At 32.8% G+C, this 71,012-nt stretch overlaps 9 protein-coding genes and 1 long non-coding RNA gene across 16 annotated transcripts in view; 1 reads left to right on the forward strand and 9 right to left on the reverse strand.

The window, feature by feature from the left end:
* Positions 1 to 4,428, forward strand: part of LOC144562237 (E3 ubiquitin-protein ligase RGLG1-like) — a 7,683-nt gene extending 3,255 nt beyond the window's left edge. For 4 of the 6 annotated variants that reach the window (XM_078311431.1, XM_078311448.1, XM_078311441.1 and 1 more), the window contains 3 exons: positions 55 to 282; positions 3,443 to 3,579; positions 4,156 to 4,428. In XM_078311431.1, coding sequence (XP_078167557.1) covers positions 55 to 282; positions 3,443 to 3,579; positions 4,156 to 4,210 — 420 coding nt within the window. In that variant the 3' untranslated portion in view covers positions 4,211 to 4,428. The remainder of the gene's footprint in view (positions 1 to 54; positions 283 to 3,442; positions 3,580 to 4,155) is intronic. The other 2 variants (XM_078311439.1, XM_078311464.1) reach the window with 2 other exon arrangements.
* Positions 1,043 to 2,796, reverse strand: LOC144544411 (uncharacterized). Its single transcript, XR_013508224.1, has 3 exons — positions 2,100 to 2,796; positions 1,755 to 2,010; positions 1,043 to 1,453 (listed from the first exon to the last, which is right to left on the reverse strand). It is a non-coding gene; the product is annotated as an uncharacterized LOC144544411 (long non-coding RNA).
* Positions 4,429 to 5,190: 762 nt separating the features above from the next.
* Positions 5,191 to 9,094, reverse strand: LOC144544479 (E3 ubiquitin-protein ligase RGLG2-like). The gene is made up of 11 exons (XM_078293025.1): positions 8,881 to 9,094; positions 7,950 to 8,034; positions 7,711 to 7,851; positions 7,468 to 7,581; positions 7,282 to 7,379; positions 6,961 to 7,040; positions 6,765 to 6,870; positions 6,535 to 6,662; positions 6,232 to 6,430; positions 6,059 to 6,118; positions 5,191 to 5,495 (listed from the first exon to the last, which is right to left on the reverse strand). The coding sequence occupies exons 1-11, from the start codon at positions 8,929 to 8,931 to the stop codon at positions 5,415 to 5,417; spliced, it is 1,143 nt and encodes a 380-aa protein (XP_078149151.1). The 5' UTR covers positions 8,932 to 9,094; the 3' UTR covers positions 5,191 to 5,414.
* Positions 9,095 to 14,596: 5,502 nt separating this feature from the next.
* LOC144562330 (monoterpene synthase 7, chloroplastic-like) lies at positions 14,597 to 16,753 on the reverse strand. The gene is made up of 5 exons (XM_078311537.1): positions 16,365 to 16,753; positions 15,974 to 16,195; positions 15,745 to 15,883; positions 15,316 to 15,564; positions 14,597 to 15,044 (listed from the first exon to the last, which is right to left on the reverse strand). The coding sequence occupies exons 1-5, from the start codon at positions 16,619 to 16,621 to the stop codon at positions 14,754 to 14,756; spliced, it is 1,158 nt and encodes a 385-aa protein (XP_078167663.1). The 5' UTR covers positions 16,622 to 16,753; the 3' UTR covers positions 14,597 to 14,753.
* Positions 16,754 to 17,567: 814 nt separating this feature from the next.
* LOC144570058 (monoterpene synthase 8, chloroplastic-like) lies at positions 17,568 to 18,522 on the reverse strand. Its single transcript, XM_078320409.1, has 3 exons — positions 18,311 to 18,522; positions 17,935 to 18,204; positions 17,568 to 17,579 (listed from the first exon to the last, which is right to left on the reverse strand). The coding sequence occupies exons 1-3, from the start codon at positions 18,500 to 18,502 to the stop codon at positions 17,568 to 17,570; spliced, it is 474 nt and encodes a 157-aa protein (XP_078176535.1). The 5' UTR covers positions 18,503 to 18,522.
* A 5,409-nt stretch (positions 18,523 to 23,931) lies between these two features.
* LOC144570374 (uncharacterized) lies at positions 23,932 to 27,398 on the reverse strand. Its single transcript, XM_078320425.1, has 11 exons — positions 27,217 to 27,398; positions 26,824 to 26,883; positions 26,701 to 26,719; positions 26,519 to 26,586; positions 26,259 to 26,289; positions 25,841 to 25,908; positions 25,441 to 25,504; positions 25,272 to 25,331; positions 24,888 to 24,964; positions 24,301 to 24,396; positions 23,932 to 24,034 (listed from the first exon to the last, which is right to left on the reverse strand). The coding sequence occupies exons 1-11, from the start codon at positions 27,396 to 27,398 to the stop codon at positions 23,932 to 23,934; spliced, it is 828 nt and encodes a 275-aa protein (XP_078176551.1).
* A 5,374-nt stretch (positions 27,399 to 32,772) lies between these two features.
* LOC144562276 (putative disease resistance protein At3g14460) lies at positions 32,773 to 37,505 on the reverse strand. 2 transcript variants are annotated; one of them, XM_078311483.1, is made up of 4 exons: positions 35,691 to 37,505; positions 35,051 to 35,612; positions 34,141 to 34,207; positions 32,773 to 33,086 (listed from the first exon to the last, which is right to left on the reverse strand). In XM_078311483.1, the coding sequence occupies exons 1-3, from the start codon at positions 37,503 to 37,505 to the stop codon at positions 34,188 to 34,190; spliced, it is 2,397 nt and encodes a 798-aa protein (XP_078167609.1). In that variant the 3' UTR covers positions 32,773 to 33,086; positions 34,141 to 34,187. The 2 variants fall into 2 exon arrangements, with proteins under 2 accessions (XP_078167609.1, XP_078167599.1); XM_078311473.1 differs by having other exon boundaries at positions 35,051 to 37,505.
* A 120-nt stretch (positions 37,506 to 37,625) lies between these two features.
* Positions 37,626 to 39,009, reverse strand: LOC144562288 (putative disease resistance protein At3g14460). Its single transcript, XM_078311491.1, has one exon. The coding sequence runs from the start codon at positions 38,802 to 38,804 to the stop codon at positions 37,626 to 37,628; it is 1,179 nt and encodes a 392-aa protein (XP_078167617.1). The 5' UTR covers positions 38,805 to 39,009.
* Positions 39,010 to 43,741: 4,732 nt separating this feature from the next.
* On the reverse strand, positions 43,742 to 44,416 carry LOC144570531 (uncharacterized). The gene has a single exon (XM_078320440.1). The coding sequence runs from the start codon at positions 44,414 to 44,416 to the stop codon at positions 43,742 to 43,744; it is 675 nt and encodes a 224-aa protein (XP_078176566.1).
* Positions 44,417 to 70,738: 26,322 nt separating this feature from the next.
* LOC144570848 (putative disease resistance protein RGA3) overlaps positions 70,739 to 71,012 on the reverse strand; it is a 1,326-nt gene continuing 1,052 nt past the window's right edge. The window contains exon 1 of the mRNA XM_078320460.1: positions 70,739 to 71,012. This exon is cut by the window's right edge and continues 1,052 nt beyond it. Coding sequence (XP_078176586.1) covers positions 70,739 to 71,012 — 274 coding nt within the window.

Raw genomic sequence — 71,012 nt, forward strand, 5'->3', positions numbered from 1 at the left:
CTTTTCATAGTTCTTATGAACCTGTAATCACCAAGATCATGTTATTATTTTCAGTTTGTAAATTTCACTGAGATAATGTCAAGGAACGTGCCTGATTCTGCAAAGGAGGCACAGTTTGCTCTACAAGCACTCATGGAAATACCATTGCAGTATGCTGCAATTCAGGGACTCGGCATTTTGGGGACCCCACCTAGACGCTCCATTCCACAAATTTCTAGTGGGGCTGGCTTCGAATCAGTGGTCGAGACGTTTGACCATCCCGTTGTGTATGATGCTAACCAGGTAAAGCTGTCTGACCAACTTATAATTTTGCACCAGTCAGGCTATGTTACTATGCATAGCGCATATGGGCCCGTACTATATATGGATAATTATGTTCGTTTAAAAGTTCAAATAGTTGATCAGGACCGTTTAACACGACCTTTATATAGGAATGTACTTTCAGACTAAATTTTACATTGTTTAGAATTTTTTTACTATATTTTAACTAAGTAGAAAATCACTGCTTTTGAATGGTCTAGAATCTTTAGATCAAGTGATTTTCTACCTATCTGAACAAATAGTAAAAAATAGAAAATTTGATCTACAAGTACATTTTCATATGGAGATTATGTTGATTGATTTGGATCGACTGTTTGAACCTCAAAATGGAGATATCGATTCTTAGTACGGAGCAATATGCGCTATGCATAGTACCGTAGCCTCACTCTATAATTTTGCTGATAATTCATTAGTAGTCAGGTGTGATACTGGTATTGGTCAGATCCAAAAAAAAAAAAAAAAATTGTTTTATAGTACTTGTCTTTTCTTGCTTGTTGACTGTTGTTTGAATGGTAGTTTTGGGCATAACTAACCTCTGTTATTAATTCAAAATCTTTAACAAACAACATTAATTCAAAATGCAGCAAATTAAAATCTTTAATCATTGCACTGAAAATACAGATAAATTAATTAAATATTTTAATCATCTCATATAAGTTTACTAGTATCGTGCCCGTGCGTTGCAACGGGAATATATTATAAAACGGAATAGAATATGGTATCTGTAATGTATATCAGATCTACATTTTTCATTCTACTCCAGTATCACACTCAAAAACTCAATTGATCAAATTTATTAGAAATAAGCATATTGTTGAAATATTATTAGGTTTACCAACTTGAGCAACATTTCGAACTAAGCGAACAAATTTACAATTCCATTCACAATTCAAGAGAAGCAATATAACTATTTATGTTGATATACTGAGCCAAATTCTTTGATATTATAAACAGAGAACCAAACGCATGCCGAAAGTATCTGATCAAACCTAGAATAAGGCAATGCATTTCATTATACATTATAATAAAAAGAGAAAAATAAGCAATATATTCTGACAGTAAAAATGTTATGCTCATTCACGTTTATGAATCTCCAAATTTCCACCATTCAGGTTCATACCATTGCTTCCTCCTGAAAATAAATAAAAATAAATAAAAAATAAGATACATAGGGCACACGCAAAAGGCAACAAATATGTTATTTCGTGAAAGAAATAACAACATATATGATATTATAGGAAGTAAAGAACATACTCTTCGGTTATAACAGAACCAAATTTCCACCATTCAGGTTCATACCATTGCTTCCTCCTGAAAATAAATAAAAATAAATAAAAAATAAGATACATAGGGCACACGCAAAAGGCAACAAATATGTTATTTCGTGAAAGAAATAACAACATATATGATATTATAGGAAGTAAAGAACATACTCTTCGGTTATAACAGAACCAGATTTCATGCATCCCATGTAAAAAAGGCCTTGACTACCACGACAGCTTTATGAAATAACCCATTTTTTTGAAAAAAAATGTATGTCAAACTAAAACACTTACTAATTATTCAAATAGTTAATGAAGAATAAAAGAAAAGAAAAATACTTATTTAGTTAAAATAGATAAGAGTGAAAATACTCGTTTTTTTCTCTAGTTGTCGATTTTTGAGCCAGTTTGCACAAAAAGCTTAACCCTGGAAAATCAAAATTAAACAATTTCAGGACAATAGCAAGAAAATCTATAGAGTGAAAAAAAGAAGCAAAATCAGCAAAAAAATCTTACCCTAGAAGTCGTAGCAGACGAAAGTCTCGAGGTGGAGATCTCGCCATATCAACAAAACCAGAAAAATCATCTCAGAAAATAATAACAAATCAAGCCCCTGTATTTGTTCTTATCAATCATTTCAATATTTTGCAAAGCAGGTACAGCAGTACCTTTTTTGAAATGATAAACTTTACATCATTCTATAAATTTATTATACTAAACTTTATAATATTGAAAACTAAAACATATTATCCAGAGCCAAACCAGTAAAGATAGTAAAATGAAAAACAAATACCAAGGCCAATTAAATCAAGATAACTAAGCGCGCACAACCTCCAGAGCCAATAGGAACCAAGCAAGCCAGCACACATTCAAGCTTTATGTCAGACATTAATGGCTATTTTACCCAAAATCAAACAAAAATTGGAAAGAGGAAAAAGGAATTATACCAGTACGAAGAGAATCGGGTAGAGGAGGGTTTCGATCTAGCGTCTCTCCCTCAGCACTTCCTTGGTCTCGTGACTGCATCACTCACCATTCATTCAATATATTTTTTATTTCGCGACAAAAAGTTGAAGAAAAATTAAAATAAGAGTTTACCTAGAGGAGCCGGCATGACATAGGCTAGGAGAGGTAATAGAGGCGGCGAAGCAATCAAAAGAAATAAGGAAATTATGTGAAGGAATTTGTGTGACAATAAGAAAATGAAAAATCATTGGAGGTACTGCTGAATAAATAGCTTCGCAACAAGTATATATATTTTTTGCATTGATCACGGCCGTAGGCTACAAATTACAATCATATGATTTCATGTATAAACTAATTACAGCAAAGAATATATCAAAGCCTTGGAAAAGTCGTATCTAATTAGATTGAGAGAAATAGGAAAAGAAGTAAATAAGGAAACAGTACAGTATAATTTTCTCCAAAGAATTAAATTGTAAATTTTTCCAAAGAAGGCGCTCTAATAATTGGAGATTTAATTTTGATTTCTTTCCTAATCGTTGGGTCATAAAATAAATGGTTATCATTAAAAGCCTTGGCCTCCGTAATTTAGGAACCAGATGAAGGAATAAAATAAATAGTGCCTTCTTTGAGAATATAATTTTTTATGTGGCAGTACGTGTGGCGAGTATGTTTTGAGTTAAATTTAGACTTCTACACATTATTCAGATGCATTTAATCAAAAGAAAGCAGATTATGTGATTGGAGGGCTGATATTGAATCCGAAATTTGAACTTTCAATCGTAGCCGTTGGCGGATCGGACACCCAACGTGCTTAATAATAGAATAGAGATATAGCACTCTATAGAAACACTAAATCACTAGATAAATAGTGTCGGTTATGTTGTGAATAATAGGAGATCAGGTCTATGCCGCTACTTGCCCGCATACAAGGAGGCCTACACCGAGTACAAAGCAACCGGTTCAGGCGAGGATCTGGCAGGATATCCAGAGCAGTATATTCATTCTCTCGCTTGCTTGACCTTAATTTCAGGTGTGGCATTTTGGTAGCATTCTTTTTAGATTTAATAATCTTAATTAGGATATTAATTGTTTGTGCACAAATGCATTTTATAAATTTATTTCATTCATTTTCAACTGTTTTGTATTTAATGATTTGCAATCCCAAAAACTCAAATAAATTAGTTTTTTTTTTGAAGGACAGTGTACCAAAGGCACTGTCAATTCATTAATATAAAAAAGTTATTTACATACAAATAAATTAGTTTACAATAGTAGTAGCTTAATTAATTATTACTGTTAGTGTAAATTCGTTTTATTATATTATTATATTATTTTCATTATATTTTTCTTTTGTGTAAATTTATACTCGTTGTATTTTTCTTTTGGTAAATTTGCATGTTGGCATGCCTTTTTAAAGCAAATGACAGGGTAGATGTACTTATTTAAAAATTTGTTTATTATTTTATTATTTTTATAAAACCTGAAATATTATTTTATACTTTTAAAAAAAAAAAAAAACTTGCATATAGACTTGAGAAGTTAATTTCTATGTTCAATTGTGAATAAAATGTTTCTGTTATGAGAGATTTGACATTTTGGTTTGTAGGTTCTTAGGTACGGAGACAGATGACTTAGAAGAGACTGATGAGTTGGAGAGATGACTCAGCTAGGATTTTTGTTGATGCCATGATTTTTATCCCTTTTTTTTGTTAGGATCGTTTATTAATTTGTTCTAACAAGTACTGGTACTTTTGCATATTAGATTCATTCAAAATATAGATTCCTCTTTCATGGCTGTTGTATTCATTTATTTTATTTTGGTGACAAATATTATTATGGATATTTTAATATTTTTTATTTAAATGGATGACTTATATTATTAGTTGGCTTATTTTGTTGTTTGTATTTTTTTAGTCTTTCACATATATGATAAATTCTTAGGGCTTATATTTGAGGTTCCATGATTTTTTTTTGGAATTTATTTTGGTTTATTTGAACCATTTTGTGGAGCTTATAATGTTTATATAGATGTATTGGAATTAATTGAGCTTTAGAGGAATTTATTTGGATTTTCTGGGTTTTATAGGATTTATTTGGATTTATCTTAAGGTCAGAAGGGTAATTTTGGAATTGTAAAACCGTCTAAGGAGCTTGTAGATAAGTTTCTGAGGGCCAATAGCTAATCAAAGAGTTCTTTAGGGGTCAATTGGTCATTTTTCATCTCCTAAGGGCCTTCGTGATGCATGTAAACCTAAAAGGTTTTATATGCATATTTCCAGGAACGGCGCTTGAGATACTTAAAGTTTCTTCGGGTTATTTTGCAAACATTCCTTCTAAGATGAAATCGGATCTTTCCAAAACTTGTTTCTTGATGGATCCGATGGTTGAGAACCCGATTAGGGATGAGATCCGATAACAGATATAATTGCCTTGTACCGGGATTCGATAAATACCTAAATGGGCTGAGAATCGATTTCCCATGATTTTAGCTAATTCCTTGTGCACAGAGTATCGTAAGGTCATGTAGAACGAATTACTGACATTAAATTCAAAAAATCCCCATGAATTTTGTTCTAAATTATTTCACTGTGAAACAAAAAAGAAACATTAATATGGATTGAACTCATCAAGGCTAAAACAATGTTTAAATAAATTACACAAATCTCAATACACAGTATTAATTAATCAATCAAATCTTACAAGTTTGGAAGAATAAAATAAAATAATATGAGCAAACCCATTAAAGAAACATCTCACATTTGAAATGAATATCTTTCCATTGTCTAATATTGAATAAATAATTGGTCTAGTGCATGCACATATGAAAAACCTTTAAATTATGACATCCTATAAAACACCTTGAATTTAATACAACTTGACTCTTATTTTAATTGCAACACGACAAATAGGACACTTTTCCAAAGTGTTGGCACAATTACAGCATGTCTAATTAAGAAAAAAAAACATAAAATTAACTTGTTAGTGAAAATTACTTCAATGTAAAGATATAAATCAGCAAATAAATATTGCTCAGTTTCACAAAACAGTGAAGTTATATATCTAGATGATTTATTTTGGATTAACATTCAAAGAGAGGCTAAGGTACTATGTATAGGCGCAGATATCTTTGTTTTCAAAGTTCAAACCGTCAATTTTATATTTTTTAGAAATTATGTACTATTTTTTAGATAGATATAAAATCACTCTTTTGAATGGTCTAGAATCTTTAGATCGAGTGATCTTCTACTTATCTAAAAAAAAGAAATTAAAATATAAAATTCAGTCTGAAAATACATTTTCATATGGAGATCATGTTGAACGGTTCAGATCAATTGTTTGGAATTTCAAAAAATCTTGATCCATAGTATGGATCGATGTGCGCTACGCATAGTACCATAGCCTCACTCATATTTGAATTCTAAGCTAAAATATTCAATGCTGATCTAATATGAGATTATGAGTTTATGACAGTAGATAAATTTGATAACATAAAAAGAACACAGAAGTACCTGGTGACCACATCCAAAAGCCATATCCTTTGGATTTACAAGGCAGATGGGACATACATTCTGTTGAATATTAATTAGCAAAACCAAATCATATTAATGAAATATTATAAGATTTTTTTTTTTAGAAACCAATTGAAATTAAATAGGAAATTTGGCACATCTAGTGAGTATACCTGATCTTCAGAATTAGAACCAGAACCAGAAACAGATGCAGGAGATGTGCTGCTGCTGCTACCAGTGTTTTGTTGAATTGTATCTTGTTTCTGTTTCAGGAATTGTGATATACTGCTATTGGGAAGAGTTGCACTGAAATTTATAGTACCAGTAGGCGGAGGAAGGGGAACTCTACTTGGGCATCTCCCGGTTTGACGACTGTTTTTTTACACATATTTTTTCATAAGTTAATAAAAATTTCATTTTACCATTTTTATTTTTTTATAGATGCTACATAAATACATATGTACGTACATACATACCCTAAAATTTGAAGTCCCATTATTGCTTTATATTGCGAAGGGATTTCCATCAAAGCCGCAAGAGCGAATTCAGCCTCTTTTTTCGATTGAGAAATGCGTTTAGACATTATCTCTGTGAAGTTCACAAACTATGAAAAACAATATTTCATGAATAATATTGTCTATTAAACATGCATCTTTTAAACAACAATTTATTTGTTTAATATACATTAATTATTAAATTAACATACTTGAAAATTGTCGAATGATCTTGCGGGGATGTTATCGTCGAATTCTCTCATCATATCCCAGGGTCCATCTCCTACTCCAACTAGAACAATGGATAAAGGGAATTCACTGCAACAAATATAAAAATATGTAGCCTGTAAAATTTAAAATTTATTTGTAAACATGAAATTAAGTTACTATTTAAATTATTGTATGTACCTGGCTTTGACAATAGCATCAGTAGTCAAGCGCTCCTGTGGACTTAGTTGTCCATCTGCAGTGGCTGTGCTCCTAGTTATCTGCACAACATTAATATCAGATGAGAAACAAAACTAGAAAACTTGTTTCAGTTTTAATTAATATTATGCTTAATTATTACTTTACTACAGAGGAATTTTAATTAAAATTCAGTTGGTAACATATATAGGTTAGTGAATTATGTACTAGCTTGGAGCACCTTTACATATCATTACATGCATAATAGATTCATTTGAGATGTAACTGAGATATGTGTGTATGTGTTTGTGTGTGTATATATACCTGACCATCTGCAATTATAAGTAGAACATGGTATTGGCCACCACTATTTTCAACAACTGTCATTGCCATTTCAATTATTGGAGCAAAGGAAGTAGGACCTGTAGAATTAAACAGCACAAAATAATAATTAATATAAGATATATACAGAAACAATCAATCAATATTTTTTATTTTTTGATAGTATACCAGCTAATCGTATGTGCGGTATGAGTTCCCGATATCGCTTTAGTGCCTCAGCAGTACCATTACAAGGTCTTTGATCATGATAAAAGCTAAATACATCCCTATCATGTGTTGATGCTATAAGAAAAAGGAATAATAAAGAAACCAATAATTTCATTAAAAATAAAATGAAGGCATGGAAATGTTTTTTTTGTTTTTTTAATTTTTTCCAGGAGTATATATATATTAAAAAAAAAAAAGACATACCATCACCAAATCCAAAACAGGGGATCAAATTATCATCATCAAATTTAGACATGGTTTCTCCAATAATTGTAATTGCTTTTTCATATGGATTAGGAGAATCACCGATATGATGCAAGCTTAATCCGTTAAATGAATTCTTTCCTGTTGAGGAAAACTTTTAGTGATCAGTTAATCGTATTTGCAACAAAATAAAAAAGAGGCCAGACAAGTAAAAGATTCACAGATAAACAAAATTTTACCAGTCCATTCATTGCTTTTAGTGAAATCCACGCCTATAATTAAATTCGACGATTCAAGTCCCGTTTTTTCAAGTTCTGTAGTGACCTGCCAGTATCAGTCGATCACAATTTAGTAATAAATGATATATATTGACTGCATATGGCATGTTCCACACCAGAAATTTAGAACCGCAATTTAGTAATCTTGATATATACTAATATTACTATCATTATATCTTGATCAGTGAACGAGTTATATGTATCATAAGCTTTACCAATAAGTTCAGAAAGCTCTCTTATATATTTGGAATTTTTTTTGCTATACATATTTACACATTGTTTGTTAATTATTAAAATTTGACAATAATAAGATGGAAATATCAGATCTGCATATGTAATGATGTATATATATGCTGGCGATGAAGAGACTGATCGATCGATTCCATAAAAAATTGGATCAGTTCTCAGCCTGGCCTCAATGCCAGAAAATGTTTCTAGTGTGGTCCTGACTATTGTCAGAAAATTTTACTAAAATAGGTTTTTAAGGAATTGTGCACTGATTTGAACAACTTAGTCTTTAAAATTAATTGACATTTGATTTGAACAATTCAAATAATCAGCACAATAATTAAAATCAATTTGAAGAATATATGCGTGGATCAGATCGAATATGAAATTGGTCCTTCGTGTTGATTGGTCGGATTTTGCCACCTACAATTACCATTCTTTACCTTGAATGTGAAAGGTATATTGTCTGTTCTTGTAGTTGTTCATAACTTAACAGTCGAAACGAACTCTACTAAACATCTGTAGCTGTTTGTGTAACACTTAAAACAAAAGAGACAATGCCCATAAAATAATGACGGTTCGATCTTTCATCGCTCCTGCATCTTCAAATTAAAGTTTTCTATTTGCAGTTTTTATTTTCCAACAAGACTATTACTACAATTACCTGCTCCATGGAATCGTACGAGTCTTGTATAAACGAGTAGGGCCGCTTCATACTGGTTTTGTGCTTTTGCTGAGACTCTTTGAAGTTCGCCCGAAAACCAGCTTTCTACGTATCATGTATGTCAGTTAAAACCAGACTGATATAAGAACTGAATTTTGGTGGAAGAAATGAAGAAGAATTATAAGAAATGAATGGAAAATTGAAGTACACTACACAGCTGTTCTGTTCATCTTAAAATTAATTTTTTTTTATTTTTTTGGGTTTCTTCCAGGAAATTTACAAAAGAGGGAAACTTGTCATGGACTACACAGCTGGGCAAAAGAGGGAGCCTTCCAGGAAGCTTACAAAAAAAAATTATTAATTATTAATTTTGGAAATTTGACAACAACTATTGATAGAGATAAATTAATTATATATTATTGGCCTCAATTAGTTTCATACTAGAACCCATGATGTTAATAATTTTAGTATAGAGGAAAAGTTCGGACATTAACCTTTTAACATATCTAATTAAAATGGTATTAATAATTTTAGTTAATTAGAAATTCATGAATTATTACTTTTTGTCTAGAAAGACTGTATGGTGAAATATGGAGTTTAATTTTGCTTAGGTTGAATTGTATAATTCAATGTTATATATGCACGCTCATAATTAGCTGTATAGTTATTATACAATTGGAGGCAATATCTCATTTCTCAAAGTACAAAATAATCAAAAATAAAAAAAAAAGAGGAAAAAGCTGGATGAGCCAGGTCCGGGGAATTTTTTAATGTTATACTTAATTGGTCAAAATAAATTAAATTCTGATGTATTTTTCTCAAAATATAAAGTGCAGTTCCTTTTTTTATTAACTGGAATATTTCCGAATAATATTTGAAATTGAAATATTTCTTGTAATGCAAGGAATTACGTACAACAAACGGTAATGAAAAATCAACAGCTAATTAACTACCAAGAAATACATGAATAAATAAATGAGTACATTACTGATTGCATCACCTAGTGACATCACTCTGATTGCATCACCTTTGGCATTTATAACTGAGTATGGCTAATATAACATCAGTGTCATTTTAGTCTATATAACACCGACTCCAAAACCTATCAAATCGAGTTCAAATGATGAATCCAAACCGTTCAAACCAATTTACTTTATGAGTGATGCGTTTACATGCAAACTTTTTATATTTTCAAGTTATTTTAGTATCAAATCAAGCGGCAAAAAAATTGAAAAATGAATCTCAAACATTTGACCGCTTGACTTGATATCAAATAAACTCAAAAACTTATAAATTTTACATGTAAATGCACAACTAATGAAGTAGATCGGTTTGAACGGTTTGGATTCACCATTTGAACTCGATTTGATAGGTTTTGGAGTTGGTGTTACATAGATTGAAATGACACTGATGTTATATTAGCCATACTCTTTATAACTGTTGAGAATAAGGAACAAGTTAGACCTTTTAAGCTTTAGACCCGTTTAGAATTAAATGAAGCTACTGTAGCATTACACCTATTTTTGCATAGGCAACCGTTGGAATTTGCAACTGTTATTTCAATAGCTATTTTTTCTTTTAGTTATAAATAGAGTTGTACTGTAACAGAAAGTAAGTAATAAAAAAATAATTTTTTTGTTTCAAACTCAAAAACTCAACAATAACGTTATTATAAATGACGGAGGTACGAGACATGGCACATAATCACGTGAACATATATATATTTTTTTTACAGTTTTCATAATTTTTTTAATTTTTTTCTTAAATAAACTTAAATGCTACAAATATAATTAAATATGATCAAGCGTATTCAGTCACGTTTGATCGCGATATATATGTATCTTGTCATGAAATTACTAATTTATAACCATTTTTTGCAAAATTGATTACTGAGTGCTTACCGCCTTAATTAGGTATCAGACTGAGTACAATACTTACGATAAAAGCAAAAATAATATATATGGTGTGTATTTAGACACGAGGGATCTATTTTAAGATTTATATTAGATTAAAATTAACGACTTAGATCTCATTGTACCCAGTCAGGTATTGCACTGAATCTGAAGTCATTGATTATTGCATAATACACTACGTAATAACTTGACTTGATTACTACATCTCAGGCATATTTAATAAAAGCTAAAAAATTTGTGCTTATAGTTGATTTAGAGTAAAATGCTATTAAGTAATGTAAAATTAATTTTTTAACATAAAAATTTTATATGACTGACTTACATTTACATTTAAGTTCCAGAAACTACATAACGAGACACAATATTCAAAAGTCATGACTGTATAAATTTACATCTGACCGGTGACCTAACTCTGGTTGCATCACCTCTGACATAACTATAACTGACGGTGACCAAAAGTTACTTTTAATTACATCTATGTCTTATTAATAAGTTGACTCAAACAAGTTATTTTTCTTTTAATTTTCCACCTTTTTTTCTGTTAGATTGGTTCTGTAACTTTTGTAAAGGATAACGTACTGTATAAGGAGGGAACTAGGGGTGTTCTTCGGTTCGGTTTCTACGAATCGAACTGAACTAGCTAGGAAAACTAAAGTTATAATTTAGTTTCAAAAATAAAATTGAACTGAAGTGATTTAGCATTACAACTGAACTGAACAAAACTAAAATTTTATTTCGATTTGTTTGGTTTGTTCCGTTTAAACCGAAATATATTAATTTTTTACTTAAAGTAATTGATTTATAATAAATCAAAATATATAATTAAAAAATAAACTTGAGTATTAAGAAATAAACTGGGATATTAAAAAATAAATTGAAGTATTCAAAGCATTTGATTAAGAAATAAAAGTTCGGCCGGTTCGGTTATTTCGGTTTTGAAAGGTTTTGAAACTGAACTGAACCAAAGTTATAATTCAGTTTTGAAAAACAAACTGGACCAAAACATTAAACCGAAAAAACCGAACCGTTTGAACCAAACTAATTCGGTTCAGTTCAAAACCGACTAAACCGGACCCAATGAACAATACTTCTAACCTACTTGATTATAATATACTGGATTAATATAGTACATTGAAAAGAAAAATCTCCATGGATTAATTATATATATAAAGTGACCTTCCAAGAAATTTGGTCGACATAAATTCCAATTGATAGCAAGGAAGACCAGCAGTCAAATGGAAATTGTAAATTTGTAATGCACAAAACACTATTCAAAATATACTAAATTAATCATGGACATATCTGTAAAGATACGATGTATCAACTTTTGATGAATTGAGAAATCATTTAGCTTTTTACTAATAATTTTTTAATATTGAAATTAGTGATTTTTTTATGGATGACCAATTAAATTTTAAATTAATTCAAATTTTATACACGTCATATCTAAATGACCAGGAATACATTTTTTTTAAAAATTAAATATTTTTTTTCAAAATGTATCATTAAAGTTATATGTACACTAGAATTGTCCTATTTGAAAAAAAATATTTTTTAATTTTCAATTTTGTTAGACAATCTTCTAAAATTGAAAGATCATTATTACAAAAATGGGGACTTTGATCCTCCTTTTTTTTGTCAAAAATAAATAAATAGAAAGATCATAATAATTTTCCACACCCAGAAATATCTATTGGATACATATGCCGACCCAAGAGTTACATAATAGATGATTACATTTGGGCTTACTCTTATATGGTTCTTAAAAAAAATATGAAACCCAAAATAGAGATATTAAAATAGGTTTTTGTTTGAGTGAAACAACAGGAGTGGGCCCAGAACAGATTTCTTCTTCTTTCGAAATAAAGCCCAATATTTTACTCGGCCCAAAATATGCAAAAGAAATGAGTGAGTATTTTAGTTTTTATTTGAAGAAACTATTTAGTCCCAAAATGTGTGCAATTTGCCATTTGACCACAAAATTGCGTTACTTCATAATCTGTATTATATAGTTTATTTGTCAGCCAAACAAATTGTATAATACATGCATAACTTTCAAAATTTCAAATTATTTTAGAACAAAGTTAAAAAGTAAATACATTAAAATAAAAATAAATACATTAAAATAATTTATAAAAAACTTCATCATATTCCCTTCCTCCTAACGACTTGGCATAAGCCTTGTACAATATATTCACGGACCTACTTGAGCAGTCCTCTTTGAATTCAGCAAAGAAAACTTGCATGCTGGCATGGCCAATTAATATCAATAAATGCCACAATACACTGAGCTCCAAATAAAAATTATCTTTTGTATGACCCTACCATGCATAGCTTGTTGTTTCATCGATGACAAACAAAAGTTTAAGCTTGTGGTGTGATGAAGCCAAAATGTATAGTGAAAATTAATCACTATTTTTTCTTTCAGAAAATGACTAAAATAGAATACAAAGTAGTATTTTTTCCGATTTATTTACCGCAAATGTGTTTTTAGGTCATTTTGGCAAGTTTTGGAGAAAGTTGTGTTTATAGGGCAAAATCAGAGCAAAAATGTTATATTTAGGTGATTTCTAAGTAGGACGTAAAAATGGGACATTAAATGGAGTATGCAACACCTCATATAAAGTGCATAACATGGGAAATGGTGAAAAATCAAGAAAATCCGCTAAGTCAGAGACCCTACAGCCTCCCCAATACCGTATGATTCCGTACAATCCGTGGACTATCCTAACTTTTGTTTATCTCGTTGTCAGTTCCTGTAAATGCAATTTAAATTAGAGTTAAATGTGAGGAGGGTTAAATATAATTTAGTAAAAGTAGAGTGTGTAGAAAGTTTTTATAGATTATAAATTAAAATACGTGACACGTCTTTTGAATTTATATGAGTAGGTGAACATCGTTGATAGAACGTGATTTTCCACCAAAATGTATTAGATCTCTTTCACTACTAAAATATTAGTCTGTACTTGCAGACTAAGTTTTCAAAGAGTAGAGTGAGACTATGGTACCATGCATAGTGTGGATTAGCCCATACTATGGATCAATATTCAAGTTTTCAAAGATCAAGCAGTACGTCCATTTAAACCATTCAACATGATCTTCATATGAAAATGAACTTGCAGACTAAGTTTTATATATTTAATAAAAGAATTTGCAAGTTTTTTAGCTATCGAAAATCATTACTTGTAAATGGTCTAAATTTTCTACCTATGTAAAAATATAGTAAAAAAAACTGTATATATATATATATATATATATATTACGGACTAATCCACACCATGCATTAATTGTACTATATATTAGGATTTTATAAAGAAATGCCATAATTACAAGAGAAACAAAAGACGTAATTTTATGAAAAAACTTAATTGTATTTCTTGACTTCATATTACATATTACATAGAGTAAAAATTATTTATTTATAACAACATAAAATCTCTAAAAGGAGGAACTTATAAATAACTCCTTCCTAAAATATCTCTACATAGTAAATACCAAAAACTTTCTCCTTAGTATATCATGCCAAACATGAGTCTGCTATATCTAACACCCTGCAAAATCAAACTGCTATAAATAGATGGTGAGAGGAGAGACCACAGCGTCACTAATTTAGTATTGTTACTTGTGCTTAAAACTCTCAATTTTTCTCGTTGATAATTTCAATGATATGTTGTTACATGGCACCACTTGCATACATGAATTTAAGTAGTTTGATATATCAACTAGACATAATAAAGCACTAGTTTGCAAAATCTTTTTACATAATTACTGAATAAGAAAGTGAACATCAAAAACATCACGCATTTATTACAAAAGCTTATCATCATTACATTCAGAATGAAATATCAACAACATGCCAACATGGTGGTACAAGCAGAAAGTAAAATTACAGGTATGAAAGAAATAATAAAGAAAGAAATTAAGAAAATAGCAAAGCAAAGAAGAAAAGAACACATGCATTTAATTAACTGGTTCAAGCAATATTTTGGTTACTAGTTCCTTGGTATGACTGCCGGGCTTGCCAAATCCATCTCCAACTTGGTAAAAGCCTTGTGCCGTGCATGGGATATTGAAAGCAACATCATTGATGGACTTCTCAAAGGCAGAATTGCTGACAACTTCACCATTGAGTGATTTCCAGTTTTTCCAAATCAGCTCCTTTATTCCTTGTCGAGCAACAGATTCTGTGACACTTTTGTCTCGCATATAACATTGAATGGATTTGTCGGTATCCCCCCGCTCTATCTCGTCCTATAATTAGAATTGTGATCAGTAATGCAAGAAAAATGTTTTGAAACGCAGTGTATAATTATAATTAATTAATACAAGAAATTGATTTCTTCTTTTCAGGTTTTTCATAAAAAAAATTAAAATATATTCTTTTCAGGTTGTCTTTGTCATTTTGAAAGAATAGGAACTAATCACCCGGTTGGTTATATGCCCCCAAAATTATTTGGGCAACAACTTAAAATTAATTGTTATTACCTTGTTCTATGCGTATATATTATTTTAGTGCACTTACAGTGGACGTTCCTAAGTCGTCATAAAGTCGTAGGTTCATCGATGCATATCGAAAAATGTCGGGATAACCAGATGAGATCTGCTCTAGATCTTTAGCAGTAACATAATCGTTTATACAGTAGGCATAGGAAAGTACTATGTGACCTGTAATGGACAACCATGCGTTCTCAAGGTACTCCTCCAATGTTGGTGCATATCCATTGTGGTACCACCTTGCTTCCACTAGGTAGGCTTTGCATAGATCTTTCCACTGCCAAATTATTTCAAACAATAAATGTACAATAAAAACAAGTGATTTTCACCACTGAATCCATGATTAATGCAAGTGTATATGTCTCAGTCAGCCTTCATTTCCATTATATTTTTTAATGATCAGATGGTAACCAAATCGTGCAGAAAGAAATAACTGTAATATGGATTAATTAATTACCGCTCGCCTTAGATATGGAAAAACACAAAGCCCTTTTTCTCTTAAGACTTCATTACCCTGATCTTGGACAGTATTAAAGAGAGCTACAATGCACATGCGAAAGATTTCGGGAAGCCCCTCTGTAGCAGTGACATCCCATCTTGAAAAGAAAATTATGATTAATAATTGAAATAGCCTATATATTATTCAGAATGAATCAAAATACAAGTTATACCCATAAATCACTTACTGTTCGATGGCTTTAGTAAAGATCTCAAGTTCATCCAATGACCCATAAACATCATAGATATCATCAAGTGTTGTAATCAGGCAGTTTGATTGTGCCATTGCTATTCTATAACTTGAATTCTTTGGCTGATCAGAAGCATAGCCTTCTCCCCACAAGTAGTTCTCAACGAGCCTGTCGCGAATAAATGGTAGTTTTTCATAAAGCCCCAAGTCAGTCCACCATCTGGACAAAGAAAAAGTGAAAAGAAATTTAAAAAGATATATACATACAAATAAAGCTTTCTCAAAGTAAAACACGTGTATACTTTGCCATTTTTTTAATAGCCGTAGAATAAAACAGGGATTAAATTGAATCATGAATTATATATTTATATATAATTATTGATATGTACCTTGATACTTGCTTTAGTTCTTTCCTGTATAAGTTTTGAAATAAATTAAAATCCAAAACAGACAGTTCCCTCAGTGCAGGTTTGCTATGCTCGTCCATCTTGTATTGCTCGATAAACCAGCGATTGTGCAGCCTTTTTATCCTCCAATTCAGAGGGAGCTCCAGTGCATGGGCAACTTGTTCTTTTAGCCTGGAATTATCATACTTAGAGCACTTGAAAAAATTTGTTAGGTATTTGGTTGTGAAGTGCCTGGCCATCTCCAATGTCTCTTCTCCTTCTTTCGCATGAAAAGAAGCCTGGTACAAACTGATTATCTCTTTAATGTCTGATAGCTTTGCTTTGAAGTTTCCTTTGTCGTCGAAGTAACTATTGAATATATCTGCTCAAAGTTTGTGTACTTGTGATATAAGGCACATATTTTCAAATTAAAGTAAATATGTAAACCTAAGGATCAACATTTAGTCTAGTGACTAAGGTGATAAAAATTTTTGTATAGGAGAATGAAGTTTAATACCGGACTGATAATTTCTTGTGAATATTCAAAGCTCAAAAGCTTGACTTTCATCTTTCAACTTAAAAACAAATTATTTAGAAACACCAAAATTATGTAAAAGTTTTAAATTGCGATTATTGCGTTATCGCGGAAAGGCTAAAAAAAAGTTACCGCGAATAGCATAGCTATAGCGAAATCTATCTTACATAGTGTTTTTTGTTTTAAAAATTATGTTTTATATATCTACTAATTATCAACATTATCTAAAGTCACATAGAGCGATAAGTAACACAAAATTGATTAAGAAATTAGAATATACATATTGAATTAGTACAAAGTCCAAATTTCTATTCAAAATATCCTTAATAATATCATAAATCAATATTTTTCCATTCAAAATAACCTAAGCATCATGACATAAACTATATATCTTTTTCTATTAAACTAAGCATCATAGAATAAACTATCTATTCTTTTATATTTAAAAGCAAAAATAATCTGGACCTTGAACAAAGTTATTCTTAAAAAAATTCAGTTTGGATCGATCTTTAAATAATAGCCTATATAACATAGCGTGCGCTATAGCGCAAATAGCGGACCGCTATTACCGCTATAGAGGTCGTAGCTAAAATAGCGCACTTTTGTCTCATAGCTTAGGGTTTATGGTCCGAATATGCTATAGTGCGCTATTTAGAACACTGTAAAACTGATCACATATCCTCCTGTATAAATCCAATTTCCATCTTTAAAGTGAAAATGTTATATGTGAGATTGAAAACATATTTTGCAATTTTTTTTAAACATCTACAAATGGTTCTCGCTCGGGTTTTAAACTTAAAATCTCCCAATTGAAAGAACATTGATTTTTACCATGAGACAAAAGGCCAGTTCTCCATATTTTGCAACACTAACAGCACTTCATATATATAAAGAAAATAACTAACAACCACTAAATTAATGTGTTTCCAATATTATCTCATATATTTAAAGTTGAATCGCTAATTGTCGAAGTGAAATATAGAATAGTTGACAACTGAACCTTTTCTTAGGAATATATAAAGATACAAAAATATATACCTTCCTGTCACTAAATCCATGCATCCACAACAATCTGAAAAGAAGTGATACTTCATAAAGGTCATCAAGCATTGCAGATGGAGAAATATGATCCACTGATTCATGGATGTTAGTAATCACGCAGTTTATCTCGTCCATGAAATGATATGCGACTCCGAGCTGTTGTAAGGCATCAACAAGCTCTAATTTATCCCTGAGCAACTCTTCCTTTTGTATCATTTGAGTCACCTCTTTCTTGAGCTGGCTTACTCTTTCCATGTTTTTAACCTCCTTCATGTACAAAAACAAAAACAAAAACAACAAAAACAAACAGAATGTGTTCTTTAAATACAACTAAACTTCATGAGCGGTTTCTTACAGATGTTAATTTGCTTACATGTTCATCTCCAGTATCTAACGACTGTATGAAGTTATCATTCCATATGGTCGGTGGATAGTGTCCCGACCGTCGCTCAAGCCCTGGAGACTGTAAATTTGCGTAAATACGGAACCGACATGAAAGCACTCTCATCTGTGTGTGGCGAATGCTAACCGGGATGAAAGATGGAACTGCTAAGCATAGAGCCATTTATGCAAGGAGATGTAATTAAATTAATTTCAGATTGCTAGACCCCTCTTCCATTTATAGATATAGTCTCTGATTACAGAACAACTCCCCTACACATGGTCCACCAGGATCATACTATATAATTAGGAATTAGGAACAAAAGATTTGATAATGACGGAAGCCATGCACCAAAATGTCATTGATTTCCTTTCTTAATTTTTAAATGACTTTTCACGCCGCAGTTAACATCGCCACCACGGAAAATAGGAAACATGTATGTGCAATCTGATTGTGTACGTAACAACTCACTTACACGTGGCCATACAAGTGGATCAGACTATATATATTTGAGTAGAAGACTATATATATATATTCACAAATGGTCTCCATCAATACGAAATCCATCTTTCTAAATATATATATATATATACAGACTATATATATATATTTAGAAAGATGGATTTCGTACTGATGGAGACCATCCACCTACATGTAATTGATTACCTTTTCTTGAAATGACTTTCTCGCTGCAGTTAACATCGCCCCCTTATTGTCTACGGGCGTCAGTAATACAAAATAAATAAATAATAATAATAAGAAACACATATGGTTGGGTTATTAAAATTTCTTCTATTGGAAAGGGGAGTACAAGAATTTCATTTGTTTGTTCTCTCACTCTCACAAGAATTTGTTCTCTCACTCTAAATATATATGATATACAAATGTCTAGAAGCTTTAAAATATAGACTATTAGAAAAGAGAATTTTAAGTCGGTTATAGTGATTCTTGAATAATCTAGAAGGACAAATTGGACTTGGGCCTTGGTGTTGCCATTTATTCTTTTGATATGCACCAAGATGATGCTGACTTCAACACTTCTCCTCGGCACCAACTTAGTATTGTCTTGATATTCGATATTATGCGTTAACATGGGTTGTCATGCTTCTTATTGATTCTTTTAATTTTATGAACTTGAAGTTTCTTAGACATTTGCGGTTGGTCTTCAAGAATAGTTATCTTCATAAGAGATGGTTCTGAAATCTTCTTCTCACGTTGCCTTGGCACAAGTCGTCATCAGGTTTTCTTCTCTTCACAGATCACCTAACGAGCTGCATCTCCTTCCAATAACTCCCATCTTGCAGTTTTCTCCACAACAGTGACACTCATTTGTATCATCCCATCATCACCACTCTTCTTGGTGATGGCCTCCATCTCGGTGCTCTCTTGTGGCTTCTCCTTATCACCCACCGCGCACGTAACAACTCCGGTCTCCTCCTCGACCGATTCTTCAACTGGTTCTTTGAAGAACCATGACTCGAAGTCAATTTCCTCTTCGACATCCTCTACGCTAGCAATCGACTGTATCGCAACAACCACCACTGCGTCCCACTCTTCTTCACTTGGGAACTCCTCTGGTTGAGACTAGGGAAGAGTTCAGGGGGAATTTCATATATACCACTAATTTTTTTTGAAATTATGTATTTACCATTTTAAATTCTATAATTACATATTTTCCATTCTAAATTATAATAACTTACATATTTATCCAATATAGCTGAAATATATATTAAATATACTCAAAACTCAAATTAATTATGTTTAATATTTTAGAAAGTACAATTAATCAAATATATACTAAAATTGTACTCACAATTTTGTGAACAAATTAATCGTACCAAATTCTACGAGAATGGTTGGCAAATTGTACCAAAAGTGTCAACATTGTACCAAAATAATAGCAAAAATTTAACCAATTTTTAATTACCTAGCTAATGTCAGAATTGTACTAACGGTTTTGTAAACCAATAGTACCAATTAAATTTCACCAGAATTTTTCGTACATTTTACCAAATTGGTGGCAAAAATTGTACCAAAATGGTGGCAAGAATTGTTCATACATTTGTTGTGGTTCCCTGTCATGGAGCATTCGATCTCAGAATTAACGGTTCATAATCCAAAAATAGTGAATATGTGGGCTTAATTAATCAAACTACACTTTTTTATGTTAAGAATTAAGTATTATTTAATCAAACTATATCTGCCATAATTATAGACTCCTATTTATATATGTTAAATGATTACTTGACAAACAAACCTAATATCTCTTCAAATGTAATTTTAAACATTTATAAAAAACCGTAGAGATGTTTAATTGACCGTGATTTTTTATTTTATTTATATTTTATACCAAAAAAGAAAGAATGTTTATTGGATAATGGAGGTGCAATCTCTCTTATTTCACATCATCTTTCCCTTTTCAAACTATGGAGAAAGGTTAGGACTCCACCTTGTTTCACCTTCTCCTTTTTTTCTTTTTCTAAGCATGAGATGAGAATCAATTTTTTTAAATCACGTGGGTTCTTTTATTCTCAAAGATTTTTCTTATTCATGCTTTCTTGTACCAAACATGCATGATTAAATAATCAATCATCTCATAACATCTCAATTATTTCCTATATCTCAGTTGTTGATTATTTAACCATCACTTTAATGAAAATTTTATCAATGTCGCATATGGGGCATCCAATTATTCCAAGGGGAACTGCTAAATTGTTCAAGACACTTTTACAAGATTTTGTGACAGTGTTTTTTTGTTGTTGCAAAAGTGGAATTCCACCTATTTCATTACGAAACAACATAGGTATAGTATAAAAATTCAATTATTCTGAACTAATGGAACAACAACTATCTAGTATCAGCCAACCACAAATCAAAATAGCATATTAGAAAATGTAATCAAACTAATTTCACTAAATTCACTAATATCAATCACTTATAGCAACCACACTAGTGGAAGAGGAGGTAGTATCAACTAAAGACCAATTAGGAGATAATAATCCAGCTACCTCATCAATGGCATCATAGATGTCCCTGTCATCCGACTCTCATAAACAAAAAGAAGGGACCCCGTCTAAAACCATAAGGGAGCTGGCTCTGTCCTGAGAGTCTGTATCTGATATCACTATTAGGGTCTTATCTGAGTCAATGGAAAAACATCAAAAGGCATAATCAATGAATCTTTTAAAGGTATATAATAATCAAAATTCCAAAGGTCAGGCACTTGTGTGCAATTAAAAACAAAATTGTTATGATTACCAATCCAAGACCACAAAGTAGAAATAAATACGAAAACAACAAATAGGTGATGTACAGTCTCAAGGGCACCACAAAATGGATAGTTTATATTACCTTGCCAACCTCTAGTACGTAAGTTGCATTTCGTAAGAATTTTATCATGTCCAAATAACCAAACAAAAACTTTGATCTTAAGAGAAATCTTAGCCTTCCATAAGTATTGAAAATATGGTTTGGAATACCCCTAATTGAAAGTCATTTATAAAGAGAGTGAACAGTAAAAAGACCTGAAGAAGTCCATCTTCAATGTATACTATCCGGCTGAGCTGAATATAAAGCGTGAAAAGATTTTTTTTTTAAAAAGTTGTTTCCATTCATGAGAATAATCATCGTTAATTGCCTGTTAAATTGCAAACTAAATAATAAATTAGAGAACATTGTAGATATATACAGTAATAGATGGATTAGATGTAATTCTAAAGAGATTAGAGAAGACACAAAATAAAGAGCAATTGCCATGCCATCTATCTAACCAAAAGGAAGTATCACTACCATCAGTTACAATCCTATTAATATGCAAATTAAATATTTCTGCAAGATCTAAAATACTAACCCAAAATGAAGATAATATATTAGAAGCTAAACCAGTAGAATCATATTTAGCAATAAGAATTGATTTTGATTTATCATTGACAGTGAAATCTTTAAATCAAAACCACCATTTAGCCAACAAAATAATATTTATATAATTAAGATCTAATACACTAAGCCCCCATAATTTTTGGGTAAACATGCATTCGACCATTTAATAAGATGATGTTTCCTTCTCCCAGCGGTACCATTAGTCCAAAGAAGTCTTTTTCTAATGATATCAATTTTTTTTCCTAATAGTAACATGCATTCGATAAATAGAGAGCTAATATAAAGGAATATATGACAAAACATAGTATAATAATGTGATTCTAAGCCCTAATGACAATAAATAGCCTTTCCATATTTGTAATCCTTAACTTTTATAAATATATTATATTGGTACAGAGAATTTGAACACTATAATTATTACCATTCTCTTGACTTTTTTTTTTTTTTTAATCAGACTAGACGAGTCTATAATTCATACATTTTTCTCAGCTCGAGATATATACATGTTTCATCTTGATACATTTGATTAGCCCTTGTTAATGTATGATTCTTACCATACTAGTTCAAAATTAACACTATTATAGTACAATGTAATTATAGCTCTATATTCAAACAATTAAACTTAATACTTGAGAACATGGAAATTAATAATAATCAATGCCCTTTATTTATTTCTAATTTTTTTCCTTGTAAATCTGATGAGTTTGCCTTTCCTTTTTTATGGATGCTATCAGTGTAAAAGCCTGTCATCTGATCTTACAAGAAGTGCCGCATGCATTATTGAGGTACTTGTTATTTTATTACATATTCATGAAAAAAAAAATAAGTATCTCAATAAGGGTAAAGATTAAGAAAAATAAATACGTAGGTAGTCCAGAAAGATAATAAATCCATGTCTTATAATTAATAAAAAGCAAATAAATATCGAATTGTCTCTTACAAATAATGACATGAATTTTCTAAGCAGCTTAGTAGGAAATAATTACAGAAGAAAGATGGATGAGTGTGTGACATTCAGTCATACCAGTACTCAAACAACCATTTTAATTCATGCGAAATTATAGCTAAAATAACAACAATCACACCTTGGATAATAAATTGAAATATTGCCTCGGCATAGAAGGTCGCATGTTCTATACTCAATACAAAGTGTTTGGATTGATTTGACGACCTTGAGACAAATATCATGCATAATTATAGTTACAGAAAATGAATAATTAAACAGTAAATAATAGGTTTTTTGTTGCATCGCACATTCAAGTCACTGCGCATAGTTAGATCCATCAGCAGTTGACATCCTGGAGCTGCAATGAGAGAGAAAAGACATAATTATATAATTATGTTTTCATATAGTTGTAACGATTGAGGTTTACAAGATATTTATGTTTTCTGGAGATAAAATGGACATTGTTCATATGGTCCAAGAGGTAGAGGTAGAAACAAGAGCCATCCCCAAAACAACCAAATCTATAAAATTTGACATGGAATGGAGTCAATGGACCAATCCAGATGCAGAGCCAACCTATAACATTTGACAGGGCAAAACCAAACCTGAAACCTAGTATCTGAAAACAAATTGGCTGGATGCTGGTACAATCTGTTCCTTTCATTTTACCTCAATTGCTTTGGAAGGACAAAAGCTTGAGGTTTCAACTTCTGCAAGGACACAGACAAATTACATCCAAGCAAGAAAAATGCAGAAACTGAGCTTAATTACCAGGTTGATGGGAACATCAATTGTCATAATGGATGAGGTCATCCAGAGAAGAGAATATATCTTCCGGGGGCTCTCCCATTATGAGACCAAAGAGTGGGTCTGAGTTGCTATCCGAATTCCTATGTAACACCATATAATAAAAAAAATTGTTAGAACACGAGTAATAAACTATTTCTAGTTGGTAGCCTAGACCTGAGATTCTCATATCTGGTACCTATTCATGCAATGTGGCACAAGTATCCAGCATATGCAGGACTCGGGAGTTCAATTTACCCATTGAGATATAAATATATAATGTTAAATCTAAGCATGAGGAAGGGAGTATTGAAGAAGGGCTCATTTTGCATATTTGGGGTAAGAAATACAGCTAGGTTTTATTTTTTACCTCAGAGAAAGGTTCTTCAGACCATCCTCAATTTGTCCAGGCAGCATGTTACTGTCATTTGTAGGGCAATTTCTCACACTTGGTACAGTTTGTACGCTACAATAAGGCACAATCACACAGTTATACATAATCACTTAAAAAATTATAATACCAAAAATGTTCACAGAAGACAGAATAACACCAACACCTGACTCCCGTAAAAGCAACTGAACCACCCCCTTGATTCTCAACAATTATTAAGCACGGTGAAGCAATAATCGAGGAAAGGGAGATGAATAATTTTGCCATTATTTTCAAATGGGGAATCTTTTCACAAAAAAGTGGAGTATGTGTCATTTTTTTTTTTTTAACTTTTTACGGGTGTATATGTTGAACTAGGGGAGGAGCAAAACTTTCAAGCTATGAAAATGTGAATATCACGGGGGTCAATCATATAAAATTTTCATGTTATGAATTATGGACAATTTTACATATCTATGAGTTTTTGAAAATGAATGGGGGTCGATGGAACCCTATACTGTGAACGTCCCTCTGCCTCTGAGGTTAGATAAAGAAATAAAGAAGGAAAGAAATGCAAAAATAAGTACATGTTTGACTGAAGCAAGTTGGTTCTGTGGTTCATCATCATATTGCCATTTAGGGGTCCCGAATGGTTCATCGCCGCCTGGTATTACAATTAGAAGTCAGATTTATTATTTGCACAAAATTATAATGAAATTAAGTTGGTTCCATGGTGTGTTTTTCTATCAAAAGTAAAATGTAGTCTTTACTAACAAAATTTAGTCTCAATTTAGCTATAATGCTAAATTACATATGCAAACAAACTAGATACCCAAATCTGGTAAGATAATTGTTCTGAAAAAAAGAAGAAAACTTTAGTAATGCCTAAAGGAACACTTTCTGGCCCTTAGTCCTTAGAGCAGGTCTCCTGCACTAGTGCATACTAGTTGTACAGTGAAGTGACATATTACCTGGTTAGTTGAATCTTGAGAGGCTCTGGCTCTGGCTTCTCTGAGCTTAGATATCTCTATCTGATTGTTCAGAAAAAAGAACAAAGAATCAATCTTTTGTAGCTCAGTAACTCAAATTATAGAGAGAAATAAAAGATGATTTGTGTAGTTTCATTTAAAATGTATGCACCCTCTTTGCTTTCAGCAGGATTCCAGCTTGGCGGATAGCTTCCCTGATGTTCAATCGTTCATTGCTATTCATAGAGAGAATTCGCAAAAAAATGTTAAAGTTAGTCTTTCCTTAACCACAGATTATTCCATCGAAACGTAACTATTACTTGAAATGAAGTACCATTAGGCCCTGTTTTGCTTCAGTTTAGAAACTAAAACCAATAGTGCACTACATTGTTGACAATCCAATCAACTAAACCCCAATTTGTTATTAGGTTATACCAATACACACATAACAAAACACAAACAATTAGTGAAACTACTATTTTTCAACTGTTTAATAAAAAGTGCACTCCATTGTTGTCATTCAAACATATTAAAATAAAAAAAAAGATAATTAAGTTTGGTGAAATTATTACACAAGCTGGGCACACAAATTTTGCCTTCGTTGTATTTCCTCTTCCATGTTAATAGAACTCTGCTGGCCCTGTAAAGAAAGAGTCAACACCTAAAAAGAGAGCAAAAAAAGGAATACACAATTACACAATTAGAGTGAGGGTACTGTAATATGCATATTATGGGTTGACCCTTGCTATGGATTCATATCTCTATTTTTAAAGTTTAAATAGTTGATTTGGGCCATTAAACATGATCTATATGAAAACATCTGACCAAGTTTTACATTTTTTAGAATTTTTTTTTAAAAAAAAAAAAGATAGAAAATCACTTCATTAATTCAGATGGTGTAGAATTTTTAGCTCAAGTGATTTTCTACCTATCTTAATTCGGAATGCTTTTCTCACAAGGTAATTAAGAAAAAGAAGTAGATCATAGTACCTGCTGGATGGCACGAGAGGTTCCGGGTCGCCTGAAATAGACCATTAAAAGGATGTATAAGATTTGATTGAATTGACACATAATTTATTAACAACCATTAGACAAAGATGTAACATGAAATGAAGACAAAACATTTCTCAAACGGACACAATAGTATACCACTTGCATCGGTATTGATCAGACCAAACTGGTATATATTTATGGAGCACAAGTTGTTGTCAACTAATTGAAAAAAATAAAGAATAAAACTATTTAATTACCCAAGATTCATGAGGTATTGTTCATCGATTACATGCTCTTTGTCATCCTTGAAGGCTTTTTTTAAAGCCTATTTACGTAAAGTAAGAATGTTTATATTAGATTAATTTTAGTTAAATAACAAAAATTAATGGAAAAAATAAAAATAAAAAATAATGAGAGAACTAGGGTTTACTATGCCTACCTTAATACCTTCCAGCTTACTGCTCATCCATATTAGAACACATCAATAATATGAAAAGAAAAAAAAATGTTAATAGAAAAAAATGTAAGTAGCAACTTTAAAAGAATGCAATGACTAACATACCTCTCATATCTCTCTTTTGGACTCAAATTAACAAACCTGTTTACCATGTCCTCAAAATTGCTGAAAAAAGAATACAAAAAAAATATTCAGATAATTTTAATCCTGAAATGATTTTCCAATATTCTCATTCATCCAAATCAGTTCTACTTGTTCTCCTTTGCAAAACAAAGCAATAAACATATATGTGATATTATCAACAGAACAAAAATCTAATAACTGATACCAGCACTTAGTAATACTTTGTAAAAGGCTCACAATATAATTATGCTCCAATTGTTCCATTAAGACAACAAAAAGGAATTCTTATTCTTTCAACAAATTATCATGTAAATAAGGACTAAACATATATATGCAAAATAAAAGACAATGGAAAAGGAATTAGAGGTTACGTACGTATTAGGTCCTAAGACAAGATCTGCCTTCCCATCAGGACTAAACGAGAGGGCAAGAACTGGGCTATCGCATAAAATGGATATGTCATTCGCCTTCTTTGCATAGCCAAGTTTCCTCTTTCTATAGAAGTTCTTTCGTTCGCTGGGTTCCACAGGCCCGAGTTCCCTCTTATTTCGACCCATCCTATTAAATTATAAAAAAAATGTAATTAGCAACCTAATTCTCAGATAATATAAATAATTTCATTTATCTCTTATGACAAATTAGATTTAATGAGACGGAACAAGCTTATTATATCATTATTCCTTATTAATGATAATTTTGAATAAGAACAAGGCACAAATTAGGTAATATATACTTCACCATCTTGAATAAATTGAATATATAATTTCTGTTTTAAGCAACTAAGCAGAACAAAGGTAGCAATAAAAATCATCTTTAGAACATCACAAATAAACACTAAATCCAGGTGAATAAAAATATATATAACAAAACTCTCAAAAGCACGCCAACTGGAGCAACTCAAAAGGTATTTTTGTCATTTTATTATGTTTTAAATTAACATACATTTTTGGCGTCTCCAAAATTATCTAGTTATTTATTGCTGTTGGTAAGGGCTTAATTATCAAATTAAATTAAAAAAAAAAATCTTTATTTAGATAATATTTTTTGTGCACAAGAGCTCACATATACGAAAATCCAGATAAATATTTTTTTGTGCAGGAGGGCTCTCAATTCTCATACTCTCATAAAGGAAAATATTTTATTAATTAACTCCACAGTGTCATGCCATAAGTACCGATTTGGTGTTACTTCCTTAGAACTCCTTTAAATGTTAATTATTTCATATAAATCCAGCAGAACATAAATTTCTTGATATGGATATTTGATTGAGCTAATTGATCAATTTTATTGCTATTTTCTCTTTCACTACAATATATAGATGATACAAACTCTATTTAATTATAAGCAGCCCGTTTTTAATTTGCTTCACGGTAAAAATTAAAAACTGTAAAATTTTCCAACAATCAAAAGCTTGTAACCGCTAATTTTGTTGTTTCCCAACGCTAATTGATTGATAATGTTGAGAATAATGAAGATCAGGGACTAATTAGGAAAATAAGGAGTTACCAATTTAAGTAAAAATAAACATCTCAACTTTTTTTTGGATCTTTAAAAATTACCCACTACTATAGAAAAACAGTCTTATATCGGATAAAAATGGGATTTTCTACCGGATTTTCTACAGCAAAAGATCAACACGATAAAACATATTACCAATAGAAAAACTTGTACGTATGGACTAATTTATTTTTTTGTGTTTCCTATTTTGTCTGTGTTTTAATTAGAATAGAAGTTGAATTTCCTTGCACAAAATATAAACAAGAACTTTTTATGTAGAAAAAAGAATAAAAACTATGATGTAAAAAATCAAACTTATATCAAATGTTTGTCAATTTAATAAAAAAATAACAAGTTTCAAGTGGAGGAAACAAAAAAGTTCTGACTAAAAGCTAAAGCAATAAAAATTATTGAAGAACTCACCTATGAAATATAATAGTAGTTTTCTGAACAAGAATCAAAATCACCTTTCTTCACAGATTCACTGATGTATCACCAATACAATGCTAATTGACCATTCCTTCCACTTATATAAAATTTTATATGTTAAAAATAGAAACCCTTTTTCATTTCATTTTTGGTGAACTTTTGATAAAAATACTATAGCCAACTTTAAACAGGTGAAAAATAGCAACTCTTTCCAAAATTAAATTGTCATACCAAAAATAATCACATAACAAATTGGGAATGACCACATAATATATTCTAATTTTGTCCACCCCTATTTTTATCAATTGACTTACCCAAAAAAGGTTATCGAAAAATGGCATGTGACAATAGTGGTGTTGACAAATTTTGTTAAATGTGTGAACAATAAATATAAAAATTCTCTCAAAACTAATAATATCATCGTATTTGAGAAAATATAATTCTTTCTCACAATTCCCTATGTGACTAACTTTTGGGTCCAATTTTGTGGATCCAGCTCTGTTGTTCTTCAAATGGGATAGGACTCTCTTATTCCAAATTTAGCCATTGAATTTTTTCATGCGTGTATCTCAATAAAGATAAATGGTTAAATTGGAAATAAAGAGTCATGTTATCCCATTTGAAGAACATCAGAGTCGAATCCCAATTTTGCATCTTGTTGGCTCAAGATTTTAAGTTTTCTTCTCATAACCCGTCTATGTAGGCCTCTGTAATGGAATGGTTTAAATTTCCTAAACCTACCAGTGCATCATTTCTTCCCATGAATATTCCTTTAATTGTCAGTTAGCATGACACATTTCCTCGAAGAAATTACAAGCAAGGGATTTTGTTCTTCATTTTCTTTGCGATGCACGCAAAAGTTAAACCCAATGGAAAATTTTCCTCAAACCGGTCTTCAGTCTAATGTTGGGCTTCTTTCATGTTGCATTTTTGCAGGAGTGTTAATGAAACATTGTTATGTGTTTAATTACTTCATTAATTAGTTTTATATTTGATAAGAAAAATTTGAATAAGAATTTTTTTTCATAACTTATTAGGTAAGGATGCATTTAAGGAAAAAATAAAAACAGAAATTTCTTAATATAGATGGTTCGTTGACCTAATTAAATTTTATTGCTATTTTCAATGTGTAAGCTATTAGTTTTGAGAGACCGTTATTAATTTGCTTCAAGGTAAAATTATAAATTACGCGTAGTACGCTAGACTATTCTCTTTTCATAATCTCTCTATGTGCTTGTGAATAATGTAAACGATGGATTTGACTTCTCTCGAGATTGCATGTGGTACCAGTTGAAATAATTGTAGGACTATAGTCATTTTTTAGTTCCTTCATTGAAACCTCTATTACTTTTGAGTTGATTTCAAAGACATGTAATCTTTTTCAAACAATTTAAAACTTATAATCAAACAATACTATAGTATATTTTAAGGACTGCAAAGTCGTTTTTTTAATTTTTTTTCCTCTTAAATGCTATTGTATTAGTATCGGTATTTGGTAATTTAATTACTAGAAGAAAAAGCAAACACTGCAGTAAAAAAAGTAATTTTAGATCCAGTTTTTTTTATCTAACTTTTTCATTCCAAAATCAAACAGATTTAAGGAAACCTTTTCAATTACTGTTTTGAATCGAAATGAAAGATTTACTGGAAATTACCAAAACTTCGGAGTTATTATTAATAATATATTTGCTGGCATATATACACCAAGTTCATATATAAAAAATAAAACATGATCACTACTAAATATCTAATTGGAAGAACTAAAATCACATGGCTTCAAAGTATCTCTCCTAAAAAACCAATGGATCAAAGCATCTTTCCTACAAATAGGAAAACAAAAACATGCTTAATTGACCCCCAAAATCCTCATCTGACAACGAGAATACGAGATAATACAAATTCATGATACATATTTAATGTACATGGAGGAAAGCGAACTCTTGGAGACACAAAATTTAAAAATGATAAAAATTTATTTTCTTTATCCTTTTTTTTTAAAACTGAAAGGGGACACTTGACAATGATTATCTTTACAATCTTGAAAATAGTTTTTCCAAATCAATTCAAATAAAGTTCAAAATTAAATAATTATATTTATAGGTTTGTATTGGACATACAGATATATATTTATAGGGAATTATTTGCATTAAAACAAAATATTTGATCAGAATTTATCTACAACATTGACAATAGTTATATGCACAAACCGGGCACAAAAATCATGAGTCGAACTAATAGAGGTACACAATAATATTCTGAAGCTCATTGAAGAATTTAATAAACCCAGAACCGCATGCAACAGCGAAACTAGTACCTTTCTTTCTCCATATATAAGGTAGGCTTCTTGGATGGATTTGGAAGAGAAAGGCAGACTTCTTGGAATTAATTTGGAAGTGAAAGGTAACAATACACTGGAACTGGTACCTTTCTTTCTCCAGAAAATCTGTTAGGGAAGGATGCATATATTTCTTTGTTCGTTTTCACTTTGTTGTTGGACTGAGCCCATGTGCATTTTGTAACCCAAAAAGAAGATAATTATATAAATATATGGACTAGGTAGAATATGCAATTTGGGCCGTTATTAATTGTATTTAGAGTGGATCCATTGCTCATTATTTGGGCCCTGATTTGGGTTAGGCCTGTTTCTTTGTAGAAGTTATTCCTTCCAACTTTAATGAAAGCAGAAGAAATTTATCTTTGTATAATCAGTGAACTAGCTGTGTTTAGTTTTTAAATAGTTTAAATTACAATTTGTGTGCAAATAAGATGAAACTTCCATCTTATTGCTTGGGTTGTTCATTCAACAGGCCCTGAAATTGGGTTTGGCGAAAATAAAGATAGCTGACAATTTTTTGGGCTGGGCTTCTTTCGTTGTAAATTGAAGATTGAACTATTTCTGTTGGCATAAAAGGCCCTGAATTGTTTATGTAACAGTTCATGTCAGATTTTTTTTCTTTTCTTTTATTATCCAGGAAGAATCGTAAAATACCACAGTTCTTACAAGAGAACCCTAAAACCAAACAAATAATAGCTACTTCCTAAAAAGAAAATTTTGGTAACCAAATGAAAAAGAAGAAACTGGACATGGAGAATTTGCAATTTCATAGAAAGGCATGGATTTCATTAATAATGCCACATCATAATTAGCAAATGTACACTGGGACTTTCAAAGAAAATTAATTATTGCTTCAATGCAAAAGGTTCAATTAGGAAAACAAGCTCAGAAATTTTTAATAAAAACGTGACCAAAAATAATAATAAAAAAATAAGGACAAAATTACAATGACATACCGGTTCTACTAAACATGCATCAATACTTTAAGCAGAAACATTTGCAAAGAGAAAAAATCACAAAATAAGGACAAAATTACTATGACATACTGGTGCTAGGACTTTTAAAGAAAATTAATTAATTACTCCTTATAACAAAGCTTCAGTTAGGAAAACAACCTTAGAAATCTTTATTAAAACCATAACAATAAAAAAATAAGAAAAAAATGAAGGTCAGAATTACAATGACATCGGTGCTAAAGCAGCAATACAATCAGCACAATCTTTTACAACCAGAAACAACAACAATATATCAAACCAACTTTGGCCCATACAAAAATCAACAAGCAGTCATATCATACATATATCCACAAATGTAAACTGACAATACACACCGCATCAAGTGACTAGCACCGGTTGATAAACTCAAAACAAAGAAACAAGTCTTAAACATACAACACACAAAAAAAATACCAAATATAAATAAAAAGGACATAGAGCATTAAAAAACCCAAAAAAAATGAAAAAAGGGATAAGAAAAAAAAACGAAAAAAGGAAAAAAAAATGGGAAAAATAGTGTACACTAATTTAAGTCCGGGTGATACATTATAATGTATCACCCGGACTTAAATTAGGGTACACTATTTTTCCCATTTTTTTTTCCTTTTTTCGTTTTTTTTTTCTTTTAGCTTTTTTTATTTTTTTTGGGTTTTTTCTATAGTTTGCCAAGAACAATTAAAGCATCAAACAAGTTCAACAGGTACATAAAAATTATACAGTCTCTCAACAATAAATGTTCGGGAGAGTGAAGACTTAAAAAAGATGGATGCACCTAATTTCTTCTTAAAGATAATCAAAGGAGATTATTTTTTTGGTTTTTTTTGTTGTTATTTTGGTTTTTCAGTTTTTTTTTTTGTGCTTTTATTTTTAATTTTGGGGAACTAGTCAAAATTGAAGATATGGAGAGACAATTGGAGATATGGAGAGACAACAGAGAAGAAATTGAAGAAAGTGAGCAAACAAGCCAGCCTAAAAACGATTCCCTTCTTCTGCAAGAAAAACAGAGTTGAAAAGAAAATATTAGCATTTTATAGCATGAGCAGAGTAGAAAAAAATTATGGCTATCAGATGAATTATAAAAAAATATTGCAATGCCAGCATTAATTACTGACAAAGATACGTAAATATTTTGTTTCTCATGCTTTTACTTGTTACATGGACATGTCTGTTTAAGTAGACATATTGAAATATGTAAACGAAAGTTCAAAAATGAATAAAAATGGTTTTAACTGTTCGTAGTACTCTTGAATGCAGATAGTTGGAATAAAATATTTTTCTGTAAATTAAATAATTTCTGTTGGGAAGAACAATCTTTTGTACTTTTCTCTTGGAGAAAAATGTACTAGAATATGTGACTAAAATTCATGGGAACAAAAAGAATTGGTTTACTGAATAGAAGTTGCAAGTTCGAAACACACACAATGAGAATTAAACTAAATTGATAGTATAAGCACCGTATATCAACAAGCAAGGAATCAAATTAAGCATGAAAATGGCAAAAGGAAAGAGGCCAGGTACATTGGTACTGTTCATTACTGTTAAACCATACCAATTGTTTTAGCACATTCAATGACTGAAGGTATTGGTGGCGGGTCCCACTGCTTGATGTCCTGACTTTACTGGGCATTTTTCTTTCTACTGATTAATGTTTTGTACAAATGATTGTAAGAAAAGGAGGCCAGGTACATTGGTACTGTTCGTTAGGATGCATGCCTTGTCTCCTCTGCTAGTTATGGTTTCAGCCAAAATTTGGGCAATTATGTTCCTTTATGCCAAGTACTAGCGAGGGCCGTACAAATAAATTGTTTTATTAAAATATTACAGGTAACGTTTAAAACTCCTATCAAATTTCCAGTAATAAAGCTAAACAATAGAAATTAAAGTGTTTTGGAGAACCAAAAAGATGGAGAGGTCTAAATACATTTGTTTAGATCCCTGTATGACTGATCAAAATGAGCTATATATTCATCTATCCATCAATAAAGAGAAGAAATAAATTTAAAAATAGAAGTGTTTAATCATGGGGTCTCAAAATTAGCTTACCTTTTGTTGGAAAAATCACAGTTGGAGATTGTGCAAACGAGTCCATCCTAAAAACGATACCCTTCTTCTGCAAGGGAAACAAAGTTGAGATGAAAACATTAGCATCTTATAGCATCGGCATTAATTACTAACAACGTAAATGTATCATTCTGATACTTTTACTTATTACATGGACGTGTTTGTGAAAATAGATATATATTTAATTATGTAAACGAAAGTAGTTTAAAAATGAATAAAAAAGTTCTGAAAGTTATTGCTCTGAAATGGTAATGGTTGGGGTACAAGATTGCTATAAAAGTATAATGGCAATAAAATGGGCTGTTTGGCCTTTCTTTCTGAAGAAAACAAATTTGGTGTAAATTAAATAGTTTATACTGGGAAAGATAACTCTCATACTTTTTCTTTGGAGAAAAATGTTTGAGAATTTGTGACTGAAAATCCACCGGCACAAAAATGAATTAAAGAATTGGTTTACTGAATAGAAATTGCAAGATGGGAACAAACACAATGAGATTTAAAATAAAAGGCCAAGAAGAATAAGTACGGTATACCAACAAACCAGAAATATATCAGAGTATGAAAAAGGAAAAAGGAAAGAGGTCTGTTACACTGGTACTGTTCATGAGTGCTGAACCATACTAGCAGGAGGATGCCTTGTCTCCTCTGTTAGTTATGGCTTCAGCCAAAATCTGGGCAATTATGCTCCTTTATTAATTTTAAGTACCTGGGCCCTTTTCATATTTATTATTACAGGTGCGCTTTACAACTCCCAATTGAAAGATAGAGGGGGGCCAATGTATATTTGTTTAGATCCCTATATGACTCATGAAAATGATGTACTGATCAATAAACAGAAGAAATAAATTTAAAAATAGAAGTGGTTTAATGTGGGATCTCAAAATTAGCTTACCTTCCGTTGGAAATGTCACAATGGTCTTTTCTTTACGAAACCTGACCCGGTAAGGGCCACCCTTGTTGACCTTCTCTGTAAGGTTTGGACAGTTTTCAATCTGCAACTCGCGAAGATTCTTGGGTAGTTCTTCCAATTCGAATTCACATAGGTTTGGACAGTTACCTAGTATCATATACTCGAGAGATGCAAGATTTTTCAAGTTCTTTTGCAGATGGGTAAAACTGCAATTACTAAAGTATAAACACTTAAGAGAGGTAAGAGACTGTAAAACCTCATCATCCAAGGAATCTCCTTCTAAGCAACGAATTACCAAAATTTCTAGTGAGGAGATAGTTTCATTTGATAGTATCAACTTCAATACTAACAGGTTGTCAACTGCAACCACTGGAAGTGCAGATGCGTACTTGGCCAAGGGAGATGAGAGATTGATCTCAGGGCAGTTTTTCACAAATAGGGAATTAAGCGCAGTTAATGAATTAAATCCCTCCAAATTACCATTCCATCCCACTATATCCAGACTCTTGAGACAAGACAGATCACCAACATGTAAAACTCCCATCTGGTTATTCAAATCAACATTACCGACATAAAGGGCACGTAGTACTGGTAAATATGATTTGGCAAGAAGTACTTCAACATTTGAGCAATCTTGGAATTCTAGCCTCTCCAAGGAGGAAGGCAAAGAATCATTTGATATGTTCAACATGATGCAGCCATTTAATTTGAGCTCTATCAAGGAGGTTAAGGCTCCAATACCTCCCAGGGAACCGAGAAAATAGCAATGTCTAATGATAAGAGACTTGAGGTTCTTCAATGAACATAGGACTTCCTTGGGAGGAAGAGAGGTCAATATCTGAATTTTAGATAGTTCCAGTTTAGAAAGAGAAACAAGGGATTGTATGCAGATGGATAATGCATCACTAGCAATCTTACATGAGGATATCTTAAGGATAGTGATTGAAGATGGTAAAACCAACTTGCCCTCTTCCTTTTTACTGTAAATTCTTGCTTGATGAATCAAAATTAAAGGATGAAGAAAAATTAAAATATATTGGTTCAACCTGGTATCTTTTATCTGCTTCATGACCTCAAGGAATCTTTCATTGTTCATCAACAAATCATCCTCAGAGAAATAACTAAGCTGTGGGAGATCGTCTATCTCTAAATAAGTAAGGTTTGGAGGAAGGGAAGGTATTTCTTTAAGGTTATTGAGCCTCTGTAGTATAAGACTCTTACAATTGGGAAGTGATTCCTCAATGGATGAGATTTTTTCTATTTTATCACAGCACATTAATGCTAGTGATGTGAGATGGTTTAGTGAATTCTTACTTAGCATCCAATTGGGAAATTTATCTCCTCCAAATCCTTTAAGTGTGAGATCACTTATATTATGTTGAGGTTGCAATGCCTCTAATAATTCAACATGTTGAGTACAGAGACCTGCAACATCATCGGTATCTCTTTCATTAGAATTCCACTCAAATGTTAGTGCCTCGAGATATTTCTTATTTTGCATATGGGCCTTTACAGCATCCTCTGTACTCCCCACATTCTCAAGACCTGCAATGTACATTTCTCCTCGAAGCTGATTTAAATTTTCTAGTTGTTGCAATTCATACCCACATTCCTTCCTTACAATGAAATGATCAAGACCTTGGAGGGATGTCAGCCTTCCAACATGAGAAATATGGGATATTGTCTTCCTACATGCAACAAACCTCCTCAAGCTAATGAGTTCACAAAAATCCTTGGGTAGGGATTCACAATTTATCAGGTCAAGCTTTTGGAGGTGGTAAAGTTTGCGTATGGAATCAGGAATCTTCTTAAGAGGCTGATAGCCATTAATACTGAGGTAACGGAGATGTTTTAACTTGCCAATGGAATCTGGCAAATCATCAACACAAACGAAAAGATATAACACCCGTAGTTTTTCCAAGTGTTTCAATATCGCTTGCAATACATTAATCGGGACAATGTCACCAACATGTTTCACCCAAAATGTGCGGATATTTTTCATGAGGCATATTTTTTCTTTTAGTTCGCTTATCATGCTTGAGGGCAAAAGGATGTGACGGATGTTCTCACTTCTAGATAACATGTTGCTTATGTGGGAAGAAACATCTCTGGAATTAGTTGAGTCTATTCTGATAAAATCATCTCCTTGAACCCGCTCTGCAAGATCATGAAGCAGGTCATGAAGTTGATATCGCTTTTGTTTTCCGACTCCAACTTTTTCAATAAAAAACCTCGATACGAGCTCATCCAAGTAATTTTCACCGGTATCTTCCAACCTGTCATGCTTATCTATTGGTGTAATAAAACCTTCAGCCATCCACAAATTAATTAATAAATCTCTTTTGAGCCTCTTTCCTTTTGAAAATAAGCAACAGATTGCAAAACAACGTTGGAGATTTAGAGGTAACTGTTGATAGCTCCAGATCCTTGCTTTCATGTTATCTCCCAACCAATCTTTTTCTGCTACTTCCTCCCAATACCTTAGGTTTTTCCCACTCAACTGTTGACCCACTAGCTTTGCCGCACCAGGGTCTCCTTTTAGCTTAACAACTATTTTTCAACCTATTTTTTCGAATTCCTCTTTTTGCAAATGAGAATTGCTACGCCAAGCATAGTGCATAAAGAGTTCCAAAAATTGATCCTCCTCCATCTCCTTTAAATAATATGTCTTTACATCCGTAACACCGGGAAGGTTGGCCTTCTCTGCAACATTTTTGAATTGAGTTGTAAGTAGAATACTGCTCCCTGGTGAGCAACTACATAAGCAACTAATGAAATTCTCCCATTGCGCAACAAAATCTTCAGTATCACTCCAAAAATCATCTAACACAAGTAGAAGTTTCTTAGACCCTAACATGCTTTTTATTTCTGTGAAAAGAGCTTCAATAGATGTAGAGGGATAATCATTACTAGCATGTTCTTTTTTCTTTATGATTTCTATCATATTCTGAATCACATCACTTGCCTTAAATTTGCGACGGGTATGCACCCATACAGGAATATCAAAATGATTTTGTCCATCCATATGTTTATATACATACTGGGCAAGTGCAGTTTTCCCAACACCAGAACGACCCGTAATGACAATTATAGGGATAGCTGGCCTAGTTCTTGGTCCTGGCTCAGAATTTGATGGTTTTTTTGTGAGTAAGCTGACTATGTTTTCTTTATCAATCTTACGACTGAAAACACTGATGGGAGGCTCTGAGTTTGTTTCCCTATCAGGGTCACTACCACTAGCATTTTCATGGGCCTCTAACAAATCACGAAATTCGTTCGCCTCCTTTGCAATTTCTATGAGTTTGTTTATACAACCCTTTAGCTTGATCTTTTGACCGGAGAAAATAGATACGGCATTTTTAAACTTAACCTTAGCATTCTTAAGAGGACTGGGTACAATTTTGGATGGTAACCTAATTCGTGTTCTCCTCTCATTGTTCAGTGTTTTTCTATCATTCTTTACCTTCTGCTGAAGTAGTTCATACTCGAATAGGTCGATTGCATCCTCAGCCTCATAGTATGCAACCTTGAGCCTTCTGAGCCAGTTCACTAGCTTCTCCTTGTTGGGGCTCTTTTCGGCTTTCTCAATCGCCAGAAAGAGGCAAGGAAGTCCTATGTCTGCAAGTATCTTCCTTCTTTCGTCGATGCCGGTGCCGAGATAGTGATGCGCTTTGTCAAATAGTATTTTGATCAAGGGGGACGCCAACCACCCTAAGGGGGCGAGCTCAACCACCATGGCTAGAAAGCTGAAGAAATTTAAGACAAGTTAAGAAGAGTGAAAAGGAATTGTACAAAATGAGATGGTAATATGGGATATTGGATTGACTTCAATGGTTCTTCCTTTTTTCTCTTTTTATTTTCTGTAGAATTAGAAGTATGTTCTGGTTTGGCAAAAAGAGAAAGGTGTATTTTTTTTTTGAGAAAAAGCCCTTGGGCGTAGAGAAAGGTGTTCCCAGGACGAACAGTAAATGATTCCATTCCATGTGCTGCTGCTTCATACGAAAAAGCACTGATAAGGACTAATCTATCGTGTGAATATAGATTTTCCGTGGCCATGCTGTACAACACAGATTGTAGCAGGTTGAGGCGAAGCCCCACCAGTCAATCAAGTCATTTCAAGTGGTATCTGAACAAGGTAAAATCACACGCTTCGCTACTGTATGCTTGCTGCATAGGATAATGTACCCTGTTACATGTAGCAGGCAATTGACTTGACTACCCACCCATTTTGGAGCCCACATGGTCCATGGTGGATAGGGATGTTCATCGGTTCAATTCGGTTGAAATTGAACTGAAATAGACAAACCAAAGTTATAATTTGGTTTCAAAAATAGAACCGAACTGAACCGATTTATAATTACAACCGAACCAAAATATTATTTCGGTTTATTCAGTTATATTTCGGTCAAATCGAAATATATTAATTTTTTATTTAAAGCAATTGTTTTATATTAAACCGAAGTATATTAAAAAATAAGCCGGAGTATTAATAAAAAAGAGAAAAGATCTTTGTCCACCATCTGTCCACAGTCCTTATCCACTTCCGTTTAACTGATTTTAACAGACTCGGTCCTCACATTCCAATGGAAATTCAAAACCTTATCAGATTCCGCGTATTTAAATCTTCCTTCTCGATCGTCTCTTTCCTTTTTAAATCTCATTTTCAAAAATTTCCTTCCCGATCAGATTATCTTCCTGCTGTGGCGATTTCCTTCCTCTTTTAAATTTCTCTTTTCTATTTTGTCGCGATTTCTAACTCTAATGAGAACACTAGCGACTGAAACGCACCAAGTGGTCGCAGTTTGTAACATCAATCAGATTTGGTCTTTGGACTCAAAAGATGAGTCGCCTTTGGCGTATTATTGATCTACGTAGATATGCATATTATTGGCGTATTATTGATCAATCAGATGCCTCTTGTTACTTTGATTCTCCTCGCTTCGATTTTCTATTCAAATTTCGGCGACGGCAGTGACAGGCACGACGGCAACGATAACTTTTGACGTCATCTCTCCACGCGATGCATCGTGCTCAACTCTACCGTGTGAGTAATATCGGATCTCACATTATTTCAATTTTTACAATTTTACAATCAGGTTTAAAGGTTATGTAGAGTATTTTACCGGATATAGTTCACAATTTTACATGATATATGCATCATTTTACAGTATTTATTATTATTGATGTTTAAAGGTTTACAATATATATATATAATTCACAATTTTACAGAATATAATTTATAGTTTTACATGATATGTAGAGTGTTTTACAATATATAGTTCACAGTTTTATAACCTTATTTATTTATTTTTATTTTTTTGCATGATGGTATTTCGAAGAACGCTAGTTTTTTTGATGATATTATGGATGTTGAATGATGCAATTAGGTTTGCTATTTTGTGGTGAATATTATGGTTTGCATTAAACAGATGCTGTGTGTGATGAATATTGTTGTTTTGTTGAACAGATGATGTATGTATGTTTAGATTCAGAAATTTTACAGTATACATAAAATTGATTTATAGTTTAGATTTATAAATTTTACAGTATTGATTGTTTGTAAGTTGTATGTTTTATGTTTATACTTTAAGTTGAAATTTTGTATTTTTTTACAGTTTATTTTATCCTTTTCATATGCTTATTTTAAATTATTGAAATTTTATAGTTTTTACGTTTTATTCTCACAGTTTACATTCACAATTTTACAGTATTGAAAATTTATGTTTTTTAATTTGTATTTTAATCGTTTTCATCTGCTAATTTTACATTATTTTAAATTTATAGTTTTTACTTTTTATTTTTTACAGTTTAAGTTTACAATTTTACAGTATTGCAAATTGATATTTTTTAAATTTTATTTAATCTGCTAATTTTACAATTTTATAATTTTATAGTTTTTACCTTTTGATTTCACAGGTTTAATTTGATAATTTTACACTATTGAAAATTAATTTTTTTTAACATTTTATTTTATCGTTTTCATATGTGAATTTGCATGTTTGTAATTTTGATGATTTTATTGTGTGTTCATTAAATCGAGAAAAAAGAATAAAAATAATAATTGGAAAATTTCATTTTGTCTTTTTTATCACGTTTTTTTTTGTCAAAATAACTGCTAATAACTAACATTAATTGCCAATAACTTCCTATATAACTGCAATTTCTGAAAGTACAGTTTGAAAGTACAACTTTTTTGTTCTGTTGTGCAAATTGCAATGTGTTTTTAACTATCATGGGACCACTTTAAATAGTTGCTGGATGTTTTGTTTTTAACTGATACATTTTATGTGATATATTGTATAATTATACAGCATATGGAAGTAGTTTTACAGTATTCGCGCAAGTCAAAGCTGTGGACAATTAGACGCTTTCAATAAATAAACTGGGATATTAAGAAATAAACAAAAGTATTTAAAGCTATTGATTAAGAAATAAACCGATGTATTTTGAAATAAACCTGGGCGGTCGGGACCAAATTCATAATATATAAAATTTCGGTCGGTTCGGTTATTTCGGTTTTGAAAATTTTCAAACCAAACTGAACTGAAATTATAATTTGGTTTTAAAAAACAAACCGAACAAAACCATTAAACCGAAAAAATTAAACTGTTTAGTCCAAACTAATTCGGTTCGGTTCAAAACCGAATAAACCGGACCCAGTGAACACCCCTAATGGTGGGGATTCCATAATTAAAGGTGAAATTGTCTATATGCCCTTCGAATCTCATCTTTTCATGCGTTTATTAATCTAAGTTTTTTTTTTCACGAGATGAAGTGGTTTTGTGGGATATCTGAATAATTTCAATTGTTTTTTCTTTTTTTTTTTCTTTTAGGGCGTATTCGTTTGTCACGGAATTATACGGAATGAGATTTGACAGGGATGTGAACTCACTTTTGAAAAAGTGGGAACTCATGAACACAGATACACACATGATTGATTATGGAAATGTGTTAAAATGAGTGTTCGGTTGTACCATGAAAATAATTGTAGGAATTTTTTTTTTTATTTCTAAAATACTTAATACCAATATAATTATACTTATTGATAATTATTAATATAATTAAATAAAATGATGAAACAATAACATAATAATATTTATTAATTATTATTTCTTAAATTAAAATTTTGTAAATAAAATGTTCTTTTCATAATTATGATAAAATATATTAATCACATTAATTAAGAAACAACAAAAAATATTGATCTTCATAATAGTTGCTCCAACTGGAAAAAAAAATGATCCCAGACTCAATTTAATTTATCCCATTGAAACAATATTTTTGAAAGAAAAAAGTAATTTGAATGGGAATTTAATGAGAATTAATTTGAAAGAATCCTTATCTGCCGAACGATAGTGCAAATTATTTGAAAAATCTCACCAAATCCTATGCAATTCTTTACAGCCGAACACGGCTTAGAAGTGCGTTCTGGTTTGGCAAAAAAAAAATAAAAAAATGCTGCATCCGAAAAAGCACAGACAAGAACTAATTTATCGTGAGACATAGATTTTCTCTGGCCACGATGTACAGTACAGACTGTGGTAGGTAGATGTGAAGCCACACTAGTCATTGACAAAGTTAAATCACATGCTTGGCTACTGCATGCATGCTGCAAAGGATAATATGTAGCCTTTTACTTTGGAGCCCACATGGTGGAGAACTCCATAATTAAAGGTGACATTGTCTGGAATCCGAATCTCTTCTTTTCAGAGATTTATTCATTTAATAATTTTTATTCTGTCCAACTACCAAAATCCGGCCATTATAAGGGTTAAATTTCAAATTTCTCCCTATAAACTTGATATTTTTTTTCTAATTGAAAGGAAGAAACGAAGAGTTGGAATTTTAGTTAACCCCAGTCTTTGAAGAGTCGAAATTTAAAATCAAGGTCCATGCATGAATATCTACTAGCAGTCCTTCAATTTTTTAGGGATAATAATATCTTCAAGACTTATTTTGATTATGACAATAATCTTCGTTGGTACTTAATTTATTAATATATAATGCTCATTGGTAGCCTCATATTTTGATGAGATTCGTTTTTATTTTTTTCTTGTTGTGTACTTCTAGTAAATTAAGGCTGAAAATATGTTCATTCTTTAAAAGTCTCAGTTCCATGACTGAAGATCGAAGGATGCAAAATTGGTTCCTGGGAGCCTCATTTCTGATCAGAAATGATAAATTTATTATGGGCCATGATTTCAAGCAGTAGTTGTCTATTGCCTGGGTCGCTGATTCAACAGCTATTTTTTTACCTACTTTTTCAAATTCCTCTTTTTGCAAATGAGAATTGCTAGGCCAGGCATGGTGCATAAAGAGTTCTGAAAACTGACCCTCCTCTAAATCCTTTAAAACATGGACCTCTACTTTCATAGCTAGTTGTGAGACATTGTTGGATTGGGTTGTAAGTAGAATTCTTGTCTCTGGTGAACAACTACTTAAGCTACCAATAAATTTATCCCATTGGTCATCAAAATCCTCAGTATCACTCCAAAAATCATCTAACACAAGTAGAAGTTTCTTAGACCCTAACATGCTTCTTATTTTTTTGAAAAGAGCTTCAAGAGATGCAGAGGGATAATCATTACTACCACGTTCTTCTGCCTTTATGATTTCTATCATATTCTTAATAACATCAGTGGCCTTAAATTTTCTATCATATTCTTAATAACATCAGTACCCATACTGGGCAAGTGTAGTTTTCCCAGCACCAGAACGGCCCGTAATAGCAATTATAGGGAAAGCTGGCCTAGTGCTTGGTCCAGGCTCAGAATTTGAAGGTTTTTGCGTGAGTAAGCTGACTATTTTTTCTTTATCTATCTCACGACCGAAAACTCTGTCAGGAGGATTTGAGTATGTTTCCCTTTCAGCTTCACTACCATTAGCATTTTCTGGCCCCCCTAACAAATCACAGAAATCGTTGGCCTCGTCTGCAATTTTTATAAGGTTGTCTATACAACGCTTTAGCATTATTTTTTGCGGGGTGAATACAGATAATCTATCTTTTATTTTCTGGGGTACAAATTGGGATGGAAAACTAATTCGGGTTCCCCTCTCATCCTTTACCTTTTGTTTAAGCTTTTCATACTCGAATATGTCGATTGCTTCCTCAGCCTCATAGTATGCACCCTTCAGCCTTTTGAGCCATTCCACTACCCTCTCTTTGTTGGGACTCTTTTCTGCTTTCTCAATCGCCAGAGAGAGGCGAGGAAGTACTGTGGCCTCAAGTATCTTTCTTTTTTCGTCGATGCCGGTGCCGAGATTGTGATGTGCTTTGTCGAATAGTGTTTTGATCAAAGGGGACGCCACCCACCCTAAGGAGGTGAGTAGAGCTGCCTCAGCCATCATGGCTGGCCTTCTGTTCGTATGGGCTTTAAGGAAAGTTGTGGGTGGGTAGAGGTGGGTAGCTAGGGGAAACAAACTTTGATCTGCTCGAGTTCAATGGTTCTTTCTATGTTCTCTTTTTTTCTTTTCTTTTTACTTTAAAATTAGAAGAATGGTGTTTTGGTGGAAGGAAAATGGAAAGGAATGGTCGCACATAAGAAAGAGATGGTCATATGCTTTGTCGAATAGCTTGTTCATGGAGGGGGAAACCAGCAACCCTAAGGAAGCTAGAATAGCCTGCTTCAGCCATGGTTAAAGTAAAGTTGGATCACTTAATCTTTTTTTTTTTTTTTTTTTTTTTTTGGGGTTTCTAGATCACTTAAATTTGAAACATGTTTTGGAGAGATTTGAAGAAAGTTCAGAAAATTGGAAAGAAAATGGTAGGAAATGAGAAGATAATGTGGGAAATTTTGTGTGTGGTGTGTCAAGCCACACCAATCTCTAGAAGTTGAAGTGTTGAAGATTCAACATAGAAGGGAATTGACGTGACTACACACCTACTTTCAAGCCCACACGTTAATGATTAAGGGTCAAATTACCTATATACCCCTCGAAAGTCTTCTTTTGAGACATTTATTCATCTAGTTATTTTTTGAAGGTTTTTTAAATGTTTATATCGGGAATTGATCCTGTATAGTTCTCCTTTAATATGATCAACTCATTTTGAAAGATTTTACAAACTATATCTAAATATTTTATAGTATGCACCCGCAATTATTTTTTTAAAGGATGATCTATTTTTTTAGTTACTACATAGCGGTGAAAACGGATAGGATATACGGAGCGGATAATGGTAAAACTACATTAGTATCCATTTTTAATTTTCGAATATAGGTACAAATCTGATATTAAATGGATATAAATATTGATACGAATCAGATTTGACATTTATTAAAAAATACTAAAGTTTATAATATTTCTCTAATTATAATGGTCAATAAGATAATTTTTTCCTTAATATATATTAAATCATAGAGTCCGGCAAGTATTACATCAGTGTAATTTGAGCCAATATAACAATAACTCCAAAACCTATCAAATCGACTTCAAACGATGAATCCAAACTGTTTAAACTGATCTACATCATTAGTTGTGCGTCTACGTACAAAATTTAAAATTTTTTGAATTTATTTAGTATCAAGTCAAGCAGTCAAATGTGGGAGTTTTTAAGTTAATTTTAATGCATTTATTTTTCAACATTTTTGACAGCTTGACTTGATACTAAAATAACTCGAAAAAATAAAATGTTACATGTAAATCAGTTTGAACAGTTTGAATTAATCGTTTGAAGTCGATCGAATAAATTTTAAAGTTGGTGCCATAAGATAGCGATATCATACTAGCTGGACTCTAAACTATGTGGTATATATATACTATCCGAATACGGATAATTAAAAGTTTGTAACATCAAGAGAAAAGGCCAAGGGAGATAAACCGTTTGGATATCAAGTTGAAGCATTATGACTACGTCTTCAGCATCATATTTTTATGTTTGTGAGAATTATATTGTTTAATATCCTAAATATCATGTTCTATCTATATTAATGCATAGAGACTACAGTCAAGCCACACAAATATCTAGAAGTTGTACATGATCATTTTCTGTACAAAATTAGATGGTATTGTGGGAAATTTGATCAAGTTCAATGGTTCATTTTTTGTCTACTTTTTTTTACTTAGAATTACAAGTACGTTCTGGTTTGCCAAAGAGAAATGCATTCACAGGACGAACAACATATGATGCCATGTGCAGCTAACATAGGAAAAGGCAATGACAAGAACTAATCAATTGTGAGACAGAGAGATTTTCTCTGGCCATGCTGTGGTAGGAAGAGAGGAAGAAACACCAGTAAGGCAGTCACTACTCACTAGAAGTTGAACAGTTGTACCGTTATCGGTAAACAAGATTCATTTGATAAAATCATATCACATTCAAGTAGAACTGTATAGCCTGGCTGTCTAGGTCCTCTGGAATATGGACTGTAGCCTGTATGTGGGAATAGACTTGACTACCCACCTACTTTGGAGCCCACACGTTTATGATTAAGGCTGAAATTACCTATGTACTCTTCGAATATCTTCTTTTCAGACATTGATTCATCTAATTATATTTTGAGAAAAAATTAGTGTTTATATCGGGAACATGATCATTTTCTGTACAAAATTAGATGGTATTGTGGGAAATTTGATTGAGTTCAACGGTTCATTTTTTGTCTACTTTTTTTACTTAGAATTACAAGTGCGTTTCGGTTTGCCAAAGAGAGAAATGCATTCACAGGACGAACAGTAAATGATGCCATGTCACATGTGCAGCTAGCATACGAAAAGGCAGTGACAAGAACTAATCAATTGTGAGACATAGAGATTTTCTCTGGCCATGCTGTGGTAGGAAGAGAGGAAGAAACACCAGTAAGGCAATCACTACTCACTAGAAGTTGAACAGTTGTATCGTTATCGGTAAACAAGATTCATTTGATAAAATCATATCACATTCAATTAGAACTGTATAGCCTGGCTGTCTGGGTCCTCTGGAATATGGACTGTAGCCTGTATGTGGGAATAGACTTGACTACCCACCTACTTTGGAGCCCACACGTTTATGATTAAGGCTGAAATTACCTATGTACTCTTCGAATATCTTCTTTTCAGACATTGATTCATCTAATTATATTTTGAGAAAAAATTAGTGTTTATACCGGGAACATGATCATTTTCTGTCCAAAATTTGATGGTATTGTGGGAAATTTGATTGAGTTCAACGGTTCATTTTTTGTCAACTTTTTTTACTTAGAATTACAAGTGTGTTCCGGTTTGCCAAAGAGAGAAATGCATTCACAGGATGAACAGTAAATGATGCCATGTCACATGTGCAGCTAGCATACGAAAAGGCAGTGACAATAACTAATCAATTGTGAGACATAGAGATTTTCTCTGGCCATGCTGTGGTAGGAAGAGAGGAAGAAACACCAGTAAGGCAATCACTACTCACTAGAAGTTGAACAGTTGTATCGTTATCGGTAAACAAGATTCATTTGATAAAATCATATCACATTCAATTAGAACTGTATAGCCTGGCTGTCTGGGTCCTCTGGAATATGGACTGTAGCCTGTATGTGGGAATAGACTTGACTACCCACCTACTTTGGAGCCCACACGTTTATGATTAAGGCTGAAATTACCTATGTACTCTTCGAATATCTTCTTTCCAGACATTGATTCATCTAATTATATTTTGAGAAAAAATTAGTGTTTATACCGGGAACATGATCATTTTCTGTCCAAAATTTGATGGTATTGTGGGAAATTTGATTGAGTTCAACGGTTCATTTTTTGTCAACTTTTTTTACTTAGAATTACAAGTGTGTTCCGGTTTGCCAAAGAGAGAAATGCATTCACAGGACGAACAGTAAATGATGCCATGTCACATGTGCAGCTAGCATACGAAAAGGCAGTGACAATAACTAATCAATTGTGAGACATAGAGATTTTCTCTGGCCATGCTATGGTAGGAAGAGAGGAAGAAACACCAGTAAGGTAATCACTACTTACTAGAAGTTGAACAGTTGTACCGTTATCGGTAAACAAGATTCATTTGATAAAATCATATCACATTCAATTAGAACTGTATAGCCTGGCTGTCTGGGTCCTCTGGAATATGGACTGTAGCCTTTATGTGGGAATAGACTTGACTACCCACCTACTTTGGAGCCCACATGTTTATGATTAAGGCTGAAATTACCTATGTACTCTTCGAATATCTTCTTTTCAGACATTGATTCATCTAATTATATTTTGAGAAAAAATTAGTGTTTATATCGGGAACATGATCATTTTCTGTACAAAATTAGATGGTATTGTGGGAAATTTGATTGAGTTCAACGGTTCATTTTTTGTCTACTTTTTTTACTTAGAATTACAAGTGCGTTCCGGTTTTCCAAAGAGAGAAATGCATTCACAGGACGAACAGTAAATGATGCCATGTCACATGTGCAGCTAGCATACGAAAAGGCAGTGACAAGAACTAATCAATTGTGAGACAAAGAGATTTTCTCTGGCCATGCTGTACAGCACAATCTGTGGTTAAATGGATATGTTTAATAAATAGGTTACTCAAAATAGGAATTCCATAAATAGATTCTAGAAATAGAATAACTGAATATTCTAACAGTTAAATCTTCTTGTGTCAACATAGGGTGCTCGACCTCTATCTCTGAATCCCCCTCCTGAACTGTTTTCTATTAGCCTAATATAATCAGATCCTGAGAAGGTAAGGCATTAGTGTCCAAAGACATAATTAAAGACAAATTAAGGAATGAGCCATTATTTAAAGTCTTACACCAAAATGTAGCTAAAGCAATAATTTTGGAACCAAGAGTCTTTAAAGTAGTCATATGAGATTGTTGAAAACATAGCTTATTTCTTTCAAGCCATATACACCAAAGCACAGCACCTCAGACAAGCTCTACCAAAGGCTTATCTTTAAGAGAAATAGAAGCATTAATAAACCATATATAATCCATAATAGATCCCTCAAACATAAAGTTATTATGTTGAGCAATCCAATTCCATATTTGAAAAGAGAATAGCATTACACAAAAAGATGATCAGTGGATTCAAAAGAACCACAAAAATGACATGATGTATTACATATGCAACCCTAAAGAGGTGAGTAGAGCCACCTCAGCCATGGTTAAAGTAAAGTTGGATCACTTAATTTTTTTTTTTTTTTGGTTTCTTGATTACTTAATTTTGAAACAAGTTTTGGAGAGAGTTGAAGTTCAGAAAATGGTAGGAAATGAGATGATAATGTGGGAAATATTGTGGGTGGTGGAATTTTTTTTATAAATCATAATTAATTAAATTAATTTTAGCAAAGAAGCATGATTATTTTTTTTTTACAGAAATCATAACGACTGAATTCCCAATTCGGTCTCCAAATTTTACTTTTAGGAGATCGAATTGGGAATTCGATCTCCACATTTTTCTCTATTTCGGTATCAAATTTCAGCCTGTTTTAGCCAGGGACAGTCTCTGTTTTGGCTTGTTTCTGCTAGGGACAGCTCTTATTTTTTTTTCTTCACATTTTCCTTTGTTTCGGCCTCGTTTCTTTCAAGAACAAGCTGTTTCCGCTAGGGACTGCCCCTGTTTTGCCTGGAACAAGCTGTTTCTGCCAGGGATAGCCTTTGTTTCAAAATAAAGGGAGACCGAATCTCCAATTCGATCCAGAAAAAAATAAAATGTGGAGACCGAATTAGAGATTCGGTCCTTATGATTTTTGTAAAAAAAAAATAATCATACTACTTTGCTAAAATTAATTTAATTAATTATTGTTTATAAAAAAAATTCTGGGTGATGGGTAGAGATTAAGCCACATCAATCTCTAGAAGTTGTAGTGTTGAAGATTCAACATATTCATTGAATCAGTCCTTGGCCACCACATACATGCTGCAAAAGATAATAATCTCTACAAGGGAATTGACGTGACTACCCACCGACTTTGGAGCCCATACGTTTATGATTAAGGGTCAAAATACCTATATACCCCTCGAAACTCTTCTTTTGAGACATTTATTCATCGAGTTATTTTTTGAAGATTTTTTTAATGTTTATATCGGGAACTTGATCGTGTATAGTTCGCCTTTAATACTGACCCCATTTTGAAAGATTTTACAAACTATATCGAAATTTTTTATAGTATGCACTCGCAATTATTTTATGAAAGGATGATCTATTTTTTAGTTACTAAATAGGGGTGAAAATGGATAGGATACAGAGCGGATAGTGGCAAAATTATATCGGTATTTGTTTTAATTTTTAGATACGGATACAAATTAGATATTTGATGGATACAAATACTGATACGATCATATCCAATATTTATTAAATAATGCTAAAGTTTGTAATATTTATCAAATTATAATGGTGACAGAGATAATTTTTTCCTTCATGTATATTAAACTTTAGAGTCCGACTAATATGACCTCAGTGTCATTTGAGCCAATATAACATTAATTCCAAAACTTATTGAATCGACTTCAAACATCGAATTCAAACTGTTCTAACTGATCTACTTAATTATTTATGTGTTTACATACAAAATTTATAATTTTTTTAATTTATTTATTATCAAGTCAAGCGGTCAAATGTGAGTGTTTTTAAGTTAATTTTAATACATTTATTTTTCAACATTTTTGAAAATCATGTAAACGCTTTACTCATACAGTAAATTAGTTTGAACGGTTTGGATTAATCGTTTGAAGTGGATCGAATAAATTTTAAAGTTAGTGTCATATGACATCGATATCATACTAGCCGGACTATAAACTATGTGGTATATATTTACTATCCGGACACGAATAGTTAAAAGTTTGTAACATCAAGAGAAAGGGCTAAAGGATAGAAATTATTTGTGTATTCAGTTGAAGTATCATAGCTACATCTTTAGCATCAGGTATTTTTATGCTTGTGAAAATTATATTGTTTAAGATCCATTCCATCTAGAAGTTGAACTGTTGAAGATTCAACAAGATTCATTGACGAAGTTTCTTGCATCCTATCGTGTCATATCAGATCCTTGGCAACCACATGCATGATGCACAAAAATAATGTAAAAAGGAATTGATTGAATTTGCATCCTCTGTGATATCTCAAACTTTTGATTGATTTTTTGGAAAATCTCAACTGTTCAAATATATTATGCATGAATCTTCAAAGAACAAATAATACTGGCCCCCTGCGCATAGACACCATACATGTGGATCATGCAAAAGTTGAGATATCTCAGAGGATTCGCACTCAAATTCACTTGATTACCCACCTACTTTGGAGCCCACACATTTATGATTAAGGCAGAAATTACCTATGTACTCTTCAAATATCTTCTTTTCAGACATTGATTCATCTAATTATATTTCTGAGAAAAAATTAGTGTTTATATCGGGAACATGATCATTTTCTGTACAAAATTAGATGGTATTGTGGGAAATTTGATTGAGTTCAACGGTTCATTTTTTGTCTACTTTTTTTACTTAGAATTACAAGTGCGTTCCGGTTTTCCAAAGAGAGAAATGCATTCACAGGAAGAACAGTAAATGATGCCATGTCACATGTGTAGCTAGCATACGAAAAGGCAGTGACAAGAACTAATTAATCAATTGTGAGACAGAGAGATTTTCTGTGGCCATGCTGTGGTAGGAAGAGAGGAAGAAACACCAGTAAGGCAGTCACTACTCACTAGAAGTTGAACAATTGTACCGTTATCGGTAAACAAGATTTATTTGATAAAATCATATCACATTCAATTAGAACTGTATAGCCTGGCTGTCTGGGTCCTCTGGAATATGGACTGTAGCCTGTATGTGGGAATAGACTTGACTACCCACTTACTTTGGAGCCCACATGCTGGGGGGACTCCATAATTAAAGGTCAAATTCGCTATATACCCTTCTAATCTCTTCTTTTGAGACATTTATTCATCTAATTATTATTTTTTTATCTGTTTATAAGCTACCAAAATCCGGCAATAATAAACTTGATATTTGTTTACTAATTAAAATGAAGAAGAATATTTGGAATTTTAGTTCACAGTCTTTGAAGATCTGAAATTCTAAACCAGGGCCCATTCATGAAGAACCATGAGTTCTTTAAGGGCGTGTTCAGATGTCATAGAATTACAGAATGATAATAGAAGTGGGAATGAGATTTCACTTTTGAAAAAGTGGTAACTCACGGTTACGGAATACATGAGATTAATTATGAGAATATGAGAAAATAAGTGTTCGTTTGTATCATGAGATTAATTGTGGAAAATCTTTATTTATTTTGAAATTTGTATATTTATTTAATTGTTTTAGTTTAGTTATAAATGATTTATTTATTTAATTATTATTTTTGAATAGTATAGCGTCCTGTTCTGTATTGATTTTAACCAATTAAGTTTAATTCAGCTTAATATAAAATAGTAATTAAATATAAAATTATAATAAGAAAAAAACTATTGTGCCACCATCCATTTATTTAGACCAATAATATATTGTAAATTTAATATTTTAATGAGTTGCAAATTGTGACATTTGGTAAACATAATTTTTTTTAAAATCATATTAATGAAATTAAATAAAATTAATTAAATAATAATATTAAAAAGATGAACCATTTCTAATAAAAAATATTACTAGAATGTTAATATTTGATATTACTAGATGAAGCATTTCTAATAAGAAATATTACTAGAACCGTTTCTTCTAAAATATTTGATATTATACAATTTGTTTATTAATAAAATTATAATAATACAATTAAATGAAATAGGTTAAATAATAACATTAAATAGATTAAACATTACTTTAAAAAAATATTACTAAAATGGATACAATAAAATAAAGATTTCTTTTTATAAATAAATACAGACCAAAATGAAATAACAATTAAAAATATTTAAAATGAACGTATAAAAATATCATAAAATATGTGAAATGTGTGCATTCAAGTTTTCTGATACAAAATATTTTTGTCATTCTTCAAATTCATGGATAAATGTACACATACAAAGATGAACTCAATTATTTCCATATAGAAGCGAAGGCCAACTAGCTTTGTTATTGATTAAATGATTAATTAAAGTAAAAAAAGTGTTAGGATCCGGTTGCATTAGTTAGTCCCACAAGCAAAAATAAAATACAAGGGAACTAGTTATATATATCCTATATCTGTTTCATCGATTTCACGTGTAAAGTAGAATGATGACAGATGAGAGAGTAGAGAGAGTACATATAAAAAAAAGAGTCTACAACTTGGGAAAATAAAAATGAAGTTTTTCCCATCAAATTAAACTGAGTTGGGAACCGAAATGGAAAATAAAAAAGTAAGAAATAGGAATAAACATGTCATCCGAACAGCTATAGAAATTTTTTTTTTGGGACGTACCAAAAATCCAACTCATTCCCACAATCCCATCAGCGGCTGAACAGGACATAAGGGATAATTTCATCTTCTAGACTTTTGATTATGACAAGTCAGCTCTTGAAATATGACAATTTTATTGGTGCTTAATTTAGTATTTAATGCTCATTGGTAGTTAACATTTTTATCCTTGTTTAAATATTTTTTATCTATTTTAATACTTTGCAATTTTCAATATCAGTTTCAAAAAAAAAAAAAAAGTGTTGAATTTATAGTATTATTTTATTTTACCGTAAGTTACTTATTCAAGAGTTATGCTAATTTATAGTATTTATTAACAATAGTTTATCGGCAGTTATGCTAGCATATCAATTTTTGCTTTTTTTATGTCTGAACAATCCATCCAAAGCAATTAATAAATTCTACCTATTAAAATCTTGTATAATGGAAAAATATTGTTGAATTGATCAAGGGGAGCGCCTCAGCCTCAATGGCTGGCCTTCTCTTCTTTGTACGAGGAAAGTTGAAGAAATTTTAGAAAAGTTTAGCAAAATGAAAAGGAAAGGTATAAAATGAGATGGTATAATGTGGGATATATATTGGATCGAGTTCAATGGTTCTTTCTTTTTTCTCTTGTTTTTATTTTCCTTCATTATTAGAAATGTGTTTTGGTTTGGCAAACAAAGAAATGCGTTCACAGGACAAGCAGTAAATGGTGACATGTGCCGCATTAAAAAACACTGACAAGAACTAATCAATTGTGAGACATGTATATTTCCTGTGGCCATGCTGTACAGCACAACCTGTGGTTGAAAGAGATGAAGCCACACCAGTCAATCAGTCATTAGAAGTTGTACCGTTGTTGTAGATAAACATGATTGATTGACAAATTTAAATCTCATGCTTCGCTACTGCATGCATGCTGCAAAGGATAATGTAGCCTGTTAAATCTAGTAGGAAGGCAATTGACTTGACTACCCAACACACTTTGGAGCCCACATGCTGAATGTAATTAAAGGTGAAATTGCCTATATACCCTTCGAATCTCATCGTTTCAGGCGTTTATTAATCTAAGTATTTTTGTTTTCCTGTCAAGCTACCAAAATCTGGCAATAATAATGTGTAATGAAGGTCCTTCAATGGTCCTCTTAATAATTTAACATTTAAAAAAAAAAAATCTGTTTATCTATTTTGTAGGGGTGCAAACCGATTGGATACGGATCGGGTAATGGTAAAACCATATCCGTATCTAATTTTTTTTTTTCGAATATGAATACATATCAGATATTAAACGGATGCAGATATAGATTAGATATTAAACATATACGGATACAGATTAGATATTAACGATACGGATACATATTGGATATAGTTCGGATATATAATTCCGATATTGTAACAACATTAATTTATTATATTTAACAAATTATTTTTCTTATTAGAAAATAAAAATAACTTATTATGTAAATTAATTTGGTAATTCTTTGCCAGTGACCGATATTTTTGAATAATTTGTGATTTTTCATTGTGTCGGAAATTAATTGGGTTCAATGTAGAACTATTAGCTATTAGAAAGCAGTATATTTTTTTTAGAAACCATAAATAAAAAATATATATTTTAACAAACCAGCTTAATTCTTTTGGTTTTTACAAAAACATAAGAACCGATATGTCATTCCGGTTCGAAATATTTTTTTTCTAGAACTGATATATCATTTTGGCCCGAAGTGTCTTCACAAGTTTTATCCAACAGCTACATCATTTTTAATCAAAATCTGTGAAAATGTCTCGAATCGAAATGACATCTCGGTCCCCAAAAAAAAACATTCCGGATCAAAATAGCATATCAGTTCTTGTGGTTTTGTAAAAACCAAAGTAATCAAGTTGATTTAATAATTTTTTATTTTTTATTTATAGTTTCTAAAAACATTGTAGAAACCAACATATGAATTAAATAATTAATTGTTTGTATGTTTATTTTCATGTCTGATTCAATCCACGTACCGCAGTCAGAAAAATGAACCAGCAATACTGTGAATCTCTTGGTGCAGTGGGTCTGAACTTAATTTAAAGAATCAAAGAGCAACACTATTCGCCTTACTAATCAAATTAAAGAAGGATGCGACGATTGTAGGGCTCATTTTAATAATATATACGGATATCTGAAAATTTATAATATACAGATCCAGATAATTATCTGTATCCGTGTCCGAAATCAAAATCATATATTTATCTGAATCCATACTTATTCATATCAACTATCTGTATTCAAATATCTGAATCCGCAAAAATTCAATTACGGATCAAGATTCAAACAAATAATATCCGACCTGTTTGCACCCCTACTATTTTAAGAGTATTTTAAGCTCACCAAGTCTTTTGCTGAGCTAACCTTCAAAACCTATCAAAATGATTTCAAACAATGTGAATCTAAACCGTTGAAACCGATCTAGTTCCTCATGAGCGATATGTTTACATCTCAAATTTATAAATTTATAAATTAATTAAGTATAAAATCAAGCAGTAGAAAAGCATGATAAAAAAAAAATTCATTAAAATTTACTTATAAAATTATAATAAAATTGATCTGATTTGCACCAGACACGACTTCTATAATCTTCCTTGCAAATGAGAAGTACAAATTTAGAACTCTTGATTTGGTTTGGAGACTGCCTTTTTCGTTATTGATTTTATTATGGGCCTTCTAGAAGGGTTAAATGTTCTCGTCTCTTGTACCAGACAAAGTAAAATAGGCCTGGGTTGGGCTTAGAATTCGGATCAGCCCAAGTACCTGACTCGAGCAAATTGGAAACGGACAGTTCAGAATCGATCTTTTAACTTGGCACGAATCTCAAAGTACAAATAATACTGGCCCTCAGCGCCATCTCCAAATAGGTACCGTTTTGAGTTAATCTGAACCGTCTGTGTCAATTTTCTTGAGTTAGGTACCTCGGAGGATTCAGATTCTTAGGCTTAAAAGAGTATCTCAGGTGAAATCCAGAGAGGGATATGAACATAATTATTTTGACTTAAAACAATACATTACTAAATTAATGTAGAAAAAATTTTAAAATAAAATTTATAGTGTATATCCATCAAAAGTTTAAAATAGCTTATTGTCTCATGAAAACATTGATCTGATCGATTTGCACCAGACTCGACTTCAATAATTATCTGATTTGCACCAGACTCGGCTAGAAACTGATTTGAACCAGATTGTACTTCTATAATAAAATTGATCTTTCTTGCAAAGTACAAATTTAGAACTCTTGTGCAAGTCTTGTTTTTATAATTAAAAATAATATTTCTAAATAGAGAAAGGTTCAAATGTCTTCATTATTCATACGACTCTAAATTATGTAATTTATTCTTTCGTTACAAATAAATAAAAAATTATTACTAAAAAAAAAATTGTCCCAAGTCGGTGCCAAATTGTTACAATATTTTCGAAAATGTTTCTAATGTTTTATATTGGGAACGAAATCCAGTTTCGTTCGCACCAGTTCATTTTGAAATATTCTATATGCTATATATAATTAAACTAGACTAGAGCAACATAAGCTAGAATTTTATTAAAAGTTTCAAACCAATATTATCCGTTCAAGAATTGATCAGATGTAGACTGTTGATTATAAACACTAAACAGTATTTTACAGGTGCATGACTGCTAAAAATCTTTCTTACTGCTCTCTTCTGATATTATAAATACTAATATGCAGCAGTTTATTATTATTAACACGTACATGAACCTTCTTAACGTACATGCGATCTTCAAATGGTTTAGAAAAGGAAAACAAAATTAAAATAGCAAATAAGAGAAGAAAAAAATGAACTAAAGACAGCATTTTATACTTTGATACAAGTGAATAAAATAGTATTTTTTTTAAAATGGTGATAATAATTAACTAACAAATACGATAACAACTTGGAATTTTTTTTTTGGTGGCAAAACCCAATTAATAAGTGGCGCATGATAATACATATCGCCACATACATACAACTTCAACTTCTATCATGTAATTCCATTAGGGCAAAACCTGTAATTCACAAAAGAAAATAATGGCAAATTAAAAAAAAAAAAAAACCCAAAGTTAGTAGTATTAGTCATGTATTCCCCTATTCCCCAACAAGTTCACCAATTTAATCTGATAGAAAATAGGACATGCCACTACTAATTAATTTCATTATTCCCATATATCCAAAACCTACCACAATGTTAATTAACCAGGTCATAAGAAACAGATTTTTTTTTCTCAATTATTTCCTTGTTTCAAAATAAATATACTCCAGAAACTCAGAATCAAGATAATATTTCTATAATACCCAAAGTATTATAATTTTTAGATAAAAAAGCCAAAGTAAATTACATTTCCTTGCATTATTAATTGTTTTTTGCATGGTTCCAAAAATGGAACGATTCCGAGTTGACTCGGCCGAGTCAGAACGGAATCGAACGGTGCCGAGCCAAGTTTTGCCCGATTTATACGGTTAGGTGAGTTTCATGTGGAAAATCGGCAGAATCGGATCTACATATGAGAAACGGCCGCCCATATATAGTAGGGAAAAATCAGTGGAATCAGAAAAATTGGACAATTTACAATAGAGATGCACGTCAAAAATGGAAAAATTCGGAAAATTGGGGTACTCATGTATTGTCAATAGAAAACAAGGAGGCAGGAAGAACAATCTGACAAGGTGGGACCGATGTTTGTAGTTCAATTAATTGGACCGGATTTTGGTTAAGCCATATTTAATGTTTATTTCAAGTTTTTTTTTTACAATTTTTGCCCTCGCACGGAGGGCTGTTACCATTCTATTGGAACTAATTCATATTCCTTCAATTTAAGAAACTTTTTTTGCAACCTTATATTTTAAATGTTTGTATTATATTATACTAATAAATTATTTGAGTGTAGCCTTTTTATCTTAAGAAACTTTTTTAGAAATTAATATTTTATAAAAAGTTTCTATTATTTTAATACAAAACAAGCATCTTCTTTTTTCTTTTTAAAATCTAAGTTTTCAATCCGATTCATCCGATTCCAGTTTCATACTCGACTTATTGATTTTGATTCTAATTTTCATAACCAATAGAACATAAAATACAATTAGCAGAACACAAAAGATAACCAGTAGAACAAGAAAAACAACTCATAAAACAAGAATGACAATTATTAGAACATAAAAGACAATCAATTGAAGATAAAAGATAACTAGAAAAATATACAATGCAATAAAAGAGATTGAAAGACATTTGATTTTGTACTTGAATATATTTCTTTCAAAATAAAATAACTTCAATACTGATTCAAATTTTAAATTGTTAATAGAAAGGGATGAACAGCCCCTCAAACTCCACGCACTACACTTGTCCAGCGTTTAAGCTTTGTTAACAATCCTTTAAAGTGTTACTAGCAACTCTTTTAAACCTAAAATAATCAACTCCTAACTATTTTTTCACTCACTTTTTTTGTTTCGTTTCATCATTCTCGATTATTTTTCCGATGATATGTGATTTCCTTAAAATCTGGTTTTATAGCAAAACAAAATGCTATGAAGAACACAAAGTTGCTGACTAACTTTGATCTTGAGCAAATGCACCAAATGCCAACAAAGTCTTGAGCAAGATGGTAGATACCCTTGTCATAGACATGCGCGCCTAACTTTGATCTTGGTATGGAAAGTCCGCTAAAGACTGGTGGGTGGTAAATCTGTCCAATAAATTTTGCGAATATGAAACTATGAATGTTCTTTACTCAATTATGGGAAATATTCTCTCACATTGCTCTATTATCTCCCCGTTTTGTGATCCTATTCGTTAGAATTACCTTCCATGATCTATATCTCCCACAAATTATCCCTGTTTTCGGCCCATATGTATTTGTAACCCAGAAATAAAATCCACTAGCTAGGTACAATATATAATTTGGGCCACTGTTCGCTATTTTTAGAGTGAGTTCGATAGCTCATTATTTGGGCCTTGATTTCGGTCAGGCTTGTTTATTCCTAGATTAAACGGTCAATAATTCCTACTTGGATCAAAGCAGCAGGAATTATTTCTTTGTATCGTCAGTTCCTTTATTGCAGCAGGAATAGTTTGTGATTTAGTATGTGAAGACTCCACCTGGTTAGTAGTACTGTAGATTTCTATATGATTATTAGTGAACTTGTGCTCATCACAAAAAAATGTTGTTGGGCATTTTTTTTGCTTCTTCTTTTTGTATATTTTTCATGTAGGTTGTTACATTGAGCAAGTTATTTGATACATTTCATGTACTGTTTCATTTATTGTTATACTAGCATGATTTTTTGTAAATAACTTACTAAACTACGCCCATAATAACTCAATTGATCAATAAGTTTTTAAATAGTTTAAATAACAATTGGTGTAAAACACAAAAAAATAATATGGTTTCATTATATATATTTTTGGTTGATTGCATCATTATACAAATGCCAATTTTTTAGGGACTAATTTAGTAGGGAGCAAAATAGAAAAATGCTAGACAAGACAATTTATGCAATTAATTCTTATGACATAAAAACTATACAAGTCAGCCATGGAGATAACAATCACCATCTATCCTCTGTTTTTTTGTCTACCTTCCTCTGTTTATCCAGTTTTTCATTTGATGAACCTTCGCCAGCGTGCCAATACCACTGCAAATACGCTGAGATAATGCACCAGAGGAGGATCTAGAAGAGGAGAATTCACTGGAGGAAGCTGTCGAAAAAGCAGCCATGAGGGAGACACACATACAAAGCAGAGACGAACTGGAAGGCTTCGTGGGAGCCTTGATCTCTGCTCAGAAATGATAAATATATTATGGGCCCTTATTTGAATAGTTAATTATTTTTGTTGGCATCAAATGATGTACTTCTTTCTTTGTAGATTGAAGAATGAATGGTTCCCGTCTCAATTATGCTATAAATCAAGCAAGGAGCCTAAACAATATCACAGTCCTTACTAAAACCAAACAAATTTTATCTACTCCTAAATAGCAAAAGTACAATAGGACTTTCTAAAAAGAATTAATCATCGCTTTAAAAATGGTTCAGTTAGGCAAACAAACTCATAAATCTTTATTAAAAATGTGCTTCATCAATGAAAAAATATAAGGCAAAATTACAATGATAATACACACCATATAAAACTCTTTTGCAGAATCTTTTGCAACCAGAAACAATAATAATATATATCAAACCAGAATTATCCCATATAAAAATCAACAAGCAGTCTTATCATACAAATGTCCACATAATTACACACCATATAAAATACAAACCACATAAAAATACACACCATATAAAATACACACCGTATAAAGTGACAAGTACGAGCTCAAGACACATGAATAAGACCACCTCTTAAACATACAACACACAAAAAAGTACCATATAAAAATAAATAGGACATATACACAATAATATTGTATTACCCAGACTGAAATATTGTACAATATTTTTTTCATTTTTTTTCTTTTCTCCTTTTTTTTTTTTTTTCCTTTTTCCCTTTTTTTGGTTTTTTTTCTTCTATAGTTTGCACAAAACAATTAAAGCATCAAACAAGTTTAACAGGTACATAAAAATTATACAATCTCTCAGCAATAAATGTTCGATAGAGTGAAGACTTAAAAAAGATGGATACAACTAATTTCTTCTAATAGATAATCAAAGGAGACTGTTTTTTTTTCTTTTCTTTTTTTGGTTTTTTTGTTGTTACTTTGGTTTTTCAATTTTTTTTTTGTTGTGGTTTTATTTTTAATTTTGGGGAATTGGAGGTGGAGGCAGTTAGAGATATGGAGAAACAGCAGAGAAGAAATTGAAGAAAGTGAGCAAACAAGCCAGCCTAAAAATGATTCCATTCTCCTGCAAGAGAAACATAGTTGAGAATAAAATATTAGCATTTTATAGCATTGGCAGAGTAGAAAAATAATTATGGCTATAAGATGAAACATAAAAAAATACTGCAATGCTAGGTTTAATTACTGACAAAAAATACATAAAGGTTTTTTTTCTCATGCTTTTACTCGTTACATGGACATGTCTGTTAAAATAGGCATATTGAAATATGTAAACAGAAGAAGTTCAAAAATGAATAAAAAAGTTTTAATAGTTCTTACTCTGAAATGCAGATAGTTGGAATAAAATATGTTTCTGTAAATTAAGTAATTTCTGTTGGGAGAGACAATCTTTTGTACTTTTCTCTTGGAGAAAAATGTACCAGAATCTGTGACTAAAATGCATGTTCGAGACACACACAATGAAAATTAAAATAAAATGGCCTAGGAAGCATAAGGACGATATATCAACAAGCCAAAGGAAAGAGGCCAGGTACATTGGTACTGTTCATTACTGTTAAACCATACCAATTTTCAATGATAAGAGACTTGAGGTTCTTCAATGAACATAGGACTTCCTTGGGAGGAAGAGAGGTTATTGTCTGAATAAAAGATAGTTCCAATTTAGAAAGGGAAACAAGGCATTGTATGCTGGTGGATAATGCATCACTAGTAATGCTACATGATGATATCTGAAGGTGAGTGAGTGAAGACGGTAAAATCAGGTTTGACTCCTCATTTTTATTTTTTTTTTTGAGGAAAAATAAGGGTCATGCCCATATTTCATATATAAAATGCGGTTACAGAGTCTGTATCCACTGGATTTGAAAAGAGGAAAATAAATTTGAGTTGCTCAAAATAGTTGAGCTTAAAAGTAAATCGAAACACAAATTAAAAGAAAAGCAAAACAAGATGAACATAAGAAATTAAAATTCCTAAAATTGTTAATTGAAAAGGTTGTAGCTTCAGTCCTCCAGCTTCAAATGCTGTGTCTCTCTCTTCCGTACCAGCAACCCCATGTACCAGTTCGGTACAATTGATGCTTTCCATCTCAGTACCAGTAAGTATATCAAAGGCTATGTTTGCCTCTTCTCGGTATGTACCAGAGTCCTCCCTTCTTCAACCCAGTAGCAGCCAATACCGAACCGGTATCAGTTGGTACCACCATTTGCCAGTCCCACTTGTATACATATCAGACCCTCATTTCAGCGTCGAGTTTCAGCCTCTGTGCCTTATTTCTTTCCACTGTATCTCTTTTGTTTTATTATTTCTATATCCTCTGAACTAACATACTATATCTCCATTGTGACTGAACTTGTTCCACTAAATCATCAATATCTTTCTCTGAATCTCTGAAAATTCTGCAACATCTTTCTCTCCATAAAACAAATTGCGAGATTAGCAAAATTGATCTTTCTTTCTTTGTATACCTCTTGCTGGTTAGTGCCGATATGGCATCCATGTTGATAATATCAGAGATTCTCGGTAATCTGACATCTAAAAGCGAGGACACTCTGCTATATAATGTTCTTGCAGTGCAGCAATCATTGAACAAGTGTTTTGTTGTCTCAGAATCATTCTTGCACATAACACATCGATTGACAAGACACCACCCCCTTCTATTTAAATTATCAACTGTGAGAATTCTATTAATTAATAGTAGCCAAGCAAAAACCTTCACTCTGGGTGGTGCCATTAATTTCCAGATTTTGCTATTATGTGTTATCACTCTATGCTCTTTCATCATACCAAAGTATGCCGTTTTTACAGAAAAGACCCCTGTTACGTCCAATTTCCACACAACATCATCATGTTGGTTTTGTACCAGCTGAACAGTTTGCAAAATTTGTTGTTGCAAATTTTCCCTTTCCAATATTGCCCTTTCTGACAAATTCCCATGAAACAGTAAGCTAAAAGGTTGAATTTGCATTACCTCCGATAATGTGAGAAGTGGGTCAATGCTGTAAGTAAACAAAATTGGAAATCTAAGTTTCAGAATTCCAAATCCCCATTCATGAAGCCAAAACTGTATGGTTTCACCACTACCAGGCTTTCTGATAGTTGAAATATCAAAGAAAAGGTATGCACTTTTGAGTGTTTTCGTGAAAAGAGTTGAATCCGGCTGTAGGTCTGATTGCCAATGTGTGCAATAAAAAATCGACTTCCATAATTTCTCTTCCGGTTTTGCCCATTGCCAACACCATTTCATTAGCATTGCAAGATTAAAAACCTTTAGATCCAATACTCCAAGTCCTCCAAGTTCTCTAGGAGTACAAACAATGCTCCAGTTGGCCAAATTTAATTTGTGAGATTCAGTGGCCACCCCATGCCAAAGAAATCTTCGTCGAATTTTGTCTATCTCTTGAATCACCCATACCGGCATTTTGAAAACCGACATGTAATACGTTGGTAAGGATGATAAAACCGAGTTTAGCAATTGCAATCTTCCTGCAATCGAAAGACTTTTGGCCGCCCATCCCTCCAATCTCTTGCTGAACTTTTGGATTAAAGGTAAAAAAGCCTCCTTTTTCAGACCTCTATTTGATAGAGGGAGTCCTAGATATGTGAACGGAAAGGTACCAAGAGTACATCCCATCATCTGTGCAAGATGAGGTCCTTGTTGATTGAGATCCACTGAAAGTAGCAGCTCCGATTTATGTAGGTTTACTGCTAAACCCGATAAATCCTCAAATAGTAAAAAAGCAATTTTTAATATTTGAAGCTGCTGAATCTCTGGTTTGACGAAGAAGAGCGCATCGTCAGCATAAAGAAGACAAGATTTCATACCCTCAAATGGTAATCTGATTGCACCATTTATTACCAACTTTTTGAACCATCTTGTAAGAAAATCCATGGCAATGATGAAAAGGAACGGTGATAGTGGATCACCCTGACGAACTCCTCTTTTTAGAATGATTTTTCGACCAGCCAATCCATTAACGATTACTTGAGAAGAGCCCATAAGAACTATCTCTTTTATCCAAAGGATCCAACTAGCGGGAAAGTTCAAATTTTGCATGACCTTTAGCAGAAATTCCCAACTAATCGTATCAAATGCCTTATGAATATCAGCTTTGAAGATAGCCAAAGGGATCTTGGTTTTGAAGGAATGGTGTAGTATCTGTTGTGCATAAAGAAAACCTTCGGATATCTGTCTTCCTTTAACAAAACCAGTCTGTGCCAAATCAACCAACTGTTGTATTTCATTTTGTAATCTGTTTGCTAAGATTTTAGAAAACATCTTCTGAATGCCGTTTATTAGACTTATCGGTCGATAGTCTTGTGGTTGAAGAGCTGGCTCCTTCTTAGGAATTAATACAATGTAAGAGTTATTCAAAGGTTCCAGCGAGGTATGTTCAGTGGTGACTGTAAGGAAGACCGTGTGAATATCTGGGATCAACAGATCTGAAATTTTTTTGAAAAATTCTGCAGTGAATCCATCGGGTCCCGGGCTTTTGTTGTTAGGCCAGGAGTTGATAACATCTCTAATCTCTTGTCTTGTGATCTCATTTGAGAGATGAGAGAGGTCATTTTGCTGCTGGTAAAGGTTAGGCCAGAAAATTTGCGGTGTTGCTTTCGAATCTGCACCCATCAAACCAGTAAAAAACTGGAAAAAAGCATCAGCTTTAGCCTTATGATCTGAGAATTGAGCCCCATTATGTTCAATTTGCGCAATAGTATTTATCCTCTTTGATTGAGAAGCTATCGCATGGAAATATTTTGTTCCTTTATCCCCATGTAGTTCCCATCTCGTTTTCGCCCTTTGCTTCCATATGTCCTCTTCTAAAACGCTTAACTCAGTATATCTCTTTTTGATGACACATGTCACTACTTTCTCCAGCATTGTTGGCCTTCTAATTTCTTTCACTTTATCCATCCATCCCAAATAATCCCGACATACCTTAATTTGCTTCTTGATGGACCCAACTTTCTGTTTTGCCCACTCTTTAATTTTCCTTTGCAAGAAACAGATTTTTTGATGCAATTGAAGTGGGTTAGTTGCTGTCGGCAACGAGAGCCATCCTTCTGTCACCATTTGTCCAAATTGTTCAAACCTTAACCAGCAATTTTCTAATCTAAAAAACCTTGATCTCTTGAAGGTGGTCTTTGCACTATACATTACCGGGCAATGATCAGAAGAAGTATTTGGCAAGGCACTTTGCATTGAGTTAGGATATAATCTGTTCCATTCTGTTGAGATAAGAAAGCGGTCTAATCTGACCATAGTCGGTCGTTCTCTTTCATTAGACCATGTGAACTGCCGGCCATGCATTGTGATGTTCAGAAGACCAAGTGCTGAAATCAGTCTTGAAAAAATCAGAGAAGGTCTCCAATCAGTAGCTGAGTTGCTTCTCTCTTCCAAATGTAAAATGTTGTTGAAATCCCCACAGACAATCCAAGGGGTATTGTCTACAGGTTTAAGGGCAGCTAACTCATCATAAAATGGTTGTTTGTTGTTAGTAGATGGACCATACACCGAAGTGAAGAGGAATTTTGTGTTATCTTGTACATTCTGCAGCATTGTTGTAACTGAATAAGAACCCATAGTTGTGCTTAGAAGATTAAACTTCCGTGGATTCCACGCTGTTATCACTCCTCCTCTAGTGTTAACAGCATTCAACACCTGATAATTTCTCAACGTATTCCCACATATTTCTCTTATTAATATATTATTCATCACTGAAATCTTGGTTTCTTGCAAAGATACGATGTCAGGCTTTTCTAACAACAGGGTTTGCCTCACAGCCAAGCGTTTGGGGCGCTCATTCAACCCTCGAACATTCCAACTTATAAACTTCAATTTAACGTTGTAATTCATTGAAAAAAGATTCATCTTCAACACCAAAAAAGCTTCCATTCAACATGACTGATACAATACCAGTCTGAAAACCAGGACATAACTCTTCTAAGAAGCTTTTACAAAGTAGAAAACTACTGCATCTCCCACTACGATATCGGATGCAACTCTTCTTCAATCGAAAACCAAAAAAGAAAAGCCAGAGACAGCCGGCAAACCCAGGGATAAACTTAATCATAATAAAAGACATAAGACTTCTTAATAAAACCAAAACCCCTTTCAAAGAACATAGAGACCTAGGCAGCAGTCAAAGAAGCTTGCTGCCCATCACTCTTATCCAGAACTGCCACCTTGATTTTTTTCTTGAGTTCATCATCCAGAGAAACACCAGCCATGTTGACAACAGCTTCAGCATGGGTTTCAGTTAGAGGGTCAAAAGACTTGAGGTATTCCATGTCCAGTTCCTTAACAACTCGAGCCTTCTTCTTGACAGTGTTGAGAGATGTCACATCTTTCTGTTGATAACCTTGAACAATTCTTGCTTTGTCAATTGCTGAAACATAAGCCCCCTTATGCTTGTTACTCAGACGTGGGCTTCTTCTGGTTGGAGTATGAGAACTTGACCTTGAAGTAGCTGCTGGATTTTCCATTCTTTTGTTGTTATTAGAACCTAGCCCGATATGAAAATCTGAGTGGGCCTCATTTATGAGATTCTCAGCATGCATGCCCAATAAAATAGTCGGATCTCCAGTGTTGTAATTGACCCCATTTTCAAATCCAGGAGGAGCCTCATCCATCATAAAATTGGTATCCAGGCCCACATGTTGGTCTTTTAGGCCTCCAGCCCACTCTTTAATAGCAAAATTCTGTTGATTAAAATTAAGATTGGTCTCATTTTCTAACTGGTTCACATTAAAGTCAGCATTGAAACCAACAAAACCATCATTTTCCATTCCTGGCATGCGCAATAAATTATGTGCGCCTTGGGCAGACTGAAAATCAATTCTCTGAAATGGCACAAATATTATGCCATTAACTCCATTAACTCCAGCTATTATCCCTTGCATGGGCACGCTTTGCAAGGCCTGATTCAAAAGTAGCAGCTGGTTAACGGCAGGAACATTCATTAAGTTATTAATTGTCCCTTGTAAGCCATGCAGAACTTGTCCTGTCGGACTCTGAAATGGAGTCTCCAGTACCACCTTCTTTTGCACCATGAGTTCTAATGGTCGCCTTGAGTCTAAGTCGGGATTCTTATCTCCTCTTTCCCAGAATTGTATCCGATTTTCTCTATTTGGTTCAATAGGCGGAGCCTCTCCTTGCTGTACTGGTTGCTCCTCTGGTTGTTCAGCTGGTGGTTGTTGCTGCTCGTCTCCACCTTGAGGTTGTTGTGGGTCTTGTTGAGGGTTACCGTTTTGTTGACCATCTGGACCATCTTGGGGACCACCACCTGGACCATCTGCTATGACAGGTTGTTGCATCGGTACACCACGATTCATCCATCCTTCTATCTCAACTTGGACATAAGTTGCATCAGGGTCGTCTGATACCAAGAGATTTCTTGGTATGTTTGCAGGATCGTGAACAGCAACGAGAAGTCTCAGTGTCTCATAATTCCCATTTACAAAACAGGTTGCAACTCGCAACAGAGTTCCAAAACCAGACACTATGGTTGCTAAATCATGCTTGTTCCAGTATTGGAGCGGAAGACTATGCAATCTTATCCTTGCCTTGTGCGTTGTCGGCTCATATGTAGTATCCAGTTGTGGGGACCATTCGATCAGTTGAACTTCAGCATTTCCACCCAAATTAAGAACTCCTATTGCAACAGCATGATCACGCATACGACTTGTTGGGAAAATGACCAAGTAATCACCCAAGGTTGGGTCAATTGATTCCACAGGAAATTCTCTCGAAGGCCTATTAAAAAGCCTTGCTAATCTAGCAGCCAATCTATGGGCAAGGTATCTATCATTGTAGTGAGGTCCCACCATCACCACAGCCGATTTGTCGAGAAAGCGATTAACTTCATGGAGACCAATTCTCGGAGGTAGATAGACCCTAAGTTCATCTGGGCGATTTTGAATGATCTCAGGGTCCATCATTGCTGCAAATTGCCAATTATTTCTAGGATCCATGGAGAGGTTCTGACTGGGAAGAGGTTTTGTGTTCTGAGTGTGAGTTGTTGTATTAAACAAATTCTGATGCCCTTCCTTTATAGAAGGGTTTCCTTTGTCTTGATTCATGCTATCATTTATTTGGGTCTGTTGCTCTCCCTCATTGAGTTGCGCCCCTTGCTGTCCCTCATTGATCTGAGTCTCTTGCTCTCCCTTATTGACAATTGTGTCAGATTTATTTCTCTGATTGAGCACAGTGCAATTGCGTAAAACATGAGAAATGCTTCCACATTTAAAGCATTTCCTCAAAGCCTTGCATGCAGATCTTCTATGCCCCTTTTGAAGACATTTGAAACATTTACCTTGCCTTAATAGATCTCTGTGAGTTTGGTCAAATTTTCCATGCACTTCATTAATTTTTTGAGGTTTTCTGACTGTACGCTTTCTAGTAACAAGAATCCAACCGCCATTTTCACTGGGATTTTGAGTTTGTTTAATTATTTGTGTATTCGAGGGGTTGGTTGTAGTGATTTCAGAATTTTGAAGATTGTTCTTCGCTGCTGGGTTTTTGTGAAGGGAATTATGGGCATTGAAGGTGGAAGGGAAAAGGTCATTGCTGGGATTTTTCCTAGGGTTGTGAACGGCCTTCTTCAATGGGAAGCCCTGTTGAAGAACAGTTGCGTAGGTTGAATTTTGGGTATAGGTTCCGTATTTTCCACTGCCGCCAGATGCTCTTGCTACTGCCTCCTTTGTCGCCTGTTTTTTTTCCCTCTTTCTCGCCAAGCGCTCCATCGCCTTTTCTGTGATCCCTTGATGCCCGTTCTCTTGATCTTTCAGTGCCACTCTTCCCTTTGTTCTCCCGTACTTTGAGAAGTCCTCCTCAATGTCTCGTGGCGGTTCTTCCATTGCTTCATTGAAGATGTCGAATAAAGTCTTATCCTTCACTGGTGTTGTGGTTCTAAGCGGTATTGTCTGTGTCGCCTCTCCAATCGCCTCTGTCGCCTCTCCAATCGCCTGGATTTCTACCATCGCCTCTGTCATGAGGCCTGAATTGTTAATCCTCGACTCCTCATTTTTATTGAACATTGTTTCTATGTAGCAACGCATGGACCTAACCCACGTATCCAAAAGTTTATCCTCAGAATAATCACCATTATCAGGGTCAAAGTTTACAATCTCTAAGAAACTATTTCGGTATTCTGAACTCGAGTTACAGATTTCTGGCACAACTTCCAATCTTTCTTTCACAAACAGTAAAACTGGCCTCAAAATTGACTCAAATTTTAGTTCAAATTTCGGCCAGCACTCTACTATTTTCTTCACGCCCTCAAGTTTGGACTGCTTTCTTTCTTCCTTCATCAACAAATCATCCTTAGATAAATAACTAAGCTGTGGGAGATGGTCTACCTCTAAATAAGTAAGGTTTGGAGGAAGGGAAGGCATTTCTTTAAGGTTCTTGAGCCCCCATAGTACAAGACTTCTGCAACTGGGAAGTGATTTGTCAATGGATGATATTTCTTCTACTTTAGCACAGTTCATTAATGTTAGCGACGTGAGATGCTTTAGTGAATTCTGACTTAGGAGCCAATTTGGTAATATATCTCCTTGAAATCCTTTAAGTGTGACAACACTTATATTCGGATGAGGTTGCAATGCATCTAGTAATTGAACATGCTGAGTAGAGAGACCTGTAATATTGGTGTCTCCTTCATCAGATTTCCACTCAAATTTTAATTCCTCAAGATGCTTTTTATTTTGCAGATTGGCATTTACAGCATCAGCTGTACTCTCAGCATTCTCAAGACCTGTAATGCACAGTAGACCTCGAAGCTGATTCAAATTTTCTAGTTGGTGTAATTCATACCCACGTTTCTTCCTTACAACAAATACATTAAGGCATTGGAGAGATGTCAGCCTTACAATATTAGAAATATGGGATAATGTCTCCGCAACTGTTCCTAAACTCCTCAAACTAATGAGTTCAGAAAATTTCTTGGGTACGGATTCACAATTTGGCAGCTCAAGTATTTTGAGGTGGTAAAGTTTGCAAATGGAATTAGGAAGTTTCTTAAGAGACCCAGAGTAATGTAAAATATAGAGGCAACGGAGATGCTTTAAATTGCCAATAGATTTTGGGAATTCATCACAACACTTGGGAAGTATTAACACCCGTAGTTTTTCCATGTGTTTCAATATCTCTTCTATAACTTCCATTTCGACAAAACCACCATCATCATAGAAGCAAAAAGTGAGTATATTTTTCAAAGAGGGTGTTTTTTTTGGTAATTGGTTTATCATGGTTGAGGGCAATCTCATGTGGCAAATGTTTTCACTTCTACATAACATTGGGCCTATTTGGGAAGGAATTTCACCCGAATAATCTATTCTGATAAGATCATCACCTTGAACCCGCTCTGCAAGATTATGAAGCAGGTCATGAAGTTGATAATCTAGATCTCCTTCTTTTCCAGTAATTTGTTCCAAGAAAAACCTTGATACGAGCACTTGCAAGGACTCTTCACCAATTTTCTCCCACCTTTCTTCATTATTAGTGAGCGTAATAAAACCTTCTGCCATCCATATATCAATTAAAAGTTCTCCTGGGAAATGGAAGCCTTTTGGAAATAAGCTACATATTGCAAAACAACGTTGGAGATTCAGAGAGCTGCTGATAGCTCCAGATCCTTGCTTTCATCATCATGTCATCCTCCAACCAATCTTTTTCCGCTACTTCCTCCCAATGCCTTAGGTCAAGTTTTTCCCTCAATTGTCGACCCACTAACTTTCCCGCACCAGGATCTCCTTTTAGCTTAACAGCTATTTTTTTACCTACTTTTTCAAATTCCTCTTTTTGCAAATGAGAATTGCTAGGCCAGGCATGGTGCATAAAGAGTTCTGAAAAC

This window comes from Carex rostrata, chromosome 1 (genome assembly GCF_964058835.1).
Source record: "Carex rostrata chromosome 1, lpCarRost1.2, whole genome shotgun sequence".
NCBI classification, from domain to species: domain Eukaryota; kingdom Viridiplantae; phylum Streptophyta; class Magnoliopsida; order Poales; family Cyperaceae; genus Carex; species Carex rostrata.

What these genes read in the sequence shown, in the direction of transcription:
- LOC144562288 (XM_078311491.1), bottom strand. Translation starts at nt 38,804, where the DNA reads ATGGTGGTTGAGCTCGCCCCCTTAGGGTGGTTGGCGTCCCCCTTGATC.
- LOC144544479 (XM_078293025.1), bottom strand. Translation starts at nt 8,931, where the DNA reads ATGAAGCGGCCCTACTCGTTTATACAAGACTCGTACGATTCCATGGAG. An exon ending in CTGTTTTGGATTTGGTGATG is followed by an intron (nt 7,582 to 7,710) that starts GTATGTCTTTTT and finishes TTTTTCTTATAG; the next exon opens with CATCAACACATGATAGGGAT. An exon ending in TTATAATTGCAGATGGTCAG is followed by an intron (nt 7,041 to 7,281) that starts GTATATATACAC and finishes AATGTTGTGCAG; the next exon opens with ATAACTAGGAGCACAGCCAC.
- LOC144570531 (XM_078320440.1), bottom strand. Translation starts at nt 44,416, where the DNA reads ATGATGGCTGAGGCAGCTCTACTCACCTCCTTAGGGTGGGTGGCGTCC.
- LOC144570058 (XM_078320409.1), bottom strand. Translation starts at nt 18,502, where the DNA reads ATGGCTCTATGCTTAGCAGTTCCATCTTTCATCCCGGTTAGCATTCGC. An exon ending in TAGATACTGGAGATGAACAT is followed by an intron (nt 18,205 to 18,310) that starts GTAAGCAAATTA and finishes TTGTACATGAAG; the next exon opens with GAGGTTAAAAACATGGAAAG.
- LOC144562276 (XM_078311473.1), bottom strand. Translation starts at nt 37,505, where the DNA reads ATGAAAGCAAGGATCTGGAGCTATCAACAGTTACCTCTAAATCTCCAA. An exon ending in TGTGACATTTCCAACGGAAG is followed by an intron (nt 34,208 to 35,050) that starts GTAAGCTAATTT and finishes TTTCCCTTGCAG; the next exon opens with AAGAAGGGTATCGTTTTTAG.
- LOC144570374 (XM_078320425.1), bottom strand. Translation starts at nt 27,398, where the DNA reads ATGGGTCGAAATAAGAGGGAACTCGGGCCTGTGGAACCCAGCGAACGA. An exon ending in TCCTGCTGAAAGCAAAGAGG is followed by an intron (nt 25,332 to 25,440) that starts GTGCATACATTT and finishes CTGAACAATCAG; the next exon opens with ATAGAGATATCTAAGCTCAG. An exon ending in AACTTGCTTCAGTCAAACAT is followed by an intron (nt 24,397 to 24,887) that starts GTACTTATTTTT and finishes GCCTTATTGTAG; the next exon opens with CGTACAAACTGTACCAAGTG.
- LOC144562330 (XM_078311537.1), bottom strand. Translation starts at nt 16,621, where the DNA reads ATGGCCAGGCACTTCACAACCAAATACCTAACAAATTTTTTCAAGTGC. An exon ending in GAACTAAAGCAAGTATCAAG is followed by an intron (nt 16,196 to 16,364) that starts GTACATATCAAT and finishes TTCTTTGTCCAG; the next exon opens with ATGGTGGACTGACTTGGGGC. An exon ending in ACGACTTAGGAACGTCCACT is followed by an intron (nt 15,045 to 15,315) that starts GTAAGTGCACTA and finishes TTCTAATTATAG; the next exon opens with GACGAGATAGAGCGGGGGGA.